General features: G+C 39.4%; 3 protein-coding genes across 3 annotated transcripts in view; 1 reads left to right on the top strand and 2 right to left on the bottom strand.

Annotated features, from left to right (window-relative positions):
- LOC139724720 (uncharacterized) overlaps window positions 1-1,570 on the bottom strand; it is a 1,732-nt gene extending 162 nt beyond the window's left edge. The window contains exons 1-3 of the mRNA XM_071635841.1: window positions 1,463-1,570; window positions 625-672; window positions 1-56 (exon numbers count right to left, since the gene is read on the bottom strand). The exon at window positions 1-56 is cut by the window's left edge and continues 162 nt beyond it. Coding sequence (XP_071491942.1) covers window positions 1-56; window positions 625-672; window positions 1,463-1,529 — 171 coding nt within the window. The 5' untranslated portion in view covers window positions 1,530-1,570. The remainder of the gene's footprint in view (window positions 57-624; window positions 673-1,462) is intronic.
- Window positions 1,571-19,773: 18,203 nt separating this feature from the next.
- Window positions 19,774-44,057, top strand: LOC139724718 (uncharacterized). Its single transcript, XM_071635840.1, has 21 exons — window positions 19,774-19,853; window positions 22,186-22,333; window positions 24,769-24,894; window positions 26,712-26,855; window positions 27,820-27,902; window positions 28,387-28,500; window positions 29,557-29,604; window positions 30,452-30,522; window positions 31,250-31,322; window positions 31,999-32,039; window positions 32,779-32,978; window positions 33,859-33,914; window positions 34,299-34,519; window positions 35,441-35,936; window positions 36,473-36,502; window positions 37,949-38,163; window positions 38,912-39,063; window positions 39,195-39,212; window positions 39,710-39,811; window positions 41,191-41,207; window positions 43,875-44,057. Exons 1-21 carry the CDS (start codon window positions 19,830-19,832, stop codon window positions 44,055-44,057), a joined length of 2,562 nt encoding a protein of 853 aa, XP_071491941.1. The 5' UTR covers window positions 19,774-19,829.
- Window positions 44,058-57,808: 13,751 nt separating this feature from the next.
- On the bottom strand, window positions 57,809-63,598 carry LOC139724683 (leucine carboxyl methyltransferase 1-like). Its single transcript, XM_071635808.1, has 7 exons — window positions 63,490-63,598; window positions 61,893-61,981; window positions 61,068-61,189; window positions 60,036-60,174; window positions 59,391-59,496; window positions 58,599-58,821; window positions 57,809-58,012 (listed from the first exon to the last, which is right to left on the bottom strand). Exons 1-7 carry the CDS (start codon window positions 63,540-63,542, stop codon window positions 57,809-57,811), a joined length of 936 nt encoding a protein of 311 aa, XP_071491909.1. The 5' UTR covers window positions 63,543-63,598.
- Window positions 63,599-72,089: the final 8,491 nt, after the last annotated feature.

Genomic DNA, 72,089 nt, shown 5'->3' with positions numbered 1-72,089 from the left:
GCGGGACATCGGGGGCATGTTCTGAGGCATTGGAGGCATACCACCAGGGACCCCGCCTGCAAGAAAACAAACACAGGTTGAAGTATAATTAACCTTCAGTAAAGGTGGAGGGAGGAACCAAATGCACATCCCTACCTCTGGAGTAAGTAACAGTGTTATGATTCACAGTCAAATCACAAAAACATCTTTGTAATCTTAGCAATGGCAACAACACAGGAAAACCAAACATAAAGCTCATTATGAACGAAGTTGTAGAAATGATTTTAAACAAAGTTCCATGGATTGATGGAATGTGCACAATCTCTGGTAATCATTTTTAGTAGTGCCAAAACTGTGAAGTGTGTCAGTTGACACAGTGTGCTCTATTTGTTGTCAAATCTTGCCGATATTATATTACATGTATTTATGCGTTGTGACTGCCAAAGATTTAATCTTTTTTATTGTGTTTTATACTCATTGTATTTCTTCCATGCCCCGGGAGGGGCCGTTTTAAGAAATAAAATTCATTGCCATTGTCATTGTCATTGTCATTGTCACTGTCATTGTCATTGTCAGTATTCTAGTCCTCTTAATGTCATGGAAACAATACAGGAAATACTACAAGGGGAATTACAATATTCATACCTGGACGTTCCATTGGCATCATTCGCTGAGGGGGCATACCCATCCCACCTGAATAGGCAAAGAAAGAAAAAAAAACATAGCAATGTAAGCTTCACATTTGACCAATTCGCTCTAAGAGTTTATATTCAGTAAATCTTTGCTATAAAAGTAACAAATTCCCTGCCCAATCTGTAATTCAGTGTTATCTCATTATCTCAAAACCAATAACTGGACTTGCTACAAAGCCAGCTGAGTACTGATCAAGTCAACATTAAATAACCTATGTCTCAGCAGGAGATAAAAATAGGTGTGTCAGTAACACCATAGGGTGACTTTCTCAAAAAGTTTTCACTCACATAGAGCAAGGGACAGCAAAACACAAACATATGTTTTCAAGATCTATGCAAATAGAGTGAGAATACATACCAAGAGGAGTGGAAAGGGAGACTTATTATTTACAATCCCTCTCATACATGTTCCCTACATTAGTCTTTTGGCACTGTTAACAGTAACATCCAAGTACTAAAGCACCTAACATCCACTTATTCACTAGTCTTTAAAATTGAGGGGGAAAAACAGAAATACTGAATAAGCACTGGTTTAAATTCAACTTCGGCTCAACAGTCACAATGATAAGACACTGTATTTCCAATTCTTCCCATAAGCTTTCAAATGTTTAATAAGCTGATGCAATCATGAATTTCTTTTCTTTTTTGAAGATTGTTCATGTTGCACAGCAATGAGAGTAAACAGTATGTAAGAAATCTCGCTACTCTACCTTTGCTGACTGAGGGGGAGAGATAGGAAAGCACCAGAAGCTTGTGGTGCGGTACGAAACAAAAGGGGGCGGGGTCCTTACCTTGAGGTGGCATTGGCATAGGGCCCCTCATTGATGGGGGCATCTGGCCCATCATGTTACCTGCCATACTAGGCTGGGGCGGGACAGGGGGCCGGGGAGGAGTTGGCATGGAGGCGGGTGGGGCCGAGGACACCGGTGGAATGAGAGACTGCGGGGTTGATATCGGCGGGGCTGGGGGTTTGGTCTTCTTGTACTTGGGGTTGGTGGCACGGATCTCCTCCTACATAAAAAAGACAAACACTGAAATGAACAACTCTGCAGAGTTCACGCCCATTAGTGCATCCATTACACCATGATGAAAAGTATTTGTGTAACAAGCTACCTGGCAGTGAATGTGAAATGATTCTTCAACTGCTACCACCTCACAGTGAACTTAAAATGAGTTCTTAATTGCTCTTTCTTTCCAAACTTTTGTGTTTTGGCCACCAGTAATGAAGCTGACTAAAACACTGATTTATAACTCTTCATACCCGCAAATCATCAAAGATAAATTGAAACACACCATTCATCGCACCAATTTTGCACTGGACAGTCTGTTATGTTTTAACAGCTGGGCTCAAGCACCAATGAATGCATTCAAGTCTAGAACTAAGAGTGAACCAAACCCCATCTCACGCTTTCATTGGATTAAGACAAATACCTGCGGTGTTCGACCACATACAATAGACAGGAGCAGGATAATATCTTTATATTCACAGTTACTATTCTTCACTGCATCTTATTACATGTGTGCAAGTAGATTCGAAACTGACAAACCTCAGGGCTGAAATTCTGACCAACATGGATTTTCCCCTCACAGCTGGCTGGTACTTACCAAGGAGCGTTCATCATCGGGATGAATAATATTACTATTTGAACTTGTGTTGATGGTGCTGGACTTCGGTTTGCTGCTGCCTCCGCTTCCGCTGCTGGTGGCCGACTGCGAGGGGGACTGTCGCTGGGCGGCGGGCTGAGAGGTGGGCTTTGCCTCCGCTGTGGGCGTGACTGGGGAGGAGGTCGCTGCTGGGGCTGGTCTGGGAGGGGCAGCTGCTGCCATCGCCGCAGGGAATGTTGGTTTGGGTGGAGCCGTGGGTGGAGCTGCTAGGTCTGGCTTTGAGCTGGTATTGCCGGGAGAGCTCACCACCGAGGTCGCAGTCTGTGAAAGACAATGACAGCAATCACACGTATTGGCGAAAATTCAAACCTGGTCATATCATGGATTCAGTGTGCCAGCAAACAAGCCATTGAAAATGAAATAAAATCTGAAGGCCTCAGGTAGGAAGAAACTGCCAGTGAATATGACAGCAAAATAAAGATACGGACTGTCCTATCAAACTGGTTTATTGTGGCTAGTTTTACAATAAGTTTTCAATGGACTCCACATCAATTTTATCAAGTGAAATGGTATACTGTACAACATGTACTGCAAACTATTTCACATCAGAGCAAGTCCATGTGATTGCAGTGACTACTCACAGCAGCAGCACTAGGGAAGAGAGGTTTGGCAGCTGGTGGCGCAGGAGCTGATGCCGCCGGAGCTGGAGGTGCCGCGGTGGCTGCTGGTGGCATTGTTGGTCCAGCTGGCACACCCATCGCCATCCCCGGGGCTCTCGGCCTTGTCATCAGGCCAGGCACACTGGGCACCTGGGCTGCTGCGGTGGACATAGCCGCCTGGGAGCTCGGCTGACCGGGAACCATGGGCATCATGGAATGAGGGGGCATGGGTGGCATGGGCAGGCTAATTCGGAGAAAAGAATATATCACAGTGCTTGTGTTCCATTTTAAGTCATTTCAAACAAAGAAAATATGACACATACTTCACAACAGCATGTAACAGAGCAATGTATGAGCATCAGAATGTGCATCTTGCTTACAAAACCTTAAAGATGTGATTAAAATTACTGACCGTTGCAGAGACCAAGGTACCTTGGAAACTTTACAAGATCAGCTCCAACACCAATGATCTTGTAAACCAATAGCATCAATTACATCAATAAAAAATATGTGATTGATAGAGAAAGTTAATCTTTCTTCTCAGAATTCTACAGGCTCTTAGGGTGAATGTAATCATGTGGCTATTTCTCACAAGAAGGTCAATTTTGCCTAGAAACTGGAGGAAGGAATATGACAATTGTTCAATAACTGTTGCTGATATCACTCCAAACAAACTTAGAAAATAAATACATGCCAAAAATTAATGACAAGATAGAGTACAGGAAATTTCTAGGCAATCACATTTGTTCTGATACACAAATGAGTGACTTACCCTTGGAATCCCATTGGCATTCCAGGCGGCACAAATGGAGGCATTCCTGGCATGGGAGGCATGGCTGGGAATCCCGCTGGTGGCAACGGTGGAGGGGGCATCTCGGGCAAGCCCGGGAGACCCATTGGGCCCCTTGGGACGGGCGGCATACCGGGCATGGCGGGCATCCCAGCCAGTCCCGGCATGAGGGCATTCACGTGGCTGGACACCGCTGCGGCTGCCTCTTGGGGCTGAGTGTTGGAGCTGCTGGGGCCAGCCCTTTCCCCTCCACCGCCACCTCCACCTCCTGATGATGCCGGTTTGTTGGCTTGTTGTGCTGTTAAGAGAGAATACCGTTCCTCTCAAGTGATCTCGCCTCATCACACACATCCTCAATCTTTACTATCAGAAAGACTTTGTCACAATAACGTTTGTTATAAAATGGGTTCAAGAATGTAGCCAATAGGAAGCGCTGAAATGAGACACACCTCCTTCCTTTACTTCAGTACAACTGCACTGCCTGTAATCCTATGGTAGATTGCCGATCGTCTGTGCGCGCGGCGGCTCCTTTGATGAATTGCATGCATACGCGTACGCGCTGTCAATCCTGTAAACAACTTCTAGTTCGGGCTGCCGGCCGGCCGGCCTGTCTTCCCCTTGTGCATAACATATGTGGCGTACGTACGTATACTGTACTAGTATACGTACACTTTGTACAGTACAGTAGACCAAGCGTTTATGGGACCGGACGCGTACATGGAGTCACTTTGAAGAGCAAATCCAACGATTTAGCAGGTTAATTCTCACGCCGTTTTCAGAGTATGTTGTCTAGTAGGCCTATATGAGGAGTCTATATCAAGTCTTTAAGGTAAAGGGTGCATATTCTATGTAAAATAAGTAAGTTTTCATGCGGGTGTCCGGAAACCCAACCCCCCATTATACTTATACACACTGTACTGTATGTGCGGGACTTCCGCCAGTGCGACGTGCGTAAAAGTTTGGGACGAACATCTTCGGACGTCTTGACCCACAAAGGTACGTGAAAAACGCTGAAAAATGATGTTAGTTTTCGAATTTTCGACCCATTTTATAAAACAAATGATGCACAGGATTATTTCGTGGCGTTAGTGTAGGCGTAGCTCACTCTCGGGTATTTACAATGTAGTGCAACATGCACTTGGCTTCGCCTCGTGCATGTTTCACAATTGTAAATACCCTCGAGTGCACTACGCCTACACTAACGCACTCTATCCTGTGCATCATTTGTATACTTACAGACGCTAAACTTTTTCTCTACAATGTTACGCATACATTTTACTTTAAAGGGTGTGTACAGTTCTGGTTGAGGTGAGGATTTAGCTTTTAACGTTTTGCGAGATTTTCAGAAACCACTCTCTGAGATATCAAAGCGCATGCAATTCTAAGGGGTATGAAAAGTTTATTTCATGAAAATCGGTTCTGAAATGGCTGAGATATCCAAAAAGAAGGTGAAACAAAGAGATCCTAATAAAAGGCGTGGCCTGTCGCCTTTTATTATTATCACTTTTTTGGATATCTCAGCCATTTGATAGCCAATTTTCATCAAATAAAAGTTGAATCCTTCTTAAAATTACATGCTCTTTCATATTTCATAAGAGGTTTCTCATTATCTCACTTAGAAATGTTCAAAACATGAATCCCCACCTCAACCAGTACTGTACAGTCCCTTTAAGAAATTGAAACATGACTCTTTTGACAGTTCAGAATATTATCTATGCAATATCTCTCATGACGTTATTCTCATGGAAACCACGTATATCTTCAGCACATCAATGAAAGAACTTCAAAACTTTACTTTTCTTTCAACAGTTGAAGAAGACAACACATAAAGTACACACACATGAAAGATTTGACAAGAAACTAATTTGAAGACAAGAATCATGACTCTCAAGTAACTCTGAAATAGTCCCAGTGACTAGTCTGTAACAATCAAGGACAATGACAAGGCAATATATTATAATTATTGGAAAGTGTACACTCTCATTAATCATTACACTGATTTCTTTCTCTCTAGTGATTTTGTTTCTTTTTTTACACTTCTTTTTCTGGAAAGTTTCTTCATCAACTTTTCAGCTCCACTTACCAACTTGTCTTTGATGTTCTATCAAGTCTTTCTCCGGGATCCCCTCCATCCCGTAGATCTCAACTTCTGTATCTTGTCTGTGAGGTAGTGCATTGGGAATCTTATCTATATTTTCTTTATGAACCTGTTGATTTAAAAAGAGAGGACAATGTTGCAAGTGTGACAAACAGAAATAGGAAAAATGGGAAAATATATCTGTTGTTGTAATGCCTTGTATTTTCCACACTGAAAATCAAAATACGAATTGCTAATTATTCTACAGTTTCCGTGGACAAAATAGTTTGAATACACAAAAAAGTTAACAATATAAATAGATTAGCCAGCATAAGTGTTATTCAGGAGTGATATTTACTTGCTACAAGGTAGCTTTGAACAGCCAAAATGAAAGTTTAAAGACAAATCATGAGCAAGTCTAGCATTCAGAGTTGCATGAAGAGGAAATCACATTTTCAAGCTTGTGGAAGGGAAACGAATAGAATCAAACTAGGTTTTTCTTCATCAAGGCTAATTAAAGTCTGAAATCCAATGATACACGTATGCCCAAATGTAAGACAAATTTCACCTTCACAGATCCCTCAGCATTGCACACACTCATCCCAAGAAACAGACATGGCACAATTGATTCAAAGTGACACAAGTGAGAGACACTATGAAACATCAATTATCCTTCTTTTTTTGAAAGATGCAAGTTGTTGCATTTATGATGAAACTATGAGGAACAAAACCTTAGCTTACAGATCAATACAAACCCTAATAAACCAACAAATACAAAATAACTACATGTAAAGTGACATGTATGTAAAGTGGACTCGGGGGAAAGGCAGTTTTCTTTTGTTATTTCGAAATCTCTTTATAACTGAACAAATAAACAATGAAAAAACATAGAGCCGATAATTTTGCGACCTGGATATTTATTTTGTTGTAACCAGAATTTCGTTATAACCATGTTCGTTATAATGGGAGTGCGCTGTAGTCCATTTGGAGGAACTGCAACATACATTTTACCAGGTCTAGAGAGTGTACTTTAAGTCCTTGTTAGCAAGTGCTGAAATACACATTCTTTTTGTTAAGCATGATACTTTGTGTGTCAACTAATTTGATAAAGCAGCTCACAGGGGGAAAAAAAACAACACACTCAATCAGGATGATAGTAGATATTTGCATATCATATGCAAGTGCCTAAAGTCCTGCATTACGCCTGCAGAGCACTGGGTTCTTACCTGCATGCAATGTATAACTAGCCCAGGTCCTGTGTAGAGTTTCTTGTGACATATATGGCATTTGAAATGTTTTGCTTTCTGGTGCTGTATGAGGATCTTCTCATCGTCAAAGTCTCTGTTGCAATACCTGTTAAGTTGAGTCTGGTTAAGAAATATTCTCTCGACTCTGCAGAAAATTTCATTCATACATTCACATGATAGATAAGCCCTGTACAAATAGATGCATCATTCTATAATCCACCATAACGTTAAGTATAGCTGTAGTACATGTCTATGAATCATGTACATATGAAAAATATTCAAGATGGTCATGTATTCTGATTTACACATGTACAATATTAGGGTCTACAGAGAAAAAAACAATGGTAAAGTTATCATTTCTTATTCTATTATTCTGAGTATCGTCACTGCCAAATTATTCATTCAGCGATGTTTATTATCTCCGCTAAGGGAGGAGGTTATGTTTTCATCGGCGTTGGTTTGTTTGTCTGTTTGTCAGTGTGCAAAATAACTCAGAAAGTTATGAACGGATTTGGACGAGATCAAATGCGAGTACTCTCGGCAGCAGACTTGTGTTTTAAACATAAAGTTGGGTACGATTTAGGGGACTCGTATTTGATATTTCAAGAACACTTTGCATTTAAATGCAATCCCAGGAGCATTTTATAACCTGTAGTTAGATGCCAGCTTTCCATCAGAGTGGCTGGCTAATTTCAGCAGATGATGTGCGTACACTAGCATGGCTAGGTGCACGTGCATTCATATCGGAAGGTAGCAAGTGAGCAGGGAATCGGTAACTGTGCAATTTGTGAGATTTCTTTGTGTGGTTTTTCTTTGTGTGATTTTCTCTGGGCTGTGAAAGCCGTCATGACTTGGCAATCGAATCCAAACGTTGGCTTTGCGGGCTTTGGATTATCATTTATTCACTCGATTTCACCAAGTCCAAGGCAAGGCCACAAGGCCACGACAGTGCCCTACTCACAGCACAGTCTACATACGCATCCCAACAGTATAGTGAAGTACCCGTCAGTGAAGTACAGTCAGGGGCCCGATTAAATATCGTCACCCTGCGTAGAATCGCTACAAGCGCACTGAACAAAAATTTACGCCCGGGACTGTACTTAATACGCTTGAAACTTTGCAAGTTTACCACAACCAAGCAGATTGGGGTGAAAACTAACCAGTTTTCCTAGAAAATCTCAAATTTATAAGGAATATGTGTTGTTATCAGTATCATCAAGGTCACCCGCACACATCTTACGTGCTTTGTCTATGGGAGCGCACGGGGGCGAGATGCGGACCCCTACCTTCTTAGCGCACAACTAGTATTCCCCATCATTCGCGTTGACGATAATACTAATTACTAGATCTATTGATAGATCTAGAATCTAGCTGCAAATTTTCCGCATCAATCATTGAACTAATGTGCTTATGTGCTAAACACAGCGACACACTTTATACATGCATGCCACACATATACTAGCACACTACCAATCTACAAAAATCAACCAATAAAATGGGCACAATCCCCGACAAAAGTGAAATTTTCTCACCTAAACGACAACATATCACAATGAAAATTTTATTTTTGGTACCTTTTAATATCACAGTTAAGAAACAAGGCTCTACAAAACTGGATTTTTTGTTGTTTTCCGATATTCATGGATTTTGAAAATACATGTCCTCACATATAATAGAACTTTCACGAGCCGATGTGGGCCACCATTTTTTTCTGGAAGTGGATGTTACCATCGAAAAAATGAGAAAAACATGAGAGAGACATCAACGACACCGCCAGAATTGTGATCCCTGTTTGCAGCCGGTGCATGTGCGCCAGCTATTTTCACATGCTTTTTCAATGGGAATTGGGGCTTACACAATGTTCGCGAGCCATGTGAAGGCGTTCGGCTGAAGATCGCAGAGCACGCGCTTATTGCATCTAAAGGGGGTATCTCACTGAGCGGCGAACGTTTGCGAACGTAGCGAATTTGGGGTTTCGCCAGGGTTCGTTAAGGGTTGCAAAAGGTTCGTTAACAGTTGCAAGAAAGTTCACGAACGGTTTTTATTGTCGCAAACAGTTTTTCTTGTCGCAAAGAAATTTGAACATGTTCAAAATTTCTTTGCGAACCTTTGCGAATTTGTATTTTCGCTAACAGTTGCAAACATTCGCAAAACACTCGTAAGAATTCGCAAACAATCGTAATACGGTGTCACTAACATTTTTATTTGATTCGCCACTGCTAGCGAACAAGTAACCATATGGTTCCTATATAAAAGCTCCTGAAACAGGCAAGGTTCAACTGTAAGAAAGTTCTTGAAGCTCTTGACATCTCCATGATATAATTGCTGCAAAAGCTTTTCATATTAACCAAAGTCTGTCCTCTGCAACAACCACTCTTTGACCCAAACAGTCTTTCTTTTCTTCTTCCTTTCTTGTTTTTCTTTATCTTTCTCTTTGCTCCACGATAGCTGTAGCAGCAGCCTGGCAAAGCAGCTCTTCAAGGATAGCAGCACGTTGAGCCTCTTCTTGGCAGAAATTTATTTCCATATACTGGAAATCCATCTTGAACGGTTGTCACAAGAGATCTGAATTCAGTGGAAGGTTGTACGTTCCCTTTATGGGTCTGACTATACATAATTGCCTGGTACTTTTCTAGGTCCCAGAACATTCGCAAATTGTCACAAAGGATTTTCAAACAGTTGCTAATATTTGCAAAACTGTCGCTAACATTTGCAAAATTGTCGCTAACATTTGCAAAACTGTCGCTAACATTTGCTAACAGTCGCTAATAGTCGCCACCTGTGTTTCGCAAACACTTTCGCAAACATTCGCTGAAGTGTTGCTAATTGTCGCTAAACATTGCTAACTGTCGCTTATGGCAGAAGCGAACCTTCATTTTTTCACAAACATTTGTCAGAAAAGTTGGCGAATCTCAAATTCGCTACGTTCGCAAACATTCGCCGCTCAGTAAGATACCAGCTTTAAGCTGCACGATAGCTGTAGCAGCAGCCAGGCAGAGCAGCTCTTCAAGGATAGCAGCACGTTGAGCCTCTTTTTGGCAGAAATTCCCTTCCATATTCTGGAAATCTATCTTGAACGGTGGTCACAAGAGATCTGGATGCAGTGGAAGGTTGTGCGTTCGTATTTTATATGGGTCTGTACATATTCGGCTGGTACTTTTCCAGGTCCCAAAACATTTGCAAATTGTCGCAAGGGATTTGCAAACAGCCAGTGCTAATATTTGCAAAACTGTCGCTAACATTTGCAAAACTGTCGCTAACATTTGCTAATAGTCGCTAATAGTCGCCTAATTGTCGCTAAACATCGCTAAAACCTAAAAGTCACTAACTGTCGCTAATGGCAGTAGCGAACTTTGATTTTTCGCAAACATTCGTCAGAAAAGTTGGCGAATCTCAAATTTGCTACGTTCGCAAACGTTCGCCGCTCAGTGAGATACCAGCTTAAGGAATGGATTTGTAACGCGGTTACATCATGCCGCCAGCCGAGCTACCACTGCACTGTACCAGTGCTACCAGTACTAGAGTACGGCGCATATCAGCGAAAACTCTGCCGGGGTTTGCCCTGGTCAATCTTGACTACTGCGTTTGTCATTGTTTATATTTTTCATGATAACAATAGCATTTATAAATAATCTTGTCTATGTTTAATATGTGAAATGGTTGCAAATACTTTGCTCGATTTGTTTACAGTGTGGAAAAACCACAAATGGGACATTTTACTCCACTACCTACCTGACTACCAAATTTTACATGTAGTTCTATTTGAATCTTCAGCATTTTTTTTTCTTTACACGAGTGGGATTTCATAGAATTCCAGTGATGTAGTGTGATTTAAACATGCATAAACATTAGAGGATGAATTTACTTTGTATGCTTGTGAGGCCACGGCCACGCCGCGTCGCGGCGTCAATACAATTTGTCCATACACTACTGTACTACTGAGCTTCTACTACAATAAAGTGTAAAATGTACGCGTAGACAAGCATAAACGAAACGATGTTCATACTTGATATAAAAGCATACATGATTTGAAAATCACTCTCACATGCATGTGTAACAGTACTACAAAGGATACCAGCACCATGGCCGCATTGGCTTCTTCTTCTTTCGTCCCATTTTGAGAGATATTTACGGGAAACTTTCCGCTACCTGGAGGTGATGCCTACGCCGCAAGCGTGCATAATACGATGCATGTATACGTATACGTAGTGCAGTGTCTATGTCGCATTGTATGATACGCACATTGAGTACACGCACGCGCGTCAATACACCACTACACGTACGTACACACATGCACACATAAAATTCCGTGTTTTTCTTTTGGGAAAAAAAAGAACAACAAAACTTATTGTCATTTGTGCGGTGATGCTGCCCTCAGTCGGTCCCACTTAGCGTATTCACGTGTGGCGCGAACGCGCGCATCAGGTACAGTATTGTCTGGGGGGTGTTTCATAAAGCTGTTCGTAAAGTTACGAACGCCTTACGAGCGACTGGTGATCAGTTCTTGTACTGAATTATAGGATTCTGATAAGTATACAAAGCACATCAGAACTGATCAACACTGAGGCGCTCGTAAGTTGTACGTAACTTTACGAACAGCTTTATGAAACGGGGCCCCGGTTGAGGTGAGGATCTAGCTTATAACGTTTTGCGAGATATTCAGAAATCACTCTCTAGTTAATGAGATGTCAAAGAGCATGCAATTCTAAGGGGTATCAAAAGTTTATTTGATGAAAATCGGTTTTAAAATGGCTGAGATCCCAAAACAAGGTGAAATATTAAGAGATCCTAATAAAAAGCGAGGCCTGTCGCCTTTTATTGTTATCACTTTTCAGTTTTTATATATCTCAGCCATTTGAAAACCAATTTTCATCAAATAAACGTTGAATCCTTCTTAAAATTACATGCTCTTTCATATTTCACAAGAGGTTTCTCATTATCTCACTTAATAATAATAATAATAAATAATACATACAATTTCTATAGCGCCGTTCTCCACTTTGATTAAATGCTCAAGGCGCTTTACAATTGTACATCAAAGCAAACAGATTGAAAATGCAAGTACATCACAGTAATAGAAGAAGGATGAAGAAGCAGAAAAAATAGACATGAAAGTCTGTCTTCAAAAGACACTGGTCTTCAAAATGCACTGCTAAACAGATAGGATTTTAACTTAGGAATGTTCAAAACATGAATCCCCACCTCAACCAGTACTGCATGTACACTTCCCTTTAAGCGTCTTTGGTTTATCCTGGATTTATTGACAACATTTAAAGAAAAAAGAAAGTAGGCCTATATTGTTGGTTTAAAGGACAAGTTCACCTTCATAGACATGTGGGTTGAGTGAATGCAGCAATATCAGTAGAACACATCAGTGAGAGTTTGAGCAAAATCAGACAATCCGTTAAAAAGTTATTAATCTTTCAAGTTTCTGCTCAGTCACGGCTGGATGAAAAGACTACTATAGCTTGTGATGTCACATGAGTACAACGATATAAAGAAAGAATAAAGAAAATTCAACATATTTCCATTTTTCTCCCATAACAAAAGAACACTCGACTTCTCTCTTTCAGAAGGCAGGGGGAATAATATTGCCCTTAACATACGTCAGTAGCAAGTCGAAGAACTGTGCACTTTATTCAAAAAGTAAAGTTTTGTGAAATTCTCTTTTTATTTCCCTTATATAGTTGTACGCATGTGACATCATACACTGTAGTAGTCTTCTCTTCCAGCAGTGACTGCGCAGGTACTTCAAATATTTGTAACTTTTGAACAGATTGTCCAATTTTCCTCAAACTTTCACTGATATTGCCTACTAATATTGCTGCATTCTCTTAATACTTATGTATATGAAGGTGGACTTGTCCTTTAATCTACATTATTTGAGAGAGTATTATGAAATACATGATCACCGTCATCTTCCTCCCCTTTCCCCTATGGGCCTATATACTACTCGGGCGGTACCAAAAACCATACGTGTTGAACATGGATGCTTGTTCCAGATTCTTAGATCAGAGAACGGAATGTATAAGAATTTTGACCCCTTTATCATCCTAGGCTTTTGAAAGGGAAGCCTACTAGCATAGTACGTACAATAGTCCATGGGCCAGGCCAGATATTGGTACCATCTGAGGTGGCAAAACCTTTTTGGTGTCATTTTGTTTGTCGGACATAGATATGCTTATCAAGCTATGATAGCATTTCCAAATGAGTAGCTTAGTCATAGTAAATGAATTTTTAACCAATTTGGTCTCGTTGTTATATCCCTATACTTCTGAATCGAAACTAACCGCCATACAAAGAAGAGCACAGTCTTCTGTATGTTCCATATGCAGCTCTATGGTATGTTCACAGGTGTTCTGTTGTAAACGCGGTGCGCTTAGTCTTTATTCAAGGCAGCGAAGGGAATATCCAAAGGTTATGATGTCCACAGCGCTTAGTCTTTATTCTAGACGGCGAAGGGAATATCCAAAGCGTATGATACAGTGTATATCCTTTTATCTAAAAACAACAACAACAACAAAAGCAATTCCTAGTGAATTTTACCGTATTTTTCAATCATTTATCATTTTCCTGTGAAAACGCTACGGTGAAAATGCTGATACCACGCCAATGTCGCTTTATTTCCCTCCAACAATATAAGATAATGCAAAAACAATGTACCGGTACACTACGATACATCATAATGAATGATATTGTAAATGAACAGAGTGATTTTTGTTTAAAACTGATGTATTTGTTGATAGGGTAGTATAAAAACAGTATAGATAATCCCTTTTATGAGGAACTTTAGATATGATAACGGTACATTGGTCTAGATAAAGAACTAAGCGCACCGCGTGACAGCTGTGGACATCATAACCCTTTGGATATTCCCTTCGCTGCCTTGAAAAAAACTAAGCGCACCGCGTTTACAACAGAACACCTGTGGACATACAGAAGGCAGTGCTCTTCTTTGTATAGCGGTTTAGTTTCGATTCAGAAGTATAGGGATATAAATACGAGACCAAATTGGTTAAAAATTCATTTATTATGACTAAGCTACTCATTTGGAAATGCTATCATAGCTTGATAAGCATATCTATGCCCGACAAACAAAATGACACCAAGAAGGTTGTGCCACCTCAGATGGTACCAACAACCCATTTTTCGGGCCTTGGCCCATGGACTACAAGCAGCGTGACGTAGTACGGCCTACTAGTATGGCAAAATGTCCAGCAAAAAAGGCGGCCAGCCCGACATGCTTTGCAGCAAAACATATAAGTATGCATTCGGAAGATGGGGTGAACACCAAGAAGCCGCATTATCCCTGTTTCTTCTTCGGGGGGGGGGGGGGGGCTGAAATTTACCCCTTTCCCGAAAAATCGGGACAAATGCGCATCCGTTACCGATGACCACCTGAGTGGGGGGGGGGGGAGAAGAGGGCGGGCCTATCATACGCACCCCTTTTCCCCAAAATCGGGAACGCACATGCAGTACAGGCGGATGACCACCTGAGGGTGGGGGGGGGGGGGGGGGGAGACTGGCTTCTTCTCCTGATGAAGTCCCCAATATATAGGGTCTACTGGGCGGTGAGTTGGCTCAGTCGGTAGCGCGTCTGCCTCACGATCACGCGGCCCGGGTTCGAACCCGAGTCTGGACTGAGCAATGTTGTGTGTAAACATACCGTCCCCTCTAGCAAGAGGCAAAACACTCTGTCACTCGGATAGGACATAAAATGGAGGTCCCGTGTATGAGAGAGTCACAGCTCATGCACGTAAAAAATCCCGCTTCATTCATTCATCGCAAAGAGCTAACCCGGTGAAGTGGTCCCATAGCACCCCACATCCAACTTATGGACACCATGGAAGACCAGCTTAGTGTAGCTGAATATGGGCTATCCAGCCATCTTCACAGATGAAAAATGAACAACAACAACTAATGATGGCGATGATCCTGTATATGACCCATAGGTCGTATATAGGCCTAATACTAGTAGAAGAAGACAGTTGATTCAATGAGCACGTACAATATAAAGTCACTAAACACCACTAATAGGAACTATCATGAAATTAATAAGAGAGCTCGTGCAGCCCGGCTCTGGCAGCACTGATGCTATACATACATCACGTGTTTACTATCTATCGCCCGTACTATATTTCATTCATTGTGCAACGGATCATCAATTCAGAAAATACAAAAGCTCCGTCGCATGGGAGGAAGATAACCTGGCCACACCCTCCCCCGTTATAGGTCTCCAATCAGTTGCCTAACTGGGGGGGGGGGGGGGGGCACGTACCCCCTCCCCCAATCCTCTGGTTTAAAAAAAAAAACCAAAATGGGTTGGTAAACTGCTTTTGAAATTGACATGAAAGGGTGAGCAAGAATTTTTTTTTTCTCTAAGATTTCTTTTAACCATAATTAAAGAGGCATCAATAGTGTGAAACATTGTTCAAAAAGCCCGGAGCCGAAAAAAAGATTGTGATTCAGCGTGATTCCTGGTTGGCATTCTGAATGATAAGCAGGATGGAGCAGTGTACTCAGAACATCCGAACGGCAAAGAGTCGCTGCAATGTTGGGCAATGTGATGTAGAATGAACACCTCTGTACCTTACACTTTGTTATATCAAAGCTAGATCACCGAGTGTTGCTTTACATACTATAGTCTATATATAAAAATGCCTTGCATTGCCAATAATAAAACTTGACCTGGGTTATTTCCCAACTTTTCCATGTATAAAACACACACACACAGAAACACAAACACTAGGGGATGCTGTAAAGTGCAGATTTTGGACATCCTTCCCCCGCTTGGTCACTTCAACGCCCCCTCGCTGGTCATACCTCCCCCAATCATAAACATAAACCGACATCCTTGACTACCAGTGGCGCACCGCCCCCCCCCCCCCCTTAATTTCCAAAGCGAAAAAAAAAAAACATAGCTACAAACGGCAGTTTTTAGACTGTAAAATGTCAACATTTTCAAGCTCGCTCGCATTTTAATCAATTCAATTCAATGCAAACTTTATTTCATTTTTCGAAAAGAACATAAACATTTCACTTTCTTTGGTAACATAGAATAAGGTTGCATAATCAAAACAAAGTAGATTGAAAAAAAAAAACATATATTGCGGAACCTTGGGGTAACAAAAACGTTGTAAGGAAAATTGATTGACTGAAGTGATACAGACGATATAATCGTTATGCCATTCTCCTGATGTTGCTGCCAGTAACTGCCAGCAGTTGTGCCCGGTGCGCCATCCCCCCCCCCCCCCTTAATTTCGAAAACGAAAAAATATAGCTATACAAATGGCAGTTTTTTGACTGTGTCAAAATTTTCAAGCTCACTCGTTCTGCTCGCTCGCATTTAATTTTATGCCATTCTCCTGGTGTTGCTGCCAGTAATTGCCAGCAGTTGCGCCCGGTGCGCCATGCTTAATTTCCAAAGCGAAAAAATATAGTTACAAACGGTAATTTTTTAATTCAAAATGTTAACATTTTCAAGCTCGCTCGCATTTAATCGCTTTGCCATTCTCCTGATGTTACTGACAGTATTGCCAACAGTTGTGCCCGGTGCGCCCCCCCCCCTTTAAATTTCAAAGCGAAAAAATGTAGCTAAAAACGGCATTTTTTAAACTGTGAAATGCCAAAATTTTCGAGCTCGCTCGCATTTAATCGTTGTGCCATTCTTCTGACGTTGCTGCCAGTAATTGCGAGCAGTTGCGCCCGGTGCGCCACCCCCCTCCTTTAATCTCCAAAGCGAAAAGATAGAGCTAAAATCGGCAGTTTTGGGACTATACATTAATGTCAAAATTTTCAATCTCGCTCGCTCCGCTTGCTCACATTCGTTATGCCATTATCCTCATGTTGCTGTCAGTAGTTGCGCCCGGTGCGCCCCCTTCATTTCCAAAGCGAAAAAATATAGCTACAAACCGCAGTTTGGGCTTGTAAGATATCAAAATTTTCAAGCTCGCTCGCTCCGCTCGCTCGCATTTAATTGTTATGCAATTCTCTTTTTTTCTTTTTACAAAAAGTCCCTCCGTGGGAGGGGTATACCCCTCCTACACCCTCTCCCGCTCGGTTGCTTCGCTCCCTCGCCGAGGATCTCTCACCGTCACATAATAATCCTCCGTAATAGTCCTTCATAGTATTTTATTTTCACTATGCTCTGTAAACGCGACTTTTACACTCTTGTTTTTACAAAAAGTTCCTACGGTGGGAGGGGGTATCCCCCTCCCACACCCTCCGCACTGAAGGAGCGGAATGGATCATCGCCGAGGATCTCACACCGTCACATAATGTACCCCCGTACAATCCTTATAGCGAAAGATTCGTGTATGTTTATACAATCACATGTATAATAATTATGTACAATGTAATAGGGTATGTGGAAATGTAAATGATGACACAGGAGCCAATAAATCAATAAAAAGAAAATCTCACAGTTTACATTTACTGTCAAAACGCACCCTTCTTGAAAAAAAGCTGGTGACGCCCCTGCTGCCTTAGGTCCTACTAGGTCGTTCTAACACTGCAGGTCAGGATGAACCGAGACCATGCAGTCCTAATGCATATGAGTCTTATGCGATTATTTGATTGACTGCACAAAACAATGAAACTTTTCAATATTTCTGTATATAACGTTCTGGCAGAGTCCTGTCTCTTGCACGTAGGTCCTACTGCTTAGTATAGCCAAGGAGCTTCAAACACACAGCTTCCACAAGTCATGGTTTACCAATGTTACCCATCCCGGGCCATGATGTGGGGCCTGCAGGACAGCCGGAGGGGGGGGGGGGGGGGGGGGGGGGGTCAAGGTCAATGGTATCCCCCCACTCGTAGACGGGAAGAATGTATAAGGGAGGGCCGAAACTTTGGAAATTGGAATTCATTGATGGATGTTGAATCTTTTCTCAGACTTTTTTTCCCGTTCAGATTGTGCAAAATTATTGCTGTTTTCACATTCAAAACACCCGTATTATCTTTACAAAATGTTTGCATTTGGTTATGAGGAGAATAAGTTGTCTACAATAGCTCTCTCATATTATTATAGTACCCCTTTATGGTGAAGTGAGTTGCATGTGTGTGTGTGTGTGTGTGTGTAACACTGTGTCTGTGTGTGAGTGTGTATGTGTGTGTAGAATGTTGTTCATATCATAATTCCATTATGTGCAATATCTCTACTAAGTTCTCTTAAGGATTACTTTTTTAAGTACTGCTCTGTCAAACCGGCAAATTAATTATGCATCTGCTTCATGCCATTTTTTGAATGTAAACACTAACAGCCTAAAGTTATAGTACAAGTATTTCATAAACTAGTATTTATTACCGTTAACTCGTGTGACATATTGCTAACCTAGAGAAAGATGTCTCCAATGTTATTCTGTCATTGTTGTTGTTGTTGTTTTGTTTGTATGTGTGTGTATGTGTGTTGTTGGGTTTTTTTTATGGGGGGGGGGGGGGCAGTTCCAGGGTTGGGATTTGCCGGAGTATATAGTGTACAAGTATAGAGAGGGTAGAGAAACAGTTCTTGGTTCAAAATACAACATTGATAAAAAGTTTGTTGGGGGTTTTAAACTGTCTTGGCAAATAATCTCTTCCCCAAGTATTCACTGCAATTTTCATTTTCATGCAACATTATAGTCAGAACTGAAATTATCAGATATTTCACGGGAGGTTACTAAGTATTGTACTTCTACCAGTGATGGGATTTTTTTAAATTGTTTTATACTTAATCACGAAAATTTAAGATGAGGCCATAATCGAATGTAATTATATACCTACTGTTTGGAATTGTGATTGCGATGGATATCATCGTTTTGGTGGTACTAGTATACACATTCCTGAAGGACTGGTGTGTGTGGAATCGGATCCGCGCAAGGTAAACTGATGAGCCTTCGGAGTATTGAAAGGACCTGTACAAACCTGACGACATGCTCATACCTCACATTCAAGCTTGATGCTTCTTCACATTTCTAGTCCTAAATATAGTTCCTTCCTATCCCTCTCCCTCTTCTCCATTCTTCCTTCCTTCTGCTCCTCTCTTTTTCCCATTTTCTCTTTAATTTTATTTTGCTTCTCGTCTACCTCCATGTTCTACTGCCCCCCCCCCTCCTGTGTTTCCTGCTCCAGCTCCTCCTCATCGCATCCTCCTCCTCCTCCTCGTCGTCAGCCAGGGGCCCGTTGCATAAAAGTTACTATTATGGTTACTTTGCCATCCAATGGTAACTACCATGGCAGCAATACTCAACAGCCAATCAAAATAAAGAATTCCATGGAAGTTACCATTGGATGGCAAAGTTACCATAACTTTCATGCAACGGGCCCCTGGACTGGTCCTCTTCCAATGCATGACATGAAAAAAAACTGAGCATCGCAATGCACTTGCTGACAGAGGAAACACGAGAGGGCGCTTTTGCAAATATTTCATCCAGCATCGCATCATCCTGATCGATCCTGCGTTGATCGTCTCTTGAGCGTTTTACCTATCCGATTCCCTGCTGTACTTCACTTTCAATTAAAGAAACCGTACGCTTACATCTTTGTCTGTAGTAAAAGCTCCAAACAACGTCTGCAAGGATAGTAAATTTCCGTCCAACCTGTGGGGTAACAGAAGACAGAAGACTGAATCTGTTGCAGCATTTTCCCAATTGAATTGACAGGAGGTACCTTCGCCGTGGTGACAGCGAGCAGGCACAGGTTGGAGCAGGCAGTGGCAGTGCAGGCTAGCGCTAGGCAGGCACACGGCAATGCAATGGCGTTTCAACGCCTGTACCGTGTGAAAATGGAAGCGAAAGTGTAACCATGCCAACAATACACGATTTTGAGGTGAGTTACTCGTTGTGAATTTTGTTACTTTTGACTGTTTCGTAAAGGTCATCAAAATGGTAACTGCATTTATTTACTAACATTAATGTAAATAGATACATGAAAACCTTGTTGGGCATGTTTGGCTCTTCTCTTTCTCGACCCTCCGGCTGTAGCTGTGCTCTGCCTCTGGCTTCTGCACTCGCGGTGATGAAACGTTCAGTATTGTTCAGTCCCATATATTGTTAATCTTGTCTGGAAATCTATCGCTCAGTCGCTATGTTTTCTTTGTCCCATTTTTCACAAAATTGCAGAAACGGGAAGACGAGAATTGCTCCAATACTTAATAGATTTTGTGTGCAATCTATCAAGCTGAGCCTTGCCTGGGGCTTGTAAGTAAATTTAATGTGTGACAAAATAGGGATAGGCGGATAGGGATTTAATGACGAGTCAATTTCACTAGCTAACTCATTCAAACTGTATTAATTGATACTCAATGATAGTAAATTTGTACTTAAATAAACACACAGAAACCATTTTGTTAAACGTTAAAGGGGAACTCTTGCAGATTTTCAGACTTTTACAATGGAACAACTAGGGTCTAGTTACTAGACATATTCTATGTGACCCGCTACTAACAAAAGCCAAAAGGATCCTGAAGTCGCTGACGGCCAAGCCGAGAAAATCGAGTTTGAAGTCACATCATCAAAATTGGTCAAAACAATTGGATTTCTGTTTTTGGCATAATTTTGTAATCTAATGTTTTATCTATCATCTGCCGAAATTTTGAATCTTAATGATCAAATTAAAGGCAAGAAATCAACGTTTTTCTGGTCCATGATTTTCCAACTTTCAACGTAACAGAAACGTGTCCGAAGATTTGTATTTAGCGCCGCAGCTAGACCCCGCCTCTAGCAACGAGGGAGTGATCTTATTGGTCAGTGCGTGGCATCCTGATTACTGATTGGTCGTGCGAAGACCGCTGACGCTAAGCTTGAATGAACATCACGGAGGTCACTAGGAGCATGCCTTCTATTGTCCAGCGATGAAAACTGTCTCGCCTCCCTTAGAAATTTTATCATGACAGCGTCGGAAGGAGAACTTTGAAGGCGTTTTTCTCCAAACTCTGATTTCCTCAACCACTTGACATGCACTAATAAAAGCATCAATATCTCCGCAACCGAGTATTTTTATGAAGTGTGCTATATATGAAATTAAAGTAGAAGAGTTAGGGAATAATGTCATGCCATTTTCAGAAAATTGTCCTCCTCCGACTTTCGGATCCTTTTGTTGTAGCGGGTCACATATTATTGTAAATTGGTTGTACTGGCCACTGGGTACGGAATTTATAGTGAGTAAATTTAGTCCAATACTGTTATAGTAGGCGTTAAGTCTGAGTAAATTTACTGATTGGGATAGGGAATAGGAATGTTTTCAAAATTTGTAACAAATCGCAATGAACGAGGTCAAGGATGATGACAGCATGGAGCAGCTAGCAGCTACAAAAGCTTCACCATAATAAGAATGCATGAGTTGGGGCCCAAGGAAGCAGAACAGAAACAGAAAGCTATGCATAGATTCTACACAGTTGGCCTTGTTATAACTATAAGCAAGCGGTACCATAGAAACTTATGGGTAAACTCGGCCCCCAGTGCGCGCATTACAAGTGGCAGAGTTTATCAGCTAGGCGGAGTTTACCCATAACTATAGTATATTTAAAGGAATTGCATTGCTATAGACACTGTCTAGTACATTTCTGAAATATCTGAACCTCCTACAGTAAAGTCGTGCTCATGCACATGCATTCCTATGGTGAGCCCCCATCACTCATGCATTCTTATGATGAAGCTGCTACCTTTTTCAGTGTAGATTTCTAGTCTGTTTGGGGTTTTCAGAGTATTGATTTCTCTGCTCAAGGACCAACCAAAGTCCACAAATCTAAACATAGAGCTGTTGATATTTATGTAATACATGATGTGAAATTATGAAAATTGCCTGAAATTTTCCTTTAATGGTTCAGGATCTTCTTATCGTATTCTCACATCATCCAAGGTCAAGCTACATAGGCCCAGATTCCTCTTCAAAACAAGCATACAAGTCAAATTCATCTTTGTGATTGGCTGCATAAATTTTTGAATATTATTTAGAAGGAGAAGAAGAAAAAGAAGAAGAGCCATCACAACTGCATTTTAGAGATCATTTGAGACTGTACCCCACGTATGCAAAATTTTGCATACATGTATTTTTTTTTTTTGTATTTAAACTGAGTTTAAGTTCAATTGTAGGCATTATTATTTTTTGTTTTTAATCGACAGTAAAGATTTCTTGCGTCCACTTTTTTCCCCCTGTTCAGGATTACAGCTTTTCAGATGATTCATTCAACTCTGATATTAGTGAAGAAGAACTGAAAGTCAGTGCGCCGCCGACACCAAGTAGTAGGGGGGCTTCCCCCTCCCATCGGCCCAAGTCGGGCAGGAGGAGTGCTCAGAGGGAGAAACCGCGTAAGTTGTGTTTGTCTGTCTGTCTGTCTGTTTGTTTGTTTGTTTGTTTGCTTTGATTTGTGCCTCAAAATGAGTCCTGTGAAATCACAATGAAAAGTTTGATCTACAAGTTCCTCAAAAGATGATGTATGGCCTCAAATTTATTTCCAGGTTATACTCAGTGTACTGATATGTTCTTTGAAAGGCCAAAAATATGTTGTAGTTTTGGCAATATTTTGAAATACAAAACATGAGGTGCCATCTGGTCATGTGCATGTATATAGATTTAAAGTTTTGATCTGATAAACGTCATTGTGTGTCCATGAATATTTGCTAGAACTTTTTGTAATTTCATAGTACACTCTAGTAATGTCCTCTTAATTGACATGTAATTTATGATAATAATAATAATAATACAATACATTTTATAAGGCGCTTTATATGGATGTTTCTAAGCGCACAGTTTACCGGAAAAATTTATATTTAGTCCAAAATAATACAAAAATACAAATTTATTACAAAAATACAGAAAATAGATACAGTGTATAAATGCGATAAGTACTGAAAATCAAAATCAGTGTGCACCTCCATCGACCGACCCACAACTGTACCGTTCCAAAGGACTATCTGCTAAAAAGATAAGTTTTCAGCAGAGTCTTAAACTGATTAACGGCAGTAGCTAGATGTATATAGGCAGGTAGAGAATTCCAGAGAGATGGGGCAATTATAGAAAAAGCATGATCACCATATTTTGTGGAAGTACACTGTACGAGGTCCAGGAGTCAACTGCATTGTAAAGGATGAACGGAGGGATCTTGACCCTAAAAAGGCCGGGGAGGGGTTGAATCAACCCCCCCTCAACATTTTTCATGACTACTCTGCCGCGCGAAATCTTTTAACCGCGCCGTTCGCTGACTTTTTACTTTCAAGTCTCGCACATCTTTTGACACCATTTTTGCGAAAATCGTGCATACCGTTACGACGGTGCACGACCTTTTATACATGCCTGTCAGACCAAAAATGGCTCAAAAACGTGATTTTGTGTATAAAGTCTATGCAAATGGAGTTTTCTCTTCTTATTCATAAAGATATTATTTTCACTTTCATAGGCTGAAACTAATTAATTTTGGCATAATTATGCTTGAAATAGGTTCTGTCATAAATTTTGCGAAAAAAAAGTGATATAACAAAAGGTCGAAAAAACAAAGAAATACATAAGAAATTCATAAAACAATGAAATATATAAGAAATTGATTTTGATACCAGATTTTTTTTTTCATGTACATTGTTAGGAATGCTACAAAGAATGTTATCAAAAATTAGGATTCTAGGAGCTTTAATTTCTGATTTAGAGCAAAAAGTATGATTTTATGAATATATTAGCATAATTAATCATGACAAAATAATTCCATTTCTTTTTGTATAGTTTGGTAGGTTACGCCACAGGTCATGTACGTGCCAATTTTCATGGCGATTGCGCGAGCGACGGCCGAGATCTAAAGGGAAGGTTGAATCAACCCCTCCCCGGCCACAAAACACCCAAAAAATGCCCGGCCTGGTTAGGGTAAAGGAAGTAGTGGAACGTAAAGAAACGAGATCTGTGACATACTTGGGGGTTTGCCCATTCAGGATTTTGTAATTAATAATAACATGATTTTTTGTGTTTTGCATATATTCTATTTGAAATTTAACTTGTGTTCTTTGTTTTGGAGGCCATCTTTCTTTCCCTCTGTCCTCTACTCCCCTCCCTCTATCACACAAGGTAATAGATGTTGCGCATTGTAGTTATCTGTGGTCCCCCAACAGGAAAGCGTCATAATCTACGAAAGAATTCATAAACGCGGAATGATGTCAGTATTAACCCCCTGATGTTTTGCTTAACGGATCTTTGACATTCTGTTGCAGGCTTAATCATGCCTGCACAGAATGCTTACAAATTGATAACACAAGTTTGTAAACCATATCCTGGCTACAGTTGTATGTGTACAATTCTGTAAATTGTAGGACATTGTAATTCTAGTAAGTGTCAGTTAACTATTATTTCCTCCTCATGTATGGTTGAGACATGGACGGCAAGTACACAGACACATTACCATGTAATTGTGTTGATGATCGTACATTATGAGTTATAATGTTAATGTCATGATATTGATTTGTCACTTGAGTGACACTGTGTGAATACCAGTTGTATTGTCACATACAGTATGCAAACAGACATTGGAAGTACATACTCAATGTCACAATATGAAATAAGCTAGAAAACCCTGGAATGATGATGAAACAGCATTAATAGAGCACCACATTTCTGTAGAAACATTCAAAGGCAATCAATGGTCAATGATCAGAGGAAGTCAGTGGATTATGTTGTGTTTTTTTTTCCTGTTGCTTTTGTTCTAAATGCAATAAAAAATTAAGGCACTTATGGATTAGCCAGCTCTCATCTGCTTATCTTATAGCATCCCCTTACCTCGGCTCAGCGGGGACAAGGAAGCCAAAGAACAAGCCCAGTAGATCTGGGAGTGCACCGGGACTAAAGTCAGCCAGGGAGTACTGGTTGGACGGTCTCAAGAGCGGCAAAGGAGGTCAGTCTTACAACCGTATCTTTGCCAGGCATATAAGAGTCACAGCAGACTCATTGCATTTCAAATGTTCAGCATCCAATGTATGTCATGTTATTTGGCAGGTAGAAATGACTATTGCTTGGCACAACTGGATACTGGACTCCTAAATTGTACTCTTCAATAACAGTCCAGAAGCAGCCACATTATCATAAAAAACAGCAAAAGAGCAAAAAAAAAAAAAAAGCAGCAACAAAGCAAAACAAACAGAATCAAAATTTACTTTTGAATAGCAAGCTGTCTCAGTTTACCACTCTCATGAAGCATTCACATCTTTCTAAAAGTTGTATGAATAAAATGCTCTTGCCTACCCTAACTTGTTTTTTAGAGGTTCTACCCATCATGGCTACAACTAATATATGTGCCACATTTCTTGCGGGAAACATAGAGACAACTTGAATAGTGTGCTGCAGTATTTAAATGTAGCCCACTTTATGAGGAACTTCACAATGATTTGACATCACAGCAGCTAGGACACTATCAGTCATCTTGCTTTAGATTGTTGCCATGGCAGCTGCAGTTATTGTAAGTAACACTGATTATATTGTCATGCCATGGACAGTTATATTACTGAAACTTTGCCTGTATGTGTTTTCCCAAAGTATTTTTGAACTTACTCCATTTAAAATTAAGAGATTTATTTTTAATTTATTACTGCTAAGTTTATGTGACATTCTTGAAAGAGAAGTGATGTATTTGAAAATATTTTCATTTAATTCCTGAAAAAAAAAATTTACTGTTAGTAGAAGGTTCAGGAAAATTGTCACCATCATATTCACAAACAGATACCTTAACCCTAAAAGGACTGGGCTATTTTGGTAGCTCGAAAGACTGGGGGGGGGGGGCCTAAAGGGCCCCCCCCTTAAGATCTCGGCCGTGGATCGCGCGATCGCCGCGGAAATTTGCACAATGGTAGTGTGCGATGTAATCTACAAGATTGTATATTTAAATTTTCCAAAATTGTCTTCTTTTATTTTATTTTGATTAATTATGCTAATTTATGCAAGAAATCAGACTTTTTTATCTAAATCAGTAAATAAAGCTCCAAAAGTGCTCATTTTTGGTCTAGATATTCTTTGTAGCATTCTTAGCAAATGTACTAGAAAAAAAATTCGGTATCAAAATTAATTTCTTATTTATTTTATTGTTTTATGAATTTCTTATGTATTTCTTTGTTTTTTCGCCCTTTTGTTTTTGTTGTTTCTTTCAGCAAAATTTGTGGCAGACCCTTTTTGAAGCATAATACTAACTAAAACAAATTGATTTTAGCCATTGAGAGTAAAAATAAGCATATTTATATGAACCATGTGATAAAACTCAATTTGTATTGACTTTGTACACAAAATCACATTTTTGAGCCATTTTCGGTCTCACGTGCATGTACAAAAAGTTATGTAACTTCAGAACCGTACCCCCGGGCGTCACAAATTTGGTGTCAAAATGTGCGGGAAACTCGAAAGAAAAAAGTCATAGAGCATCGCGGCGAGAGCATTGCGTGTTGCTGAGTAATCGCGCGAAATGTCGAGGGGGGGCCTTTTAGGCCCCCCCCCCCGGTCTTTTTAGGGTTAAGACCAAGTCATTCTCAGCACATGCTATGATGATGTTGTATGCAACATCAAAACTTGAATTCCAAACAATTTCATAGTTCTTGTTAACAGGATGGTGTCATTAGGTGACAGTGTTTAATAATCATTTTGTATGGTCAGATCAGACACAAGGGTGCACAAGTCGGTCAGATGACAAAATGTGCTCATCAAACATTAACCTTATTCTTCCCCCAGGTCTGACAGGTTGCGCCAAGAGCAGTAACTACCTCGGAGTACCCAAGAAGTCTCAGGCATTCTCCAGTACCAGTGACTACCTGAGGCAGAAGGTACTCAGCATGCCACCTAGGAAGACCGGCAAGCCCAAGGCAGTGGTCAGCGGTCAGTCATCTCCTAAGTCCTTTCTTTCAGAAATCCTCATCCACACTCACCCATCCTCCATTCATAGCTGCCCCATTTGAAATGCCACCAACTCAATACTATGCGGGTTCTAGGCATAAAAGTCGAGTCTGGAGTTAGCTTAAAGGGAAGATAAACCCCAAGAGCAATGTGGATTGAGTGAAAGCAGCAACATTAGTAGAACACATCAGTGAAAGTTTGAAGAAAATCGGACAATCGATGCAAAAGTTATGAATTTTTAAAGTTTTGGTGTTGGAACCGCTGGATGAGGAGACTACTAGAGATTATGACGTATGAGTGGACAACAATACCAAGAAAATATAAAGAAAATTCTACAAATATCCATTTTCCATGAAAATTACAAATTCCATCAACTTGATATTGACATATGTTAAGGGTAGCAATTATTCCCCCTGCTTTCTGAAAGCGGTTGGTCCATTGCTCTTTCATAATTCTAGAAAAGTGAATTTTTGTTGAATTTCCTTTATATTTTCTTTGTATTGTTGTCCACTCATACGTCATATCCTTTAGTAGTCTCCTCATCCAGCGGTTCCAACACCAAAACTTTAAAAATTCATAACTTTTGCATCGATTGTCCGATTTTTCTCAAACTTTCACTGATGTGTTCTACTAATGTTGCTGCTTTCACTCAATCCACATTGCTCTTTGGGTTTACCTTCCCTTTAAACTGAACCCAGACCTAGTGACTGTACAGATATCACACCAGACAGGGGAATTCATCACCTTCTATGTACACTTACTCATGAAGACATACAAATGGTTTTTCTATGGTAACAACAGCACTGCCATACCATTAGGCAGCTTTTCTTCTTTCTTTTTTTTTTTTGTGAAAATACTAATTTATATATAATGTGTTTGTGAGCTGTGGCATTCATTACATTTGTTTCCTCTTTTCTCTCTGTCATCTGTTGCTGCACTCTCATAGACCCTGTCCACAGGAATATGAAGGGTGTCCCTGCATACAAACCTCAGGAGGACATGTATGATGACATCCTTGACCTGAAAAAGGTATTAAAAGCTAATTACATCTTAACAGACTCATGGCCTGTTAGTTCCAAAGAGAGAAGCTTTTCTAGTCAATGCTCATAGAACACAGATATCAATAGTACAAGAAGTGAACGGATGGAGCAAAAGTAGAGAAAAAACAGAGTTGGTAGCTCCAAAGAGCATTTATTGAAAGAAGTTTATGGTTTGTTTATTTGTTTGTTTGTCATAGAGAGAGAGAGATAACTGTCAAATTTGCTATGCCAGATGAATCACCTAGGAACTGTTAATTGCAAAGCTTGATGGATACTTTCCATTATCTCTAAGTTAATGAGGTAACCTGTCATTTTGCTCATTCTGTTCACGAGATTGTGCAATTTGAGTTATTTTAGTCCGTCATTTCTGCCTACTGTGTGTTCTCCTTAAATTTCTTTTGTGAAAGATTGTAAAAATGAATCTTGCGAGGTATGAAGTGTGAGTCTGTGAACGGTTTTGCCTTCGTTTGCAGCAAATAAACGCCCTGAGAGCTGAAAATGATCTTGTGAAGGCCAAGAATCAGCGTCTGGAGGATGATGTCATGAAGAAGGAGAAACAGATAGACCAGCTCCTGGACCCAGCCAAGGTCAGAGGCATTTCTGTGCCATTGTCTGTCTGTCTGTCTGTCCATCTTTGCCAATGCATCTGCCCATCTGTCCTTTCTGTTTGTCTGACTCCCTCTCTCTTTGTCTGTTTTTTTTTTTTTTCTTTTTTTAAATCAGATTCTCTATTGGCTTGTGTTAGCATGGAAACTATAAACTGATGTGGATTTACATCCAGTACAATTCTTCTTTGAGGGGGAACAGGGCTTAGGATTTTTTTTTTCTCAGTCTGTCCGTCTTTCTGTGCCAAAATGACACAGATGGTGTGTTTTCAGATACACAACATACAGACTCCTCTTGTCATTCTCTCCTTTTGTCTATTTCTTGCCTATAATGTCTCATGATGCAGTTAGAATGGATACACATATAGCACATTGTTTCTTCTTTGAATCCTCTTCTTCTCTGTCATGTGCTCTCATTCTCTCTCACCTTTTCTCTCACTCTTCCTCGTTAAGATCTGTGTGTGTGTGTGTGTGTGTGTGTGTCTGTATTTACATACATGTATCATACTGCAATTAGGATATATACCAGACTTTGAGTTTTCTTTCATTTTCTCATATGTCTAAAGGTCCAAGACAAGAAACGATGCATGCCTCTAAACTTGTCCATTCAATAACACATTTAGTACAATGTAGTTTTCACATTTAGTCACACCTTCTAAGCTGTGAAGAAATAATATATTATGACAAACATTGTTACTTTTATCACAATGTTTTCCCCTTCAATTACAAATGCTGTTTTTATTCATGAAGATGAAAATGTCTAAATGATTGCTTTCCATTGTCTTGTGTAAAATGTATTTTTCCCATTTTGCCATAGGGAACTATCTTGTGAAATAGGCCTATTCTTAGATTGTATTTTTTATGCTATCCATTACAGATGTAATGGAATATGAGTTTTGTAAAATTACCTAGAATAGAAATGTTAATAGTCCTTTGGCTACATGTTTTTGGTAGCATGTTCATGTTTGACTGTATGAGAGGCTTAGTGCCACATAGGGAATGACACAATGTGGGTGTACCATCTTGATGCGTTTTCAGAGTGATATCCGGATGACACTGAACAGCCGACAACCAGACTCTGCAGCAGTGAGTATGGAAAGGCGCCATGTTCTAGAGCTACACTATACACCATGCATTTTGCAAGTACAGATTTTTGTGAATTTGGACTTCCTGACAATTTTGCAAGGGGTTAAACTCACAATTGTGGAGTACAGTAATAAACAGAGAAATGTATGCCTGCACGTCACATTCATTTCTCGATCAGGCTTAATATTTTTGTATGTTGTTGAATTTCGAATAGCGTCGACTGCAAAATTCAAGGAAATAGAAACCCCGCGAAATATTATGGTATATGCAGTATGTGGTTACCATGCACACAATATTAAATACATACGTTATAATGAGGAACATTTATTACAGAAGCTGCAGGCACAATAAATTTTGAGAATCCTGCAGAATGAGCAGTGCAAATTTCATTCTGCAAAGTGATTTTACTCAAACTGCAGTCTAGTAAAAAGTTCACATTAAATCCATATCATTTTAATTAAACATAGCATTTTAGTATATTAGCCTATACTTGATTATGTAAAAAATGCAACAAAAATTATAATGTCAAGAGATCATGAATGACTACAGAAGAATTACTTATTTGAGGGATACTTCATACTTCCTATCACTTTTCATATGGCAGCAAAGATATGGTTAGAGAACTTAATCTAGAAATACTTGAAGTTGGTTCTGATAATTACAAAGTATACTTGTTTCTCCTTTTTTTTCATTTTGGACATGTTTGCATTACAGAATATATCATCATTGTTCCATTCAAAATTAACTAGGTCAAACCCCATTCTTTGTGAGTTTGAATGACATGTGAGTATAGAATGTGATGTTTTGTATCTTTTCAAATGCTTGTTTGCTTCCTTTTTTTATACAGAAACTGAATAGCCTGAAGCAAAGAAACCTGAAACTGGAAATGACACTCAAAGATAAAGAAGCAGAGCTCATGTGAGTACCAATGAAACACATTTGCAATCATATTTCATCCAGATAGGTTATGGCATGCAACCTTTTGAATTGAATGTTAAACATCTTTAAAATTGAAATGTGGCAAGCGATTGCTGTTATGGACACTGAACAAGTCACCATGCCGAGAGAAAGTGATCTATCACTTGGTCTACTCCCACTTGGTCTAATAGCCATTTTGATCTCAAGTACATCCACATGGTCTAATCCTGTTTCGTCTACAACCAGTTCATCTAATGACCATTTAGTCCAAGTGCCACTTTGCCTCATTACCAATTTGTCTACTTCCAGATGGGCTATTCCCATTTTGTCTAATACCCACAGTTTATTAGACACAGTGGGGGAAAAAAATCCAAGGACTCAAAATTGCAATGAGATCATCTGGTCATTAGACAAAGTGATAATTAGCCAAACTGGGCATTAGACCAAGTGAGGATTGGACCAAACATGCATTAAACAAAATTGATAGTAGTCCAAATGAGTTTAGCGGTAGTGGTGTTAGACAAATTGGGAAGTAGACTATCTGATATTAGACCAAGTGGCAATAAACACCAAAAGAATATGATGGTACAGGCAGTAAGAAGGGGGAGGGAAGGCAGGAGAAAGAAGAGAAAAGACACTAATTGAAAAACAGATTCAAAGTCTGAAAATATTTACCTGTGAATACTCAGAAAATCCTCCTAATCTAATGACCTGTTCATGCCACCAGGAAGCTGAAGAATGACATGAAGGGAACCAGGATGGAGGAGATGAAGGTTGCCATGGAGTCTTTCTACCAGGAGGTCAGTGACATTTGTGACCTTTGACCCTTTTGTACTGTCGAGCTTGCATGGGTCATGGGAAGGGATCATGAGTTGACATTATCACAAGTTGGCATGGATTGCAATGCTGTGAAATGTCACAGAATGCTTAATAGCAAAAGCAAATATTATGAGAGTTGATTGTTTGAGAGATGCAATTTTCTGCCTTATTATGGAAATTTGTGATCATAAGGAGTAAAACAATAAAATGCAACTTCAGTCTGCCAGTCAGAACAAATCATTCTTAAGGTGCAAGTTCAAATTTCTCATCTGCAGCTTCACCTTCGTTTTGAAACTCAGTCAACATCCCTCATTTTGGAACAGACCAGCTTACTGGATTATCCAATATCTTGACTGTTTACTTGCTACTGTGCCTCTTGTAAGACTGTTTACTGTGTCTACCTTACATTATTCTCTGTCTCTGACTGGAAAGTGTTTTGCCAGTATACAAGTTCTTGCCATGTCAAGCAAACATCTTAGATGCTTAATGCAAGCTTTGGAGTTGCCTTATGAAAGACCTACAGGCTGTATGTAAAGAAAGATTGCATTTTTCTTTGTGATGCAAGAGCACACTGGTAGATTAGATCAAATTGTAGCACTGTGATCAGTATTCACTATGAACTGCTTAACTTCTTTGATAAACTCTACCCTTTCACAGGTTCAGCGACTTCGATACCAGCAAACACATCAAACAGGAAAGTAAGCATCTAATTAAAAACTATAATTTTGAAATCAACGACACATTAGTTTCACGCTTGTAGAAAATTGCTCTTACTGTTCTTTCTCTGATACTTGGAGAATCACGAAACAGCACGAAAGTACAAGTGTATGCATAGAAATCTACATTCAGAATGCACTTTGGCATGTATTCATTCTCGCGTATAACTCTGTATTTGTAAGCCTGCTTATCATAACATGCAAAGTACAGCCCCCGTCTTCAACACTGGTGATTTATCAGTGTCTGCGATTCTGGAAAGCAGAGTAATTTCAGCCTGATTGTTGTTGTTTTTTTCTGTAAAAATGCAATCACCCCCCTATTACTGTAAAAGTGGATATTTTCATGTGAGTAATTTTTCGCACTCTGTCGTTTCACTTGTTTCTGGTTGTGCGAAATGCGTGAAAATTTCCACTTCTACAGTAACCTGTTGGAAGTTGTTAGGTGTAGATTCCAAGGTCCTGTGTATCTATTCACTGGACAAACCAAACTGATGCCCATTTTGATTTTTTTTCTTCATAACTCTTGGATACATGTGGCTAGTATAACCTGCCATGGCAGCAAATGAAAATTAATTCAATTGGGCCACCTATGTTTCAGCTTGCTACTGGGTCTTTAGTTGAGGATGCTCTCAATGTCTGTTGGTAGCATTTCTCCATGCTTTCGTACAAAAGCATTGTTGAGATTGACTAGAGTCAACACTTTTCGGTTTCTTTTCAAAAGGGCATCTAGACCAGGAACTGCAGAGAAGGATACCAATTCCACTGCCAAGGTCAAGGCCCTAAATGGGACCATCCTGAGACTGACGGAGAGCACACAGAGGCTGCAGAGCGAGAACAAACTCCTGAAGCAGGACCTGGAACGGACCCTCTACGAAAGCTCCACCTACAATGGTCCGGTGAGAGGCGATAAGAAGATGAGAGGTAAGTGAGATGGTCACTGCAGGATTAGTTGTCTGTCCTGTTGATCATATGACATTTATGGAATGCCTGCATCTTGATTGTAACATTCAAAAGACACAATAATTGTTCTTTCAATTTTTCATCATCTGTGCACCAATTCCGAAGATATTACTCATATCTGTAGATGTACTGCCTCTCTGATTCTGTACATGCCTACTTTTGCTTACACATATGCTCATGCAACATTTCACTTGTTGAAGTAGTAGTGGTTTTCTTGCACCATGGCCAAAAAATGACATCAAAATAATTGTTCATGGCAAACTTTACAGGATGCACGTAGATCTCTGCAGAAGAGCTGTACGCATCAGAGTTGAATTTGAATTGTTACATGACCATGCCATTCTTGTCACGAGTACTTCCAGAGTTTGGTAATAGATCTTCAACCATTAGTAGTCTTCTGCAGCATCATCTCCGTGCTCAAGCCAGCGCCAGTTGTGTGTTTTATGTGATCTTTGCGTGTTTGCAACGTGTGCTGGCATGCGTCCCCTCATCATACATTCCTTTCAACAAAAAATCATTTTAATCGTGTGTACGATCAGAGACAACTGGCTTTGTGTTTGTAAATGTATCGTGTGAATGATGGCAACAGACCATCTTTATCATGCATTACTTATAGCTTTTGTCAGACAACTGTATGGAGTACTTCACATATATGTAAAATCAAGAGAGTCAGCTAAACTGTAACGAATGTTCTTGGTGTTCATATTCCCTCTTGTTGAGTAATAGCAAGAAGCTAATGTATGTTGCAGAATTAGTATTCAGTACCATGCAAGATGATTTCTTGTGATTGTAGTTTGTTCATCTATTTTGGTTTGTTTTTGTTTTTTCATTGTTTGGCCAGATTATGAGGACATGAACAGGCGAGAACTTCTGAATGCTGTCATTGAAATGCAGCAGGTATGTAAATTTTATAATGTATGCATTCACCATGAACATATGTGCAAATCACCTTTCAGAGTCTTTGTCGTCAGTGATAGAGGTAATTTGATGAGGATGAGTGCTGTCATTTAGCAAATACTAAATCAAAGATAGTTTGTGCATACTAGACCCATAAGACCCTTGTGTTGTGGTCATCCATAGTGGTCATGTGTTGTTACTTTCATCTGGCTATCTATTTTGGGCACATTCCTCAGTGTCTTGATAAATGATACAATATCTGTAATATTTTGTACCAAAACTGTTTTTCTCCAGAGTTTTGATGAGTATGGTTATATTCTGGGAAGTGAAATCACTCCCTTTATTTGTCGCTGTGATAAAAGTTCTCCAACCTCCCCCCTGCAGAAAGTTGACCGTCTGGAAGGGAAGGGTCTGCGGAATGATCGGCAGCGGTCAGAGGGAGACGTCCCAGGAAAGATCCCCCTCTCCGGCTCCCTGTCCGATCGCCTGGACCAGCTGGACAAACGTGAGACAGAGCTCTTGGGTGAGAAGGCCCGGCTGGAGAAAGACGTCAGCCGGTTGAAGGAGGACAAGAGCAAGTTCAGGCAGAAAGTGGAGCAGCTAGAGTGAGTTTGTGCCGAGGGTCTAAGGTCAATCTGTATTCATGTGTCGCCCTCTTGTGTCACAAAAAATCCAGTCTTCAGCAGCCCACACTAGCCAGCTCACCGCTTTATTTGCTGCAGTGAAAAATGTGATATCTATCTGTCTGACTTCATTTTGCAGTGATGAGTTTGCTGCACTGATGGGTAGGGTTGTATATTTTGATAGTTAGTCATGCAATTTTTTATGGTGAACTGTAATATACATTGACTCTTTTAAGTGATGACTATGATTTCACAGATGGGGATTGTAACAGATTTATTTATCCAGACTGTCTTTCTCTATATAAAAGTCTGTATTAGAAAAATATGTTTCATGATCAAGAGTACTAAGTATAGTCCAAGCAAAGAAACAAATTATCAAATACTGGGAGCATCGAGGCAGCTGCTGCAGTCATGGCCAAGCTTTTTGCTCCTGCACGCCTTGAAATGTTGTGTAGTGCAGTATTTCAGAAGAGTGAAAAGAACTGCTGCTGTATGGTTCCAGTTCTTTCTCAACTGCTGGCTTTAGACTTTATGGTTCCAGACAAGCCAGTTTATGGCCATGGGGAGTTCTACTAGACTCAACTGCGGCTGGGAGCTGCCAAGAGGCATGTGTTTCTTTTGAAGGAACATCCCTTCATTGTCTGCCGCGAGGGTATAAACTGACATAGATATCCCCATGGGAGCAGCTACTACACATACACATACTTCTTCATACATGGTTTGCCCACAACATGTGGAGTTTGCACTGATCTTGTCTTAGGCCAGATGGCTGTGGCCCAGGACTAACCGTACTACATTGCTAAACACAAAGGGATATGCATACATGTACGTGAACCCTACTCCCCACCCTCGCGCTGAGTTTCCCATGCCATACTCCTTTCAAATTTCATGATCACTCCACAGGGATGAGAACAAGGCATTAGAAAAGCAGGTTCTGGAGTTGAAGGAGAGCCTGAAGTCCATGACCCCACGGCAGAATGGAAACCTCAGACGACACCCCAGCAGCGAGTCTCTACAGAGTAAACGCAGCGACAGAAAGAGCGACAGATACAGTGACAGACACAGTGACAGACACAGTGACAGATACAGTGATAGACACAGCGATAGACACAGTGAAAGACACAGTGACAGGCATAGTGACAGGCACAGTGATAAACACAGTGATAAACACAGTGATAGACACAGTGACAGACACAGTGACAGACATAGTGACAGACATAGCGACAGACTCAGTGACCGGAGTGAGAAGAAGGCGTCCAGGGCGAGCAGCTCTGCCTCGCTGAGGAGAAAGCACAGGGAGGAGGAGGAGCAGAGGGAGCGGGAGCGAAAACTGGAAGAGCTGCGGCAGAACCGCTCGGCACGCACCCTGCAGAAGAACTGGCGAGCTCATAAGCAGCGCGTAAGTAACTACTTTTTGGAAAGTGACTCATAGATGTCATTAAAAGAAAGCTCCCACACAGTAATTCAACATTACAACTACTGCGTATCCCCCCCAAAAAAAACAAAAAACAAAAACAAAAACAAAAACAAAAACAAACAAACAAACAAACAAATGAACAAACAAAAAAAAAACAACCAACAGCAACAACAACAAACAAAGAAATTAGGAGTATGCACTGGTGCATTGTGCCTATTGGTCACATTTTCATTTACAGTGGATATTTTGTGTGGCAATTTTACAAGTTGTGTGGCTGAATGTACTGAAATCATGGAAAATGATACTTGAAATTTTGTGCACTCTAAATTTCAATGCCAGGCTATGGCAATATGAAATGCTCATGAAAAGATATGATAATTGACCCCCTACCCCTTCCAAGAAAATTGTAAACAAGTTGATTTTTTCAGCTGTTTTTAGATTGACCTTTGATTGTCTTGTGTTCTGGCTCCGACTGTTACTAATAGCAATATTTCTTTATTTCCTCTGATTCTCACTAGGAACAAGATCACAGTAGTGACCTAGAGGAGGTAAGTCAATCTTTCCCCTTATGACGCATAGCAGTCTTACACTGCTTATCTTTTAACCCTAACCAGGCCCGGGCTTTTTTGGGTGTTCTGTGGCCGGGAAGGGGTTGATTCAACCCCCCCCTGAGATCTCGGCCGTCGATCGCGCAATCGCCATGAAATTTGGCACGTGCATTACCTGTGGCCTCCTTGCTGTGGCGTAATCTACCAAGCTATACATACAGAAATGGAAATTTTCGTCATAATAATTAATTATGCTAATATATGCATAAAATCATATATTCTGCTCTAAATCAGAAATTAAAGCTCCTAGAATCCAAATTTTTGGTTAAAACATTCTTTGGAGCATTCCTAATAATGTACTTGAGAAAAAGATTTGGTATCAAAATCAATTTCTTATGTATTTTCTTGTTTTATGAATTTCTTATGTATTTCTTTGTGTTTTCGACTTTTGTTTTATCATTTTTTTTCCGCAAAATTTATGACAGAACCTCGAGCATAATTATGCTAAAATTAATTAGTTTCAGCTTAAAAAAGTGAAAATAATCATATCTTTATGAATAAGAAGAGAAAACTCCATTTGCATAGACTTTATACACAAAATCACGTTTTTGAGCCATTTTCGGTCTGACAGGCATATATAAAACGTTATGCAGCGACGTAACGGTATGCGCGATTTTCGCGAAAATGGTGTCAAAAGATGCGCGAGACTTGAAAATAAAAAGTCAGCGAACGGCGCGGTCAAAAAATTTCGCGCGGCGGAGTAGTCGCGAAAAATGTCGAGGGGGGGGTTGATTCAAACCCCCCCCCCCCCCCCCCCCCCCCCCCGGCCTTTTTAGGGTTAAAGTTTATCTCACAAGAGGGCAATTTTCACAGGATACCAGTTTTGAATTTTCAAAAGAGAGATGAACTGTCAGTCATGTCCAGTCATAGGGTTGTATTTCTACCTCCGCCAAGGGAGGAGGTTATGTTTTCGTTACCATTTGTTTGTTTGTCCGTGTTCAAAATAACTCAATAAGTTGTGTACAGATTTGGATGAAACTTACTGTAAAGGCTGAGAATGACACAAGGAACAGATGATTCAATTTTGGTAGTGATCCAGGAATTTTTATGGATTTTATGAAGGGTTTTCGATATTTTAGCAGGTAGGGTCAATGAATGTGGGAGTTCAAGCTGCGTATTTTTGAGGTTTTCATATGCGCACTAGAGTGCGTGCTCACGTTTCTGGTCGGGGGCGAGGCGCGCCGTGCAGCTGGCATTGATGATGTAGCAAAAGGTTTCTATATTGGGATGGCAATCGGGCATTTTTCAGCGTGCATACGTATGGGTAGAAATCACTGATCTCTACGGAAGAACAAGATCAGTGGTGGAAATGAGCTGCTTGGCGGAGGTCTGCATTTTTTGAGTGCTTCTCTAGTTGGTAATGTTTTTGTTTATTTCATTCCACAGGCTGCGACAACCATCCAGGCCGCCATGCGAGGACACCACAGCCGCAAAGATCTGCTGGACCGCTTCAACTCGGAGCCCTTCTCCCCGTCGACCACTGATGCAGCGAGTGACCGAGCCAGGGAGGAGGAGGATGATAGTGACGTGGATGAGGCTGCCATGACGATCCAGTCGGCTGTCAGGGGTCACTGGTCCCGCAAGGAGCAGCTCAGCAGATTGTAAGTAGTCTCCACCTTCAGGCGATGCTTTGCTTTTATATGAGTTTGTGACAGTGTTGTATTGTGCGGTTTGCTGTGCATTGTCATTATCGTCTAAAGTCCATTTTTCCCATTCTGTGTGTTTGGACGGTTCATTTCCATGATCGCCCTTTTCCTTGCTGTCCTGTCAGTTAGGTCAATGTGGGTAATGTTAGGCATGTTCTGCCTTACCTTTGCCCGTTTCCTCCAATGTTTTAAGGGGTATCCCATGTGGATTCCTCCCAGCATCTAGGAAATTTCCTGTTCTCTAGAGCTGGTGGATCTCTTCTCCTCCTCTCCACAAGTCTATACCATCTCAGTCTCCTCTTTCTCATCACCTGTTCTCTCCTTATGAGGCTCAATGACTTTAAACACTGAAGCAGTCACTCTCTAAAAGATGTTTAGGAGTTTGAAAGTTGAAGGTTCTTTGATCTCCAATTTGGTTAGGCTGATACAAATATTCTATTTGGTGATGCAGATGTATGATTTAAGACAGTGCTTTATGTTAGTATCAAGAGATTCCTTCGTTGTCTAATATTCTGCACATGCTGTGTTTGGCAGAAAGATAATGGAAGGAAGGAAAAAGAGAGAAAAGTGAATAATGATACCAATGGTAGCAATTCTGGACTGAGATAGCACATAGTGCATAATACTTGAAATTCTTCCATATGTTTGAATGAGTGACTATACCAAGTGTCTTGTCTGTGTGTTGTTGTTTTCCTGTTTTCAGCACCAATCGGTCAGATTCTGAACCAGAGTCGGCTAGATCATTCCATAGTGGCCGATCCTCCAAGGCCGGTTCGACAAAGAGTGGACTGGACAGATTCATGTCCAGCTCAAGACCGGCCTCCAGTAAAGCTGGATCAACTCGCAGCGGCAGTGGTAAGGAAATTCTGCAATTTCTACACATACCACTTTTGTCTTGTCAGGATATGGTATTGACAAAATATGAGCATGTACATGCTTCATTAATGTTGATAAAGGTACGGGATACACAAGTCAGAGTATGTCAGTCAGAATTAAATCAAATGGCATTTCACCTTTGTATCAGTGTCTGTCAATAAAAAGAAAAAAGAGCAAACTCTAGCCAGGTACTCACCTGCATGCTACATAAACCTGAACACCAAGATCTTATATTTTGAAATGGATGGATGGGTGGATGGATGAATAAACGAATGAGTGAATGAATGAATGAATGAATGAATGAATGAATGAATGAATGAATGAATGAATGAATGCATGAATTAATTAATTTGAATTCATCATCCAATGCAATAATGATTATTTCACACGTTTACAAATCTGCAGTCACATGGAAAAAGCAAGGATAATAGGGAAAAAATAGCATGAATGCTAGTTGAGTCTGGCCCCTTTGTAATTCAGGCAGTTACAAAGTATTTCTCATTTTTTCTTTTTTTTTACTGTGCAGTTATGTGTTACCATGGTTACTGTTAAATAGTTATCAATAAGATACTCCAGTGCTAATAAAAAAACAATGATTAAATGACCTGATTTGTCTGGTTTTCAGCTTCAAAGAAGGCTGTGCAGTCAGACGAAGACTCGGATGACTCGCTGGTGATGTCATCAGCTTCCAAGAGGAGCGTCGCCTCCAAGCAGAGCAGTAAGTCAGGTGAGAAATTTGTTCTTTGTGGACTCTATCTATCTCTTGAGTTTAACCCTTTAGTGTGCTTTGAGTGCAGGGGAGCGTTTCATGAAGGAACTTGTCAGATAAAATGTCCGACAAGTCAATTATATCCGACAAGTTCAGAGAAATCAGCCAATCACACTAAAGAATTTCTCAAAACTTGTCGGATATAATTGACTTGTCAGATATTTTATCCGACAAGTTCCTTCATGAAATGCCCCCCTGATTGACACAGAAAACCCCATAGCCCTGTAACACTGTCCAAAGTCAATGACGCAGAAAGGGTTAAATGTCACTAGATGACAAAGTTTCCATCCCATTGTGTTTATTAAATTTGTCAATGTCATGGCTCTTTGGCCCTTGAGTTGGGCTCTGAGTTATTGGGGACATGTCGGGATAAGGAACATCACCCAATATTGAGATTCTTTATGTATTAGTCCTTGGTGGAGCAACCAGGGGGGCGTTTCATCAACGAGTTCGTCGGAGGTTTTCACCAACAAATTTGCTATCAGCCAATCAGACGCAAGGATTTCAGTAGCTTTTAACAATTGTCGGTGTAAATCACCGACAAAAAGTTTCATGAAACACCCCCCTGATGAACACATGGGGGGCGTTTCATCAACGAGTTCGTCGGAGATTTCACCGACAAATTTGCTATCAGCCAATCAGACCAAGGATTTCATTAGCTTTTAACAGTTGTCTGTGTAAATCCTTGCGTCTGATTGGCTGATAGTAAATTTGTCGGTGAAACCTCCGACGAACTCGTTGATGAAACGCCCCCCTGGTTTAAGTAGCATACCTGCTAACTGTTCCTATCTGATTAGAATAATCCAATCTTTTCCTTCTGGGGGTGGGGGGGGGGGGGAGGGAGGGGGAGGCGGAGAAGAAAGGTTATTCCACTGTGTATTCCTATTTTTGTGAATTTGTGCATGTAGTGGTGTATGGGAGAAAATCTATATATTTGCAGTATTTCTTTCTTCTTCTTTTTTTTTTGGAAGAATCTCATTTATTCCCAGGTACTCATTGATATTCAAGGTTGGCAGGTATGCATTATATGCATGCATTATATGCATAGAGAATGATAGCCTCAAGGTTTTGTAGAAGATTGAATACCTGTTCTCTCACAATGAGAGATTTAGCATCCATTTTCTTGTCGTTTTGACAGTAATCCATGCCCATTTACTGTATCTCAATATTTTGTGTTTCTTCTTTACAACACATGTCAAAATATTTTGAAAAGTTTTGAAAAGTTTATCATACTAAAGCTAAGTTTGCATGATACACACTGTGCACAATACGAAAATGAACTTTACCTGACAGTATTTTGTTTTTCCATGTTTTTTTTGTATTTATGTTCACTACAGGAAGCAAAGGGAGAAGGGTAAGTACATTGAACTCACTGAATCACCCAAAACGCTTTGTTCTAGGAAGCTAATTTACGGCCTCTGTGTACTGTCACCACAAAACCTGGAAAGAGCAGTCTCATTGAAATCTGTTTGATTAACATCAGTCAGCACTTTCTTAGTGTGGGCCATTGGAAATGTAATTGAGCCTCCACATTAAGTCATAGATGGGAATGGCATACAATAATTCCGATATTTAGATACCATAGCATTGCATTGCATCCCCATGACAATCAAACAGAGACTACTCGTGTGAACAGCACTGAAGATAACTTAAGTGTAAACGCTCCTTTGTGGTCATGTCATGATTTTTGTTGTTGTTGAGAATTTCAGACTTTGTTTGAAAAGTGCTGCAAAAATTTACTTTGACATTGCGCAGTTACACTGTATGTGTCCCAGTTTTGTGGTGATTGTTCTCATGAGTTTAAATCCTTTGTCCCTCATATTGACTCTCTTCAATTTCTTGTGCTGGTTAAGGTATTAATTACCGGTATTATTGTGGAATTCTCCAGGTATGCATTGAACTAACATATATTTCATCTTCTTTGAAATTGTGCATTTGTGCTTTACCCCATCCAATCATGTATATCTAATTTGCCTCAGTTTATTTAGTTACATTTCATCTGCTTTCAAAAATGCACAAGGTGTAATACACAGTTTCACTAACTTAAACCCTGTGGTCATCGTGTCTTTCTTTAAGGGTCCAACTCACCCCCACTTCAATAATATGATCATGTGTATGCGATGTATACTCAACTCAAATTAAAAAGCTGACAACAGGCAGGAAAAAAAAAGAAAAAAGAAGTGTGTTGATGTATTTAGTGTACAGCGTGTAGGCTATAAGGGATTAAAATGCCTCTTTTATTTGGTTCCGTAAATGCTACTCTACAAAATTACCTCATATCGAGCTTTTCCGCTACTACCCCTGCAAAGCTGAGTGTGTATCGAAGTGTGCTAAAGCTTGCGGCTACATTCTCCACTGAACTGCTTTAAGATTGTTGGCTTCGATTTGCAGATCGCGTCCAGTAGCCTTGATTAATATGTCTGGTAAAGTCAAATCTGAATGGCTGTTGTACAAAAATGTGCATTTTGTATAAGTGAATTAATCTGCAAAAATTATGTCAGGTTGATGTCATTTGTTAACAATCAGACTCGTCTCGTGTTACCAATGAAAATATTGATAGTACGTGTCTGTCATAACAAAGACTTAGTTAAAAACATAACCATCATTATTTTTTTTTAACAACATTTAACCTTTGCTCTTTGTTTGATTATATCTTTGCTTCAAACTCATGTGGTAATGTTTTAAATAGTAGCAAAGTTCTTCTGAAAAGAAAAGAAAAATTCACCACATGAGCAGTTTTCGACTGCAGACTATATGGTATTAAAGAGGCAGTACCATCAAAGGTTCAAAGTGAGGGATTTTTTGCCCATTTTTTTATTTATTTATTTATTTTTTTTGATATACCTCCATGTCACTCTTGTACTCCCACAATGCAACATTCTTAAAAAGATTAATTCACTGTGTTCATAAATATGAAAGTAACCTCTTTAACATTTTGTCGTGAAAGCCCAAGTATAGCTTTTTAGAAACTGCCCCAAAATTATGGTAAAGCACTGCTGTTAATTGCCGATGTTTGATATCAGTCATAAAATAACATCTATTAAGATACCTGACATAGAAGAAGAAAAATATCATGAAAGATCAAAATTTTTACTTTCCTATATCAATTTAAATCAATTTTAAAGTCTATAGTTTTTAGTTTGTCATTCTTTATTATTAATGGTTGTTTTTTTTTAGTCCCCCTGATGGTCAGTGAGCTTGCAGGATATAATTGTAATGGACCACCCAGGGGAAAAAATGTTTGTAGATCTCAATAGAATGTACCATTTAAAGTCTGTAGAGAGAGATCTGATGCTATGAAGTGCCTGGTATAACAAACTTTCTTCTTTGGTCCTGATGCAACAGATTTTCTGTTTTGTGTGTGCTGTTGTTGTCTTTGGCCCCTGATATAACAAGTGCCTTGATATAAAGCAGACAAAATTTCCCAGCCCCAAGGACCTTTATACTGAGTGTTTATCTTACTGTTGCAGTGCCAAAAGTATACTTGGGCTCTAAAGGGATGGTGTAGTTTTGGTTGAGATGAGGATTCAGGTTTAAACTCTTTGCCAGATAGTTATAAACCACTTATATGAAATATTGAAGAGCATACAATTCTTAGAGGAATTAAAAATTTATTTGATAAAAATCGGTTTTGAAATGGCTGAGATATTCAAAAATGAAATAAATCTAAGTGGTCCTAATAAAAGGTGGGTCCCACCTTTTATTAGGAACGCTTTGATTTTGGATATCTCAGCCATTTCAAAACCGATATTCATCAAACAAACTTTTAATTACTCTAGAATCGTATTCTCTGCAATATTCCATATAAGTGGTTTCTAATTATCTGGCAATGAGTTAGAACCTGAATCCCAATCTGAACCAAAACTACACCATCCCTTTAACTTGTTTAACTTGTATGTCCTGTCACCAATCAATCCATTCCTCACACTGTCACTCTATCCCTCACTTTATGTCTGTCTGTCTGTCTATCTCTGTCCGTTCCTTTATCTACCTTACCATTCCACGTTCTCTCTATCCCAAGACTAACACCTTTTCCACAAAGAGCAATCCACGCACATTCCAACCTTCCCTGTCGTCCACCATCCTGGAGGAGGGCAGCAGCGAGGACGACGACGACGACGATGACGACATCGTCGTCACCGTGAGAGCCCCTTCGGCCTCCGCTAAGCGTGAAGCGAAATCCAAGCGATTTGGCTTTTTCTAATGCCGTTCGCCACTAACCATGCCGTGCTCCATTTCCACTTCTCGTCACGTGTATGTTTGCCTCTCTTTCTAATTCTCATTCTCCATTCAAATCTTTGTGACAGTGAATCTGTGGAAATTCAGTGGATTCCCATAAAAGATACAAGTGATATGTCTCCATGTGATATACTTTGTGCTATTATGTCATCTAAACAAACTCATTTTCCTTATTGTTGCATTGAATAATTGGATGTTTGGCATATGTAGTAATAATAAGGATGTTAATATACTTTAAGAGCTTTGAGAAAAGAAATTTCGTTTGTTTAATATATATATATTTTATTCAGATCACTAGACTGGGCCCCATTTCATAAAAAGTTGATACGATAGCAACTCTTGCTGGAATGGCAATTGTCATGGTAACAACAAGAATCAAGCTTCCTGATTGGTTGTTGCTATTGGAAGTTGCCATTCCAGCAAGAGTTGACATCCTAACATCTTTTATGAAATGGGGCCCTGGACTGTAAGCTAAAAATTAATTGCTCGCGCACAGATACATGTATGTGTGGGTGGGACCAAATTCACAATGATTGCACTCTTCAGTCAAATGCAGTATATTGTACACCTCATCTGGAAGGTGTAGCAAAAACATTGTGTTACTACAATTTATACACACAACACACACACACACACACACACACACACACTCACACACACACACAAGTTTCCAAATGACATTATTTCAAATCACAAGATTGCAGGGAAGAAATGTCAATATCAGTGTTGGCAGTCAACTTTGGTATACTGAAGTTCAGTGAGCGCACAAGTTGACCTGTGTATTTGTTGACTTATGTGAAAAATGTACGTGTACATCTCTCAGTGTACAATCTGCCACATTTGTCCAATCATTGATCAGTTCATTTGCAGCTTCAGCTAAAAAAACAGAAAAAAAGGAACAAGAAAGACAGCCCATTTTTTTTTTCTTCTGCAGAGTATGAATTCAGTTGATTTGTGCAACATTTTTTTTTGTATGCTACTTTCATTCTTGACATTCTGTGAAGCACAAACCTGCAACTTCTATACATTTCACATCCACGAACCTGATTGTACTCATCCATTGACTCGCAGCTCATTCCCGTAACAGCCATAGAACATAACAATCCTGCTTCATGATTAACACCATGCAACACATCTGACCTTTTTGTTTTTGTACCATTCACATAATCACGCTTATTATTATGTGTATCTGAATGACTTCTCTTGCAGAGAAGTCATATGCCATTACAGTGGTGACTGTTTAAAGAGTATTTGTCAAATATGGCACCTGGCATTTCAGATTATAGAATTACTATGGGCACATTTTCATCACATGTTTGAAAAGATCGCTGACTCGCAAACTGTTAAGTTTTGGGCAATATGGAAATCCTGAATGTCTTTTTTCAATGGGATATAGAGACTTGCAATTCATGTAGTGTTCAAGCCACCCACCCAAGAAAACAAACAAATGATTATGTTTCAAAGGAGATGTGTATTCGCAGACAGGTTTTCAGGAAATACTGCAGTGGTAGAAATGTTTGGAGATAGATAGATTCTATCTGGTCTTTTTCAGTCCATTTAAAACAAACTATAAGCAACAGTCTGCTGTGAGGCTCTACTTTTTGTGTCATGATAATAAACAGAATTTTAAAAAAAAGGCTTCAAAATGCATTTACTTGACTTAATTGTCACATTTACAGTGCTTAGTTTGTATGCAGTTATCATAAATTCTGCAAACTGCTAACAAAATGTGTAAGTGGATTAATGGTTTATCGATAGAAATGACTCTTTCCAGAGCATGCAAAATGTGCATTGTATTGAAAAAAAATATATAAACAAGCAGATAATTGCATCTCTGTTTTCATGGATGTTCCTCAACTTTTAACATAATTTTGTGCGAGAAATCTGTGTTGACCTAGCCACATATTAACATTGTTGAAGATTTACCACACAAAAAAAAAAAATCAGAAAAGGTTTGCACCCAACTGTATCACAAATGGCCCTACATACTAAGTAATGCCTGTATCTCAACTTGTCATGAAGAACTTTGACTTGTTGCCATCATTTTCAGCTGTTTCTCACTAGCTGTTGGGCTAGTTCATTGATGAATTTCATATGACTCTTCTAACGTTTTTGTTTTCGAATGGCCTTTAAAGGTTTATCAAAGCATTTTCATGTCATTGATGTTGACTTTCCCCTTCCACAAATTGTGTCTCGCAGAGTCCACTCGATAGAGTCCAGAGCGGCAAGCGGTCAAGCCTTGGGAGTGACCGCGGCAAGAAAGACGACGCTGACAGCGACGATGACGATTTGGTATTCTAAAAGTTAGGTTTCTAGGGTGTAGAAAGATTTTCCTCGTTAAAGTGCGAAAGAACAAGTCGTAGTTAACATCAAAGTTTGGACAATGAATCATGTTAGGAATGAATGAATTGTGTCCTCTGTTTTTATAGTCTTGGCAGAAAAAAAAAATATGTTAGAGTAATTTGATAGAGGTCAAATAGTGCACATTTTTTTTTCTGTTGAGTAATGTGTTATCAGTTTAGTTTTGCCTTCTGTTGTTGCATATTATGCAGCTTTAGATCTGCTATGCTAATTCTATGATGCACCTATTGGGTATTAAAATAATGTTGTTTAGCGCATATTTGAGACACCTGTTTCCATGAGAGCTCACATTGTTCAACCCAGGAGGAGGCGTGTCATAGAATTGGCATCGCAGATCTAAAGCTGCCCATTGTCTAAATGTTTCATTGTGTAAAGACAAAACAATAGACATAGTGATGGTAGAATAATTTTTTCAGGATGTTTCGTGAAGATATTTTTTTTTCTCTCTTACTCAAGTTAAATCTCTAGATCAGTTGTGCTGCAGGGTTGTGACAGGAAATGAAACCTTTGATGCAAATTATCCTACAAAAGTATTGGTGAATTATCGACTACAAGCCACGAAAAAGAAAACACACATGCACACACACACACATAATAAAAATTTAATCAATACTGGTAGTCATTGGAGATGTACATAGTACATGTAATGGCACTCATAATCTTATCAGTCTGGTAGTCTCACAGGGACTGAGTGTGGTGTGCACCTTTAATTTGTGTCGTTAATGAATCTGCGATCTATGGAAATGTAGGATCAGGGTAAGGCTGACTGTGTGTGTAGCAGCACATTGAAATTCTGAAAAAGTCTGAAATGTGCTATATAAAAACTAGCAACAAGGTATCATTATTATTAGCTAGTACAGTGTAGTTTCAAATGTAAGTTGAAATATCTTCTACATCTACGTCTAGTTCACATAATGTCTAGCCCCTTGCACTTACACATCAAGACATCTTCCTTTTTTGAATATCAGCATTATAGGGGAAATCCAGTCCAAATATAAGTTAGTCTGATAAGAAAGAGTAAAATATTATGAGTTCAACGGTATAGATTACATCGAAATCGGATGAAAAATAAGGAAGTTCAAAGTTTCGCTATTTTTGGGGGAAACAGTTCTTGAATAGTCAATATGAATATGCAAATAGCAAAGTGAGCATGTCATTCCCTCACAACCTACCATATACAGTGCATATCAAAAAAAAGGTAATCCAACTTTGGAGGGCTACTATTTCATAATTATGAGCTATTGAGAGCACAGTGTTAGTTGTGAGGGAAGGGGAACTCTTCCTCTTTCCATTGATACCTATTTATGTTGATAAATGTCATGCATGACTGAGCACATGAACTTTAAAGACAGCAATGACAAATTGCACTTTTTCCAAGTTTGCGTGTTATTGTGAAGGAACAATGCATGTCTCACTGCATGGATGAGATCTGTCAATGAAAGTGGCCAAAGAGGCCAGCCTGTACGAATGCAGATTTGTGTTTAGGGTTTGTGTTTAGGGGTTTTTCCTGACCTTTTATGGTTCATAACCTTTAAGATGGCCACCTGTTGGATAACTAAAGTCACTCCCACAGAGGTCAACCCACACAATCCCTTTTCTCTGTTCATATTCAACACATAGCTGGCAGCGACAAACCATGTCTTAAATGTGAAGAGAGAAAAATGGATAATGGTTTAGCCTTTATGAGAAGGACCAAGTTTACAACACCGTGGCCATGTTGTAGGCTATGAACCATAAATGGTTAGAAGAAACCCATAACACGAACCTGCAGTCATGCAGGCTGGCCTGATGATTCGACCACCTCCATTGACAGATCTCATCCATGCAGTGAGATATGCATTGTTCCTTCACAGTAACATGCAAACTTGGAAAACGTGCAATTTGTCATTGTTGTCTTTAAAGTTCATGTGCTCAGTTATGCATGACATTTATCAACATAAATAGGTATCAATGGAAAGAGGAAGAGTTCCCCTTTCCTGTCAACCAACATTGCACTCTCCATAGCTGATAATTATAAGATAGTAGCCCTCCAAAGTTGGATTACCTTTTTTTTTAATACGCACTGTAGTTTGTACATAAAATTTTGAAATTTCCAGTTTTTCATTCAAACGCAATTATGCCCAAGGCTCAAATCCTCATATTATCTAACTGATTACTACATTGTATTCTGAAGTTATTCAACCATAAATAACGTCATGTTTCAGGCTTCAATGACAGAAACAGAATTTTTGTCATTTTTTTTTGTACACGATCAATGGAAAATTGTGAGGGTATGACATGGTTAGCTCACTCATGTGCATATTCATACCCACTGTACAAAAACTGTTTTGGAGAAATTATCAAAACTTCAAAATTTCATAACTTCCTTATTTTTCATCCAATTTCAGTCAAACTCTTACCGCTGGACTCGTAAAATTTTACTCTTTTTCATCAGACTAACTTGTTATTGGACTGGATTTCCTCTTTAAGGCTGTAGCATGAAATTGGGACCCAGTTTTTAATTTCAATGTTTACCAGAGAGAAGGGCATTAAACTCTACACAGCAAAAGATTTCAGGTGTTTTTGTAAATACATACAAGCGGTCATGTATCAAGTTGCAATGTTGCGTGTGTGGAGCCCTGTTGTGTAAAAGACTTTTTACTACAAGTATAAAGCAAGTGACTGGGACTATGCCAACTGCATGGTAGCAACATCTGAATGCAAGTGTTTTTGGCATTTGATGTTGCTATACAAAAGTTTTTGCAGTCACCTGGTATTCTATGTCACCAGTAGATTGTATTAGACTCATAGACAGCTGGACCCTTTCATGTCCACTAGTCTTTAAAGGGATAGTACAGTATTGGTGGAGATGAGAATTGGGCTTTAAGTTTTTGCGAGATACCAAGAAAACACTTATGAATTAGTACAGAGCATAGCGTTTTAAGAGGAATTCAAAGTTCATTTGATAAAAATCGGGTTTGGAATGACTGAAACATCCAAAAACAAAGTAAAACAAAGCGATCGTAATAAAAGTTGGGTCCCACACTTTCTTAGAATCGCTATGTTTTGGATATCTCAGCCATTTCAAGACCAATTTTCATGAAATAAATGTTGAATTCCTCATGGAATTACATAATCTTTCATATTTCATAAGAGGTTTCTCATTATCTCACCAAAAAATGTTAGAAACTTGAAATTAGGTCTCAACCAAAACTATACGATCCCTTTAACATTTTGTGAAAATTTTGTGCAAGCTGATACCGATACATTTGGCATGCTATTTAGTAGGCAATCTTTGTATTTTGAGGAAGTACATACATGTATGAGGGATCAGTGTGAACACTTTTAGGGAGTTTTCTGTGTGTGTGACTTTATGGCAATTTGTACAGTCTGTAGGCATTTTTTTTTTTTTTTTTGAGGAAATAATGAAATGCATAGAGTGATTATTTTTGGAGATATCGATAATTTTGCATTAGACTTAGGATGAAAGTACTGTACACCAATAGTCAAGTAGTAAAGTTTAGTTTTCTAGCTGTTTTCTGCTCTGTGAGTCTGAATAGCTGCTGATTTATGTAAAGTTATGATTGCTCAGTAAGGCAAGAGAGACTAGAGTTGTAATAATGAGGTCGGATATAGCGAAATACTCGATGTAACTTAATTTTGCTGGTCCAATTTTTTGACATTCTTTTGTTTTTATACCCGATATGACAAGCTACCCAATATAACAAATAACAAAGAAATCTTACTGATCCCAAGCAGCTTGTTATGACGAGGTTCCCCTGTACTAATAATAATGTGGTGTTATTCATCCAGGGTAATCTCTTCGGTGTTAACACTGCTCTTCCAGATGGCCCTGCTATTATCATTACCCTTGCATTGCCAGATACCCATTTATACACCTGGGTCGAGAGGGACATTGTAGGTCAAACATCCTGTCTAAGAATGAACGCACCCAACAGGATTTGAACCAAAGACACTCTCTGTGCAAATTCAGTGACTGATTCACTGTACCACAGTGCTCCTGGGCACAGTGGTGTTGATGGTGACTTTGCTACCGTACACTTTCCTCCTCACAAAAGTCCATATGCACAAAAAGTTACCCATGGATTACTTTGATATACACATTTGCAAAAAGGGCAATGTCCCCAAATAGGCGCAAAGTCTTCACATGTATCTTGAGTGTCTTCGATGTGACCTGGGGGCATTTCATGAAGCATTTTGTCCCACAAAGTTGTGGGACAAATTTGCTCCCAGCCAATCATATGCAAGGATTTCAGTAGCTTGTAACAGTTTGTCAGAAAAATATCTGACCAAAACGCTTCATGAAATGCCCCCCTGTTGTGTTGCTTCAAGATTATCAGATTAAAGACTCTTGCTGTATGAGCAGATAATCCTGTGACGACTGTTGAATGATGGTAGCATCATAAGACTGTGGTTATAAATCATGACTGTTCCATATAGAGTCCTTCGAATTCCTAACCCATCAAGTGCTAGCATGCATGTTTTATATCAGCACAGGCACAATTGTTTCTATGTTTGTATACTCTTAAAAGAGTTGTGCTATTACTATGCTAATTCATCCGTACACCCATCGGGGTGGCTTAAGTTTACCCTTTTTTTTGAACAAGTTATTGCTAGGAAGCTCTGCTGTAGTCAGCGGTGCGGGGCGGTGCCATTGTACATTGTACATTGGACAGTCAGTTATTTAAAGTACATTGTACTTGAAGAAAAAAAATAGAAATAGCAATGTACCAGTGTAAACCACATTGGTACTGCATAGCATTTTAAGCTCTTTCTATATCTGTCTCTCACGCTCAGCAACATTTTGCTGTCTATCACGTAAAGCATACATTTTGTTGTAATTTTGAAATAATTGCTGCTGGGCTAACTTTTGTTGGAGGTAATCAAGTTGTGTTATATATATTGCTCTTTCACACAAAAAGAAAGTAGGGCAAAAAAGTGTAAAGACAATCAAATATGATATCAAGTCAGGGATAGATGGGAACTGTAATTCTTTCCAGTTTTTTCTTCTCTGACTAATTTTGTTTCAAATGTTTCTACTTTATAAAGTTTTTAGAACTCAGAAATGACACATACTGGATTGTTTCTCGGAAACCCAACTACAAGCTCGAATTGTAAACATTGTATGAAATGTCATATTGTAACTTGCTGACACAGACTGAATTGTAAAAAAAAAAAAAAGCTAATGTTGTAAAAATTAGAATGTACATTTGTGGTGTAGTACATTGTAGGTTAGTGTGACATTGTCTAAATTTATAGATTTAAATATTTTGTGTTCATAAAATGTCAATTTCCTTTTCTACCTCTGTCAAATTCACTCAAAAGCCTTGATAAAAATTCAAAATTTGTATCAGCCCTGGATATGCAGTTTATACATTATGGATTAGGCAGCTTTATGCAAGGCATTGATATTGTATTTTATGAATAATTGTGTATGGGCAAGGGACTCACATGTAGCAAGTCCTTCATTCTTTCTTCTAATTACTTAAATTTGCTCATACACAATAACCTTATGAAAGAAAAATAACTGCCAGTTCATACAGTGTGTGATGTAATGGGAGTGACATATTTTCCTCTATAGTATATCTCTGTGATAATCATTTCAATTTTCTGGGTAAGTGACAAAGCTATTCAATGAAACTGTCCTTTTTTTGTGTTTCATTTTGCTGAACAGTGAGATGTCCCCTTATCCATTTGTGTATAAAAGCCCAAACATGGGCAGAGGATGTTATATGTAGACCACGTTCAGGTGTCCAGTCCCATGCATGCTTTAAGTCTTTGTTGCAGAGAAATCACAGATATCTCTTTCAAAGCTCAGCCCAAGTATGCAGAAGTACATCCCACAGTTGAAATGAAATCTGAGAAATATTGCGAATATCTAATACCAGCTAACAGAGCATTATTCAAAGAAATAGTCAATTTTGGATTAGCCCATTCCGATTGGTTGAATGAAAGTGTATACCCTATCCCTCCCCCTTAAAAAAGATAATTAAACAATCTCCCACGCACACGAAAACAGATTTGTATCAATTTAAAAACAAAAACACTATCAGTCAGTCACAGTTCGTAAGCACTCATATCTGACTTGGAAATTTCAAGTTTTGTTTTAGTGCTGTGGGTAGACAATTGTTCCAAGCACCAATAGACACAGATTTATCTATTGATTTTTTTTTTTTGTTTATTTGGGGGGGGGGGGGGGGGGACTGGGGCTATAATTAAAGGTACTACAGTTCAGGGCGGCTATAAACCCGAAGTAATGCAGCTCTGTTTATTAGAACTGTCTTGTGATGTTTCAAATCCATGCAAACTAACAGTGAGTGTACCTGTTATCATTATGTCAAGGAAACTTTGGAAGTGTGTCATGCAACTGATAATCACTTGCTCTTTCTGCAAATAGTCTGTTTCACCAACAGAAGGCTATTATAGTATTCTACTGTTTAAATCTTGTGCAATGAAATCTGCTAAAACATTGTACCCTCTTGTGTATATTACCTTGTCAATGTTTGTATATTTTGTTATTGAAAGACACTGCTTCTGTAACATTTGATTTATCTGATGCACTGCCATGTTTCGTAGTATATCGCAGTGTACCGAAACTATTCACCTGTTCCTGTGTGGATTAAAATCTTTCTCTCTGCCTAACAATGTTAGTGTATGGTCAATACTAACCTTTCGGCATTTCTGCCTGTGCATTTGTAATCTCGTGCAAGTACGTTTCTACAGGAATTGTGACAAATTCAGTAGAATGTCAAGATTTTATATTGTAGTCTGTTTCTGAATTAAAATGCAGAGCAAGAATCTTGTAAGACCTTGGGCTCCCCGTCTCTTTCTGAATATATTGTGGACATGCACACACACACACACACACACACACACACACACAGCCTGACATATTATATACATTATCATGATGGTGATGATGATGATGATGACGATGACGATGATGATATTGATTGATTGATGTTGATGATAATGGTCTTTATCCATCATGAACATTGATATCCCAACCCTCATTGACCCATATATGCATTACAGAGATTACTTGTCAACACAAGTCGGAGGACTTTCAAAAAATCCACACATGGCTGAGTAGAGGATATACAATTTGTCACTTTTTATTTGGATGAATTGCTCCAAAGTGGAAGTCATTTCAAGCACAATTCTATAAAATAAGTGCTAAAACATTGAACTATATCAGACAAATCACAAGACACTTCAGATATCAACAGATCATCTGTGGGAAAAAAAAAAAAGAAGATACCTGAACAGCTGAAGGAAAACACAACAAAACTTGGTTTTGTTCTTAGGCAGCATATGTGAAATGCTCATACAACTGTACCAGAAATGGAAGTACATGTAGGTGCATTCCCATTATAATAAACACAGTTATAATGAAACTCTCATTACATTGAAGTAAAAATTCAAATCCCAAAATTTTAGTCTAGACATATCTTCATATCATACTTCATTGTTCAGCTATAACAAAATTTCACGATAATGAAAGAAAACTGCCAGTCCCAGGGACTTGTCTGTAAATATGTGTCGCCTGTACAGGAAACCCTTTTAAACCCATTGAGAACGGGCTGATTTTGCTACAACACGCATTTCCTGTAGACACCTGCCCGAGTATACTCGGTACTAGTCTTCAATAGCTAGGTTAAGATGTGTGTAAATGAAGATCCTGAATGATGATTCATATCTGTACGTGTGCAGATTTGGAGAGAAAATGGATGGGATAGATGCTAAAGATCCCTCTTCTGGGATTTCAAGAATGAAGACTGGCAATACACCCAATGCAAAGACAGACAGAATATAGGTGGGAAATATTCCACGTCTATTCTTTCAAGCCATTAAAGTACTGTACCAAAGGATGATCAAGTCTGCTATGACTACTACAATGACGGTCCATAAAGAAAGGCCCAGGGTACAGAAAGGAGCAACTGTAACTACTGGTACACACGTCAACTAGAAGGCTCTGCAATGGATACAGTTCAGAACCCAATGGCATTGTAAATGCAGTATATAAAACAAGTTGTGATCAGTATCGTGGTCGAGTTATGTGTAATGTATCATGCACACAGTAATGAAGAACATGTCTTCATGCACCAATAAAGGACTTGTGATGTAGATAACCTCACTGTCACACCATACATATATACGAAAGTAATTTCACTGGTCTCAAAGAGTTTGATATGACTTTCTTCACCCTCCCTTCAATTTTTCAGGGTAAATGATAGACATTAAATAGTACGGGCGGTTAGACAAGCTATTGTATTGTCAATTACCCAATATGAAATGCTAGCTATGCCTCTCAAATTTTTGTAAAGTAGCTCATGAAGCATACTGATCTGATCTACACCTTGATCTTTAAGATCTCGAAGTTTTGCCAGTGTGACGGCAAACTTCCCGTGAAATTTCTCGCAAAACTTCCCACTCCAACTAGAGATATTTCCCTCATCCTCGCCAAACTTCTCTGTCTTTTGCCAGTGTGACCGCTGGAAACTGAAACTTTGAAATCTTTGTCATGCGAAGTTTGTGGGTGGAAGGTGCATGTGAAGCACACGGTTACTGTGATGTACAGGTGTGCATTGTTACATCACAATCACTCGCTGTCAGACGGCGCACTCTTTTCTTCTTTCTTATGCACATGTACGAGTGAACCAAACTTCTCGATCCAAAGATCACAAAGTTTGGCAGCCAGTGTGACTGGATGACAAAAGATCATAAAGATTTCGCGATCTTAAACTTCTCGATTTTTATTGTTGAGAATTGCAACACTTCTTTCAAATTTGTCAACTCAAAACAAGACACCACATGCCAGTCCAGTTGTGTCAACATGCCCACAGCATACATTAAAATTACTTCAAAATCTGACGACTGCACAGTGTATTGACTCTTTACACTGCAATATAATCAAATGGTCAATACTTATTACATCACAGCTGATGCGGCCAACAGCAACTTGGACTCTGACAGAGTGCAAATGTGTCAACTCACTTTTACTTCAGAAACGTTCTGATGACAAAAGTAATCTTCTTGTGTGTTCTCTTTTTCACACTTTATTTAAAGTACTTTTACTCGGCAACATTTTTGTGTTTTCTTGTAGACTATACATGGCACTGATATGTTAAACTTTGCACAATATTTCAATTTCACTCGGCTTTATGGCAGCAACTGTATTTGTACATTAACCATGAGCAGTGCTGTTATCTGGTTTTAAACAACAGGTCTTGCAGTCATTGACTGCTTAAGTCTTCTGACACAACATTTGGTAATTAATTTTTCTCTCAGATTATTTAACAGTCATGGTGTTTACATTCATCTCATACATGGATCATATTTCAGATTTTCATCCCTTCTGTAACATAGACAGCCATACATGCAACAAGCAGAATATTTTAGCATCACAGGAAAAAAAAAGAAGAAGTGATGTGCAGATTATTCTTTTGCATGCACCACAAATTATGCCATTCATGACGAATATGTCAAAACATCATCTCAATGTAGCCAAAATTTTGTCCATTGCACATCACACTGACAATGACAGATATGTTTGTTGTTCATCTACAAAGTCACGGTTTTAGGATCAAGTTCATCACAGTAGGCACTCTCTCCATGCGTTGCTACATCAGCCAAAGGTAAGACTTCACGGTGATCTGACAGTCTCTCCTCCCCACAATGGCAAACCAGGTCGGAAACCATCTCGTTCAGCACATCATTCTCCAATCGTTGCTATGGTAACGACAAATAATGCTCTCACCTTCCGATCCCTATTGAGGACAGGCCTGTTTGCATAGAGAACAAAAGGAGATGCAGGCACGTTACCAAAACAGCTATGCCAGAATTCATGGAGGTTGTTTGAATTCAGTCCCGGGATTATGCAAATTTTGACTGCATATTAATATGTAGGAACTACTGTATCATGTACAGTAAGACATCCAAAACTGAATGCGCACTGACGCTGTGTACTGTACACTTATTTTGCACTTGTTATAGTCCAAGGACTAAATCACACCATGAATTTGATTTAAACTGCCTTTGTGAATTTAGGGCCTCGAGTTTCATCTGTGTTTCAGACTATCTGAATTTAGCACGGAGCTTAAAAGCATTTTAGCCTTCATATCAAACTAAATTACGGTCTCTCTGAGACTGTTATTAGGCTGAAAGGAATTATTCTTCCCAATAATCAAAGATTAAACATTCACATAAAGGAGGTAATTATTGCAGTGACACAAATGTATGTGCTAGAGGGTATTGTATATTGATTGTTGGATTGTCATGACGAAGTCGCCAGTACCACTGAGTGTACCTCATCATAACTAGTATCTTGTAAACGTATAAGAAAAGAGATCAGCTACATATACATACACGTGTACCTGCCAACCCTGAAACCTAAGAAATAGGGACAAATGAGGGGAATAACTTTAAAAATAGGGACATTCCTAAATTTCCAATACATTACTACACCCAGATTTTCAAAAAAAATAGGGACACATGATAAAATCGCTCATTTTTCTCTCTTTTTCCTGGAGTGAAAATAGGGACAGTTGGCAAGTATACATACAGTAAATGGAGGGTCAGGACCACAGAATTCACCTCATTAAAGGGAATCTCTCCCCTAAAATGTAAATTTGAGAGGTGTCAGAGCATGATCTAAGAACTCTAGAGAAAATTCTATCCCATAACAAAAAATGCCCAAAACTGTGAAATATTAATTTTGATAAATCAGCACGCATTAGTGCACGCTGCAATAGTAGCCAGATCTGAAAATAGTAGCCGCGCGCAGACCATCGGTGTGTGCACGTTTCCTTCGTTCGCCTCCGTCTGCACACAACTATATCGAATACTGTCTATCGGTATCGCCTCATCGAGCCATATGGATGCATCCGCATGAGTAGAGGCTGCCATGGCTGCCTGGTCAGTGGCCCGGCGTGGCGTGGCAGCACCAACCTAGCTGCGTACGTGGACATTTGCGTGTGTTTGCATGTTTCGAGAGTATCGTAGTACACTGATCGTACAGAAAATTATCGAACCACGCAATCGAATGCAGTTGATAACGCCAGACGACTACTCTTAGATCAAGGCGCATGTAATTTTTGGCATTTTAGAGATTGCTCTATGTCTCTATATATATTGCTATATCTCTGTAAGTGAGTAACGTTGAACTCTTATATTTCATAGGGATATTACCAGTACAATAACCTACAATGTCAGAAAACTAAATTTCTGTGTACAGACACACTTTAAAACTGGTACCTCATTGTACATGGGTTTGTTATAACAGGGTTTCCCTGTAGTGTCATTTAGCTTTAAATAGTATGCCTTAACCAGTGTGCAGAGTGTGAATGACAATGGTCACTTGGGCTCACCGAGATTTGTGGCGTCCTTCCAAGCCCAGCAGATGCAGTAGTGTGTGAGCAGCTGGTCCAGCAATTCGGTCTCGTCAAGAAACTCCAGTCTCTCGATGCGGTAGATGTCCTCGCGGGACAGACTGGCGTAGACGGTCTGCATGTCTGCGGCCTCGGCGCCCTGCCAGCCCACTGACGTGAAGCGGGATTTCTGTGGTACAGTTTGATGTTCATTTATCAGAATTGCTTCAGATAGTTCCCAGGCTGGTGTTCCTTCATTTTCACAGTTTTTTTAATTATCATTATCTTCTTTTTTTCTTTTTTTTTTTTTTTTTACACAGAGAGAACCCAAAATATTCTGTACATTAAGATGCTTATTTTTTAATGCTCTGAAAAAGACAGAACAAGCCATTGTCTTATGATAGATGTCCTCGTGTGGAAAGAACTGACCCTTGGTGTACAATAAAAAAGTTACTCATAATTTACTTCAAAACTTCCTCGACTACCTTAATCAACTGAGTGATCATACCATTAATACAACAAATATTTCAAAATAAAACACAGCGGATTTGGGACCTCAACCTTCACTATTAGACAGAATCCTTTACCAGGTACAATTGTACATGGTGCTGTAATCCTTATCCCACACTTCAACCTAAATAGAGCCCATGGCATATGAGTTGCCAGCATTTCTGGAGGGAAACTTCGTAAGTCATTACACTCATTATCTCAAGTTTCCTAGAGCTCTTGCAATACATCTATAAACTAAAGGGAACAAATACCACAGAGAGACGAACCTGAGATTCCAGGTCTTTACACGGGGCCACACCCTCCAGAGTGCAACCCCGGGCCCGCAGGTTCTCGGCCATCACCATGCCAAACTTGTCCCCCATGTTGACCTGCTCATAGTTAGCCAGGAAGGACGAGGGAAACTTGCTCGCTATCCACTTCAGCAGGGCAGCAGACTTGTCGTGGTGCAGGTACACCAGCACGCACTCGGACATAAAGAAGGTAGGCTTTCTGAAAAGGGGATAGAGAAGTTGGTTCAAACTGATCTTCTGTCCCTAGAACTTCAGTCTGAGTGTAATATATATTTTGCTAGCAAAGGCCTCTTGCTTGAAAAAGAAAGAAAGAAAGAGAAGGCTTGCATGAAGTGGACTAGCATGAAGATTGACAAGTCAACTGTAACAGCTTCCACAGCTTATCCTACAGCAAAGTGATTTAATCTAAGAAGTTCATGAAAATTGAAAGAGCTACTTCTATCAAGCCAAACATGCTTTGTCATTTGAAGAAGTAGTTTCAAAATGCCTTCCCTAACAAGTGTGTGAGAGTTCAAAGTAGAACGTCCCAATGGAAATCGACATGATATCACAGAAACTATTAAGATCAATACACCAGTTTCTCTACTGCCGACTATATCTGTCACTTACAACCTGTACCAGTGCACAAGTTCACTATGAAATAAGAGGAATGAAAAGTGTAATCATTGATCAGAATTTCACAATCTAATGCATATAGAGTGATAGACAGGTTTGTGTGGAAAGTATGATACATGTACCAGTGCTCCAAATGCCGAGAGAGTCACTCACTTGAAATCTACACCAACCACTTTGGTCAACTTCTCCTCCAGTTCTGCCACATTCCTGAGGTCTCCCCACACGATGTGGTAGCCAGGTGAGTGTAACTCAGCATTCTCTGCAGAAGGTGGACCATCCGTAACCATATTGGTTTGTTTATTGTTTGCATTGCTCATTCTCCCGAGTGTTTGTTTTTCTTAAAGACATCTAATTAATGTTCACAGCTTATAAACTTTTAATGAGACTCAAGTGTTTACAGCTGCAGAAAGATGCTTATTTCCAGGAAAGTGTGAGTCAAATCAGGGATACAAAAAGTGTACAATAAGAAGAGCACTAGACAAGCAATGTCATACTCATACTACTTTATATTCTGACAATCAACTGCTCTGAGATGTTGTTACATACAGTCCAACTTCTCCTATCTGGCCTCCCTTTATCCCTTTATCCAGATCTCTCTATCATCCGAATCCCGCCCCCCCCCCCCAAATTTGAATAGGCATTAGATTTTATCTGTAGACTACACATACACACAAAAACTTCCCAATGTAAACAGAGTACCAAGGTAACAGACAAGCATGCACATTCAGACAGTCTACACACAAACAGATGACAAACAGACAGAAAGACAGGAATAGGGCCCCAGAGAGATTCTCCTACCTATGACGACACTCTTTCCCTGACATGTTGCCTGGATGCCCTCCAGCAGTTTGGACCTCATGCGCACCGTCTGACACTTCCGGCTAGTCACTGCCCGAAAGTCCACTTCAACATACAGACTGGGCAGCAGGTCTTCATCCTGCACGGGACACAAAGCCAACGAAGGAAGGACCAATTGCTTAGCTCAACAACGTGGACATTCATCACGTGAGCAGACAGCTAAATATCATTGGTACCATAGACACTATGTTGAAAGACTTATATATTGTCTTTCTTTTTTCTTGAAAATATATACATTGTATCTGTGTTCAGAAAGCCTCCAGCAGAGTCACATAGACTTGGCAGCTCTGTGGTTTGTTGTCAATTCAGATAATTCCCCCTGAAAGTTGCTCAGAATGCCAGTTTACCTCTAATGATTACCCGTACACTCCTTGACTCTGGAATGTAGCACTGTAAAAGTCTCCAACATGAAGACATATGAGACACAAGACAAATTTACAGGTTTAAAGGGATGGTGCAGTTTTTGATGAGATGGGGGGATTCAGATTTAAACTTTTTGCAAGATGATCAGAAACAACTTACAAACTATGAAAAAGCATGCAATTCTATTTAAAAGAGGAATTCAAAGTTTACTTGCTGAAAATTGGTTTTGAAATGGCTGAGATATCAAAAAAAACAAAGTAAAACAAAGTGGTCCTCATAAAAGGTTGGTCCCACCTTTTATCAGGACCTCTTTATTTTATGGATATCTCGGCCATTTCAAAACCAATGTTTACCAAATAAACTTTAAATTCCTCTTAGAATTGTATGTGCTTTCATATTTCATAAGAGGTTTCTCATTATCTCACAAAAGTTGGAAACCTGAAGCCTCAACCAAACTATACCATCCCTATAAGTACTCTCCACTCATTTAATACCAGTTACTCATTTCAGGGCATCTCGGCTGGTTAGCAAACACAGCATGTCAAAAGATGAGTGTCAGGCACAGCACAGAAAAGGTTAATAAGGAATGAGGGGCTGATGTATCCCGACCTTTAACCTCCAGAAGAGAGTGTCAAAGCCTGCACCGAGGTTGATGACCTGGCAGTCCTTGTTGGTAAGCTGGATGAACTTTACCAACAGCGTGTGCATTCCCTGGGTCCTGGCATAGTAGCCTGTTGTAAGGTAGGCCAAAAAGACAGGGAAACAGTGATTCATAGGCATGGGCTTACAGAGGCAAACATTTTGGTAGTTCATTTTGTTCAAAGGCAAAGCTCTCTTTCGATGCAATATAATCTCACATTATATTTTGTCACTAACAAAGTTAAATGGCATATATTGTTACAAATAAGTTTATCTCATATATGCTTCCAGTTCCCTGTCTTTGCTTCAATACCTTTCATGAAATCATTTGTCATGTTCCATTGCAGCATTCATCATACTAATTACTAGACCCAATAGTCACACTACTCTCCTAAAACACAAAAGCTCAAATTTGCTACAAGTGATTTAAATTCAGTCCCTGAATTATGCAAATTGACTGCGTAAATGCTTGTCGTGTTTGCCAACAGACATCAAATAATGAACATATGCTGATATGTGCTTGTGTACAATTTCCCGCATGTTAAGTCCATGGATCAAATCTAAACATGGATTCGATTGAAACTACAGCTGTAATTAAAACATCTGTTGTAAATTTGGGTCAAAGCGTTTCCAATTTATGTCTGCTTTAGCATGTATCAGCCAGATTACGTGTTGGTTTCCTTGATATCATTCTATTTCTTATAATCGTAATGTATTGCACAAATTTGTTGCTCCACATTTAGGAAAATTTGCTGCAGTTCTGGAAACAAATGAAGGACAAGTCTGATTCTGAACCTCTGTTAATTTCTGGAGCCCGGCGTTGTCCACTCTTTACCAACAGCTGAATGTATGGATCCTTCCAGTATCCTTGCTGCACTGCAAATCTGAGGACAGAATTTGAGACAAATGGCAAAGCTCAGAACATTTGTGAACATCACCTAACTTTTACCTGGAAATGGTATGACATGTTAGGCTTAATGAAAATAGACAAAATTACCAAGAACTTTAGAAGTAGAACCTTATCTTCACTAAATAAATGGTACACTGCAAGACCTACGACTACGAGGAAATTACCATGTAAATTTACCCCCGTTAGACAGTGATCAATAGAGTTCATCATTTGATTAATGTGCAGCTCCAACCTATAATTGGAGGGCTAGAGGCTATTTAACAGTTTTGCATCACAGTAGTCATCTGATCATACTAATATTAGTAACGTTAAATAGTAAACAAGTGTGAAAATAATGTAAATTAAAGGACAAGACCACCTTCATATACATAAGGATTGAGAGAATGCAGCAATATTAGTAGAACACATCGGTGAAAGTTTGAGGAAAATCGGACAATCTATTCAAAAGTTATGAATTTTTTAAGTATCAGCCCAATCACTGCGGGATGAAAAGACTACTACAGTGTATGATATCACATGCGTACAACGATATAAGGAAAATAAAAAGAGAATTTCACAAAACTTTACTTTTTGAATAAAGTGCACATTTCTTCGACTTGTTACTGACGTATGTTAAGGGTAATATTATTCCCCCTGCCTTCTGAAAGAGAGAAGTCGAGTGCTCTTTTGTTATGCAAGAAAAATGGAAATATGTTGAATTTCCTTTATTCTTTCTTTATATTGTTGTACACATGTGACATCACAAGCTATAAGTAGTCTTTTCATCCAGCCATGACTGAGCAGAAACTTCAAAAATTCATAACTTTTGAAGGGATTGTCAGATTTTCCCCAAACTTTCGCTGATGTGTTCTACTAATATTGCTGCATTCACTCAACCCACATGTCTATGAAGGTGAACTTGTCCTTTAAGGGAAAAAGGATTTCTTTTTTTTCCTTGTAATTTTTTATAGCAATAGTACTAGTAAATGACAGCGGATTCTGGAAACATTAGCATACCATAATTCTAACGTTAACTTTTTAAGTCGATTCATTCTTTAGGCCTTTCGAACTGAAAAACCATTCCCCTCCCCCAGCCCCCCGATTCCAAGGACTCAAGTGTGGGTCCTCCCTGGAATTTAAACATTTCTATGGCACATTTTTTTTTTTTCTTCAAATTTGCGAGAGCATGGCATGGCAGTGCAGTGGCCAGCTCCGACGAAGTAAAATGATTAGAACTTTGGAATTTTTATTCAGGGCTATCTTTACATTCTCCCTAAAAACACTGAATGAGTCACATGAATATGCAGAAAGAAAATTTAAGTGACGGTCACAGAATTCAGAATACTGTACACTCCACCATGCACCACGGGCAGGCCGCGTACTGTAACCACATAATACCTTACGCGTGGGACTGACAGCAGAAAGCTTAGGAACGACTTGAATTTTGGTGCAAGAGTTCTACCCCTGGAAGAGGCCAACAATTCATTTAACAATACTGCTCACCTTTTACACATCGAAGCATCGTCATTAGTTGCTTGAACGGCCTCATCTGACATTGTGAATGTAAAATATTTCAAGAAATATCTGCGTGATCTCCGACGTCGTCCGCACTCCGACGAAATTTACCGGTTGTTAGATCTGTGGTTTGTTTATCGCGTATATCATGATGGGGCCGCCAGCCAGCAGGAGGGTGATTAATTGACACTGCTGCAAATTGTCAGACTTGTCATGTTAGTGGTTGTTCACATTTATGAGTTAGAATCATGCATGGGGATCAAAGATCTTTGATGGGAGCTACTCGAGCTTGTGTAGTGATGATGATGATGGTGATGGTGGTGATCGTGAAGGTGATGCTGGTGATGCTGGTGATGATGATGATGATGGTGATGGTGGTGATCATGATGGTGATGCTGGTGATGCTGGTGATGATGGTGATGATGATGATGATGATGACAACTAATGATGGTGGTGGTGGTGTGGTGGTGGTGTACGATAGTGGGGTGGTGGTGGTGGTGGTGATGACGACGACAACAAAGATGATCATGATCATGATCATAAGGCTGGTGATTATGATAATGATGATGATAATTATATGAAGATGATGGTGCACATGACTATAATATGCACTTTTGGAAATCAGAGCATGGTACTAAAAAATGCAAACAAACATAAAATAAAATTACACCAAACCAAATTACAGGGGGGGGGGGGGAAGTGAAAAAGGGGGGGGGGGAGAGGGATCAGCTTGGATGAGAAGGAGACAGGTGAGGGATATGTACCTTGCTGAGATGTCTCAATCCCCTTTGCAGAGTACATGGTATGTATGTTATATCTGTACCGTTCAACTAAAATAAAAAAAGAGTTATAAATGCATTTATTTGTTGCACAAGAGTGAATTCATATCATAATACCCACTCACACTATTATTTCCAACTTCTGCACTCAAAAAAACAAAAAATGAAACGAATGTATTGTCAATTCAATGTATGATTTATTTTCAAACAGGAATTTTTATGCAGCAATGTTAACATGTACCAGGTACCAGTCCCTCTACAAAACTGTTTTCATCTAAACAGCAGTACCTGGTATTCACTCTTACAATTATCCTGTACAAGAGATCTACATTTTCACCCCCCTCCCTCCTCTACTGCACAGAATTAGCAAAATCAACAATTTTCCAACAAGTTCCCATCCTATGGAATAATAATAAAAATAACTTCAGTGGAGAGATAGATACAGTGTACTACATATCTGTTTCAGATGCACTTTCTGTATAGAAGTATACAAACTTAGTTTTGTATTTTCTACCATGCAGTCCTTCACCCTTTTATCCCTCTCAACATCCTTGTTTGTGTACCATTTGCATTCTATATATTCTATGCCCCTCTACATCCTTATTGTTTGTGTACCATTTGTATTCTATATACTGTAAAAGTGGAAATTTTCGCGGTGTTGAAATTTTCGCGCATTTCGCGCAAAAATAAAAGAACACGAATATTTTTCCTTGCCATTTGTTCCAGCAGTTGATGTCTTCATTCTGCGGAATTAAAAACACGCGAAACTCTTCTTACCCAGCCGAGCGCGAAAAATTAGTCGTGCGAAAATATCCACTTTTACAGTATTTTGTGCCCCTATCAATTGTGAAAGTCTTGTTTTGACTTTGTGGCCTTTCCCATCAATCTTAATAGGGTTTTATTGGTCCCCCACAATGCATATGATTACATTATGACTTGAAACCGTACTCATTGATGCTTTTTAGTGTGGAAATATTACTGTAAAAGTGGACATTATTGCAGTGTTGAAATTTTCGCATATTTCGTGCAACCAGAAGCAAGCGCGAATATAAAAGCACGCAACTATTTTTGCTTGCCATATGTTCCAGTATTTGATGTCTTGATTCCGCGGAATTAAAAAACACACAAAACTCTTCTTAACCAGCCGAGCACGAAAAATTAGTCGCGAGAAAATATCCACTTTTACAGTAAGTGAAATTAAACTAAACTGGTACTCGTAATTGGAGCAAAAAGTAAGTTATTAATTATTGTATCAGTGTATCACTTGTACTGTTTTTTTTTTTTTCATCTTCTTCTGTGACTGTAATTTTGGTTTTGCATTGTTCTAATGTTATTGTGTTGTTTAGTCTTTTTGTGCGCTTAGAAGCACTAGTATAAAGCCCCATATAAATGCAATTATTATCATTGTTCATCAAAAACAAATTTTATGACTGGCATTCTCCCCTTTCTCTTTCCCTCATTGCTCTCATTCTCCCATCCCCTTCCTACCTCCCTCTCTCTCTCTTTCTCTCTCACTCAAATACACACACACACATATACATGTATGCAAGTGTGTACATACAGAATATAATATATGAAGATATCAGAATATCAAAACAAAAAGAACAAAAACAAGAGCAAAGTTACAACATCACATAACACACAATTCACAAGATTCATAGCAACACCTGCTATAAATTCATGAGCAAGGTGAAAAAATAAGATATAAACAAGGACACAATATGGATTGCACTTTTTTTTTGTGTAAAAGTGTTTTATTCAATTGACTGTATTTTTTTTACACGTTATAAAGCATGCCTTGAACAAAAGGTCAGAGACATCAGCCGAAAGATCATATCTACAGTAATATTGCATTGAACTCTGGGGTACCACCACCCAATGCAGTAAGGACACCACTCTCTAAAACCCAAACACTCACAGGGCTAGATCCCCACAGGAGGGCAAAGGTCACAATTTGCTGGGGGGGGGGGGGGGGGTATATTTTCTGACACTATGCACGGGGAAAAAATTGAATTTCTGCCAAATGTAGGAACTTTCAGATTTGCATATACACATGGTGGATTGCTGCTTGCTGACGAATGAAGTCATGTCTTCTCCCTCCTGCCCAACGGGAATTGAGAGCACATCGATCTCGATTTTGCCGTCATCTTGAATCTGCCGCACTGTGCTCGTTACCGACATCAAAGCAAGCTTCAGTATTCAGTGGTCATTTGCCACTTGTGGGCGCATTTCTCACTGTAATCAAAAGCACTTATACTGGCAGTCCACAGATTAATAGATATTGCTAGAGCATATATTTTGTGACTAGCTGCAATATATCCAGGAAATAAGCAAGTGACAACCAGAAGGACTTGAGATCCCGATGCAATGTCAGATGTGGATGTAGCCTTCTGCATCCACACTGAGGTTGTCACCAGAAAAAGTTTAACTAATAAAAGTCTTTCTAGAAGCTAACTCACTCTAAAATCAAATCTAAAAGCACTTCATCTACAAAACACCTGCATTCACTGCATGAACAACCCTGGTCCTACTACAAAAAAAAAAAAAAAAAAAAAAAAATAATGCTTTTATTCCTCTCATTTTAATCCTCTTTTTTTCCAAGGGTACAGGTGTAAAAAATCTTGTGCAATTAAATCGAGCAATGTACATATACATGGTTCATGCATTATCAACAAAATTCTCTCCTCTAAATGCTATGAGTTCTCAGCTATCGCAATGGTACTAAATACATATACTGGCCATTCAATCAGACTGGAAAGAAAATACACTGGGTTTGGGTGGTGGACCCCTCAAAACAAAAACAAAAAATACATTCCACACTAAATACATACAAACGTACTACTTGTACACATAATAGTTGTTTCTAGAGCTCATGGTTGAGGTTCGACTGATATCCCATCCAAAATTCAACGGACGAAAAACGTGCTTGTCCGCGGGCACGTTAATCATCGTTTCTAGCTACGAGATAACTCAACTGGCAGGAGTTGTAACACATCAACATCGTCATTGTCATTCTCATCATCGCAACAAATTTTCCTCTCAAGAGGAGATGGTGAAACTCCCAACAAGACATGACAAATCAATACACAGACTCAACTTTATGGTACAACACTTGCATCGGTACAATCGCTTTGATGATATTCATAACTGCTAGAAAGACGGTAAACATGGTGAAATCTATGTTAACACGCTCTAATGTTACGGTACTAACTTTTGAGAGTAAAAATAATACACGTGGTATATCCCTACAAAATGATGAAATTGCTACTTAAAGTGATTAATGGTATGACAATGTTAAATATTCATGGGTAATAATCTTTATTTTCTGATGCTACATAAGACATCTGTTTGGTTCACAGACACTACAAAATGTGAGACCAAAGTAAAGGTCTCCTCTCCTAAATCGTGAAAGAATATCGATGATTGGGTAGTGTAAGAACTCGACTACTGAGTGAGGCATGCAGATTGGTTATCATACATGGAATGTACCATTTAATTTCATACAGATTTTGATTCTTCATAAGGCTTCCTCTTTGGGAGGTCTTTTTGATGTCCAGTTGCATTTAAATTCTTTGAGAACATCGTCTATTTGTATTTAGTGTGAAACATTGCTTTGGTGGGGGGGGGGGGGGGGGGGGATGGCAGAATGGCTGCTGATCCCCAAATGAAATATCTTTATTTGACAATTTAAAAGATAAGACTTGCAACTGCATGCTTGACCTTAAATCATTCATCACAAGGGATGAGGACATTAAAGTCAAATGCTGCCTCCATGTACACTCAAATGAGATTCAGAGCCCATCACATTGTATTATCTCTATCTGGGAAATTACTTTCATTATCATTGGCATTACAATACACTGTACAAAAATTCTTTCATTTCAAACTTGGCATCATCATTACGGTAATATACAGATTAATCATGTTTTATCTTAAGTCCCATAATGCCACTGTTGCCCATGACGGGTATGCCCTAACATATTTAGGACCTAGTAGTAGAATGATGATTGTAAAAAAAAAAAAAAAATGCACCTGGCTTTTTTGGAAGAAACAACCACTGCCAAAGTCACCAGTGTGCATGGTGGGAATTTGAGTAAATTGAACTGAGAGACACGCAAAACGTGTTCAAACTAACTGCATCCGTTGGTGCATCCACACCGAAAATGAATGTCAAGTTTCTTTTCCGTGAACATGCATTGCACGAATGAATCACAAGAGCGAAATCATTCAAGTAGCTACCACTGGCACCACTTAGCTGCCAAATTCCTGTATGATTGTTATTTCCACAGGAATATACTGGAGGTACTTCAGCATGGTGTGTAGAAGACACCTCGTTCCTTTTACAGCACACTTCACCATACAGACCCTTCCATTTTGGAGCCGCAGAAGCAGCAGGGTATCAAAAGAAACTGACTTCATACTAAAAGTTATAACACTTTTTGGCTCATAGAGCATGATTTCAAGTTTGTAATGGCACAAAGATAAAACTCAGGGTGCTCAAATCAAAATTTTAATGTGCAAGCAACCTTTGTAATAAATGGGCACCTTGCCACTGCGCACAATTCTTGGAAAAAAAATACACATACTCAAAAAAGAAAAATAACAACCAACAGCAACAAAACTGAATGTTCTCTGCTAGACTGGCACTTATGGCCATGGTGTGCTACTTTTCAAATGACATTAAATTGACACCCTATTATTCATAAAAGTCTACAAATATCTCTGTAACTACTCATCACCTTCACAGCATTGAGATAGAAAGACGGGTTAGGCAAATACTGGTTGATTTCAGTGACAGCAATGCCTTAAAAACAAAAAATAGAGTATGATTTCTCTCTAACTACATGTATACTAGTTGAATGCCTTACTGCAGGCAAGCAGTGAAATATTTATAATGGAAACTACCTGTTTTCACCCATTGAAATCCTGCCTCATTTCATAGTTGACTGCAAGAAGGGTGCTATGGCTGTACACAGTTAAAAATGACCTCACGCCCTTCTGGCTCACAACTGATGACAAGCTACTACTCTACTGGATGCTACGAAATGATAACCTGATGAACACACATGTAGGTGTTTCTCATCGTGTAAACTCTAGCTAAAGAGACGATTATCACCCGAAAAGGAGCTGATGAACGTACCCTGTTTCAGACGCTATATGTACACACAGCAATAACAGTTGACATGTACAGTTATGTAGATGCCGTAACAATGCAGTCTCATACGAATGATTCAGTTTCAATTCGGTAGCGACACGCACTTAATAATGACATCAATAAGGCTAGAATCCCTAATCTGACACACTAAACCCTCTCACTCGACTAAACTGCACAAAGTATCACTACATGGTGAGGCTGTATATCGCAATCTTTGATATCTCACATCGAGTGATGTCATGAACGCCCATGGCGACATCATTAACGAGATCGGATGCGAGAGAAAAGCGAGACCGCGCTCTGCTTTCTCTGGACAGTCGACACCAACGGTTTGAAACTACCTTGATGTCACTTAGTATGTAAGTTAAGTACTACAGCCGTTCTCACATACCGGTAGGTAATTTATACCAACAACACACACACACACACATAATTGAACATAAGCATGTATCTCAAATGATTAAATTGCATATCACAAGCCAGGGGCATAGCTCGCAGTGGCAGCATTTCAGCAAGTCAAACAAACTCAGAGGAGAGAAAGTGTTTAAAGCTGATTAAATCACACCAGACCAGCACCAAACTTCCTGTTACTATCACTAAGCATAACACTGGTGTCTATTCTATACCCCAAACAATACAATCTAACTCATCCCGGTGCAAGCCAATCGTTCCTAAAACTACAGGATCTCCTCATTCCATTCTTTAAATGCTTCACAATATTCTCACCCAAAGGATTGTTTGCAGACACTTTCTCCTTTCTCTTTTTTTTTTCTCCCAGCTAAAATGATAAATATCTAAAATTAGGGTTGTACTTGTCACACACCCCACCCGCCAGGCTCTAGTGCAATTCCAATCCACAGAACCTGTATATTAGCAAGCTCATTTTCAATTTCTACCCCATCTCCTCTTTATGAATAGTTTGTAGCATGACACTGTGACATGAAATAGGAAAAGTCATCAAAAGTTGTTACAACTGCTGGGATCATGTCTATAAACCTTCCCTAACTCTTTTTGTGCCCATTTGCAACCTGACTCAGTCCATGGCTTGCCAACTTTGCATATTTTGCTCAAATGCACAACCGTGCACTTACAGATCAATAATCGCAACATGCTACAGTTCATTGAAAGCATCATAGCCATAGCTTTGTCATAAAATTTACATCACGGCGAAGCCTGCAACTTTTTCTACAACTTTGCTGAATGGCGTTTCTAGCATAAATGCTCCTACATGGCTTTGAAAAAATGAATGTTTTCCAAAAGCGCTCATGCACTGCGCTCTCAGAATAATGTGGCGCGCACACACAGGGTTTACACCCGGCACACGAAGTGTTCAAGGTAGCAAAATCTAATTTTTTTCGCTCGACGTGTTGCACTTTGGACGCTTTCTACAGGTCTCTTACATTATGACAGTGTGCTTCTTGCAGACACTTTTCAGAGCTGAAACTGGAAATCACATTAGAATTTTACAAAAAGTATTTGCACGTCAGACAATCTGTAGCCTGCTATGAACATAGATATCATAAGGCAGTTTCTTTTTCACTCCTGACAAGCAAGAAAAGAAAAGAAATGACACATAACAAAAAAACTTCAGATCTTGCTGAAATGCAGTTCCTACGAGCGGCAAGCACATGGCACATACCATTACAAATCACAGTTCCGATTGATTTCACTGCCCTTGAATCAAGCATCTGTGCTGAAGAAATGCTTGTGATATCCATGGTTAAGTTGTTAGAAAAAGGAGATAAATACTTACTATAATATCATACAAATGGTCATTTACATCTACAAATTTCTGAGTGCACAGTTTGATCTAATAGTTATGTACACACACACGCACGCACACACACTCACCCACACACAGACACACAGAAATGAACGACTGGAAACAAGCTTCTCCAGCACTGCATGCAGTTTCCATGGCAACGGGAACAGAACTAGGGGACCGGCCCCAGCATAGGACAGGGAATAGAAAAGACCAATGTTTCCTCGGGAGGGGTTCACGAGACAGCTGGCCTGAAAAATGACCACACAGCCGTGGGACGAACAGCAAACGAGACTAGCTTACAAGTCACGTAATATACCAGTATAGTATATTTTCAAATTACTGCACAGAAGCAGGAAAAGGTGCATAAAATCAAACATCAACTGTACTGCAACGAATCCATGACCTCTTACTATTACAGAATAGAAGAGCACATATCAAAAACAAAACAAAACCCAAACACACATGAAAAAGAGCCTCAACTTTGATTAACACACCCTAGAGTAATGTTGGATGCAGTGCAGGGGAACATATAGCACTTACATTTAGACAATCAAAGAGCAGCTCATGTGTAAAATGTAGCGTGAGAAGTAACGACGCCAAACTTTCTTGGTCTTATATGTGACGAGCACTGCCCGTCCAATTTGGTCTGCTAGACAGATCAGGTGGTCCAGAAGCACCTTCAGTCACCTACTGGTGCTGATGGCCCACAAGAATTTTGGAAGCAAGAACTCAACTCAACAACTCAATGCAAAGCTCCGTCCATTCGTGTTAGCCTGGATCTGTAAACCACCGACACTCCATTCAACTTGTGCTGGAGTAATTGTGCTTGGATTCATCGCTTTGGTGTCTTTTTTTTTTTAAACACTATGCTGCACAATATTTGTATTGT

Source organism: Diadema antillarum, unplaced genomic scaffold, assembly GCF_040938485.1.
Source record: "Diadema antillarum isolate AM-2024a unplaced genomic scaffold, OU_Dant_1.0 scf00000226, whole genome shotgun sequence".
Taxonomy (NCBI): domain Eukaryota; kingdom Metazoa; phylum Echinodermata; class Echinoidea; order Diadematoida; family Diadematidae; genus Diadema; species Diadema antillarum.
Note: the sequence above shows the minus strand (reverse complement) of the source record. Positions and strands in the feature narration are given on the sequence as shown.

What these genes read in the sequence shown, in the direction of transcription:
- LOC139724718 (XM_071635840.1), top strand. Translation starts at nt 19,830, where the DNA reads ATGCCAACAATACACGATTTTGAG. An exon ending in AGGCGATAAGAAGATGAGAG is followed by an intron (nt 32,979 to 33,858) that starts GTAAGTGAGATG and finishes TTGTTTGGCCAG; the next exon opens with ATTATGAGGACATGAACAGG. An exon ending in CTGTCATTGAAATGCAGCAG is followed by an intron (nt 33,915 to 34,298) that starts GTATGTAAATTT and finishes TCCCCCCTGCAG; the next exon opens with AAAGTTGACCGTCTGGAAGG.
- LOC139724683 (XM_071635808.1), bottom strand. Translation starts at nt 63,542, where the DNA reads ATGTCAGATGAGGCCGTTCAAGCAACTAATGACGATGCTTCGATGTGT. An exon ending in CTCTCTTCTGGAGGTTAAAG is followed by an intron (nt 60,175 to 61,067) that starts GTCGGGATACAT and finishes TGTCCCGTGCAG; the next exon opens with GATGAAGACCTGCTGCCCAG. An exon ending in GTGGTTGGTGTAGATTTCAA is followed by an intron (nt 58,822 to 59,390) that starts GTGAGTGACTCT and finishes TCCCCTTTTCAG; the next exon opens with AAAGCCTACCTTCTTTATGT.